The sequence below is a fragment of the Symsagittifera roscoffensis genome, chromosome 4 (assembly GCF_963678635.1).
Source record: "Symsagittifera roscoffensis chromosome 4, txSymRosc1.1, whole genome shotgun sequence".
In the NCBI taxonomy this organism is placed as follows: Eukaryota; Metazoa; Xenacoelomorpha; order Acoela; family Convolutidae; genus Symsagittifera; species Symsagittifera roscoffensis.
In genome coordinates, this window is record NC_087065.1 from 35074363 (window position 1) to 35144926 (window position 70564).

Consider the following 70564-nt stretch of genomic DNA (forward strand, 5'->3'; position numbering starts at 1 on the left):
GCCGTTCAAACAGAGGAAAACAGAGCAATCACGAGCACGCAAACCAGCAATACACATCAGGAGTCAAACGAACGTTGCTGGAGCCGGGTCAATCCACACAATTGCACACCAAACGAAGAACCTCCCACAATGACCAATATAGAACTCGAGGCAAGTCACATAAGATTACTGAGGGGATCGTTGTCACAGTCATTCAATCAACAAGGACCAACACTTTTTCAGCTTCTTCATTACTTTTCATGACCAAAAGATGCAAATTAATTTCGAAGACTTCAAACAGGAGCTAAAATTAACTGCAACAACATACAAACTTGCCTCCGTTGTACCTGAAACAATAAAATCTTTGCGAAAAACACCACACGGCGTAACAAAAAATTTAGCTTATGAAGCACTCATGAGTAGAAAAACAAATATTCTTTCTGACATAGCAAGGACTAGTTCACCTAATAACCTCAACCTCACGGATGTTTAGATCGAAAGAACCTCACAAAGTCCCATCTACCAGCAGAGATTATGCACGACTTGCAACGATGGTCTGAGAAGGGGTGTCAGTCAAACTACGTTCGCAGATGCCAGCAGACATACAAGAGACAAGTAAATCACCAACGCAGCAAACACCAGTAGAACAATCTAAAAAGGCTATAGAAATAACTAAGGATAGGCTGAACATTAGTTATAAAGGGAAACAGGCACCAATTGACAAAAACATTAAAAAGCGGTAAGACCAGGTAGCGAAAAAGACAATCCGAATGGCCACCAAGGTAAAGGAGTCTAAAACATTCGAAAAAAATACAAAACTATGATAGGAAAATTTTGACGTACACACCACACACAGCACGAAATTTTGTTTGCGGTGTTATGAAGAAACTATTGTTGGTAACATGTAAATTTGTTGCTAAAATGCTTGAAATATTTTCAATTCAAAATTTTCGTATTTTCAAAAACTGGAAAAGAGTCTGTTGCTAACAAATTGTGTTGATCTGAGACATCGTACGCAGGGAAATTAAAAATTTTGAAACTAAAAAGTTTAAAATGCAGACATGGTAATTCTACCCCACAATCCATATAGGCTGATAAAGAACTTCTAACGAGTTTCTTCGAATTTTTATTTCTGCATCCAATGAACGCTGCAGAAACTATTAGCCTTTTTAAACTGAAATATGACGAGCCATTTGAAAGAATTTAGGAAGGTTATAGACAGAAACTGTTATTCATTTTGGCTTAAAAACGTGACTCAGTGAAATTAATTGTGGAGGTTTTGCAAGATGAGGACATAGCATTAGTTGAACGTTTTCTCTTTTTTTTAGGAAATACGAAACAAAACTCTAGTTTTTTTTTGTAGACTATTTTATTGGTTGATAAATTGATTATGAAAAGCACTTCACCCTTACTTATCATAGTCCTCAGTTTGGTTTGTGGTGCAATTTTTGATAAAGCAAGTACCGGGTTTTGATAAGGCAAGCTATTATGCGTCTGCATACAGATAAGGGGTTCAATTAAAAGTAGTTTGAAACAAATTGAAAGTGGGCAGTTGGTATTCAGGAAAACCTTCATACAAATAATTGTAGTGATGTTTCCGATTTCGGAAGAAGATTGATTATTGCTAAGTATAAAATGTTTGAAAGTATTCTGCTTTCAACAAAGTTGTTGAAGTTTTTAGATGAAAAGTAGCACCAATCATTAGTTACAATGTAGTAAAGGCAAGACGTGAGGCCGTCCGGTCCAGGTAAGCTTTTCATATTCATTTTATTTATAATCAAACATTTTTCAATTTCTGTAAAGTAAATTTAGCAATCATTCTCAACAGTTTTGCATTTAATGTTACAAACAAAGTCGTTACCAGTTAAGAAGCTATTAAATAAGAGTCTTAAGAGGAGCTCCTTGACAAACATTTTTTTTTTCAAAATACCTTAAGTTTTTCTCATTGTAACATTTGCCTGGAAATACCTAACGACGGGAATTAAAGCGAAGTTCTAAAATGACTGGTTAGCGTCTAAACATAGTTTATCATGCTTTTAACCGTCTCTACCAAAGCCAGTTCAAAATTTGGTCCATCAACATTGGGTCGACAAAGTCGTTACAGTTTAGAGGTTATCGGCCGAGGCTCTTAAGTTAACAAAGTTACATGCAAAAAGAGTGAGCTCATGCTGGGTCTCAGTATCCCCAGACCACAGGGTCTTTTTTAAAAAGAGGGCTAATACCTTATTATCATTTTTACTTTGTTTTTGTTCAGTAGATAAAACCATCATACCCATCCGAGATGGATCAACCTCTTCCCTCCACTCCTAGCTTTTCATATTCTAAAAATTGAATATGATAAGAAATATATTCAGTTCAAGACATTCCGGGAAGCTAAAAAATGGTTAAAACCCAGTTCAATGTCTTCTCTCAAGAACTTTCCGGATTTGTGGTATTCACCAAATAAGCTCTCTCGTCAGCGCCGGAAAGGGTTGCAATCTCGGCTCTCGGCCTTCCCGAGTGATAAAGTCTGCATTCTAACGATTGTGTCAGCATAATCGTTACCTTTCGGATCTTCACAATCGTTTTCTAAATTTTCATATGCTTTTTCAGTGTTCTGTTATTTTCTGACTCTCGAAAATTGTTTTTCCGAGTTTCGTGGTTTTTCAATTTTTGCGAAATCTCAAGGTTGTAAACGTGCTCTTACAACCGAACGAACTTTCAAAATTTACATGTCACTCAAAACAGACCTCATCCAATTCGCTCAATTGAACGATTAGCACTACATATTGTTCAAAACAGCCAATTTTCCCACTGACCTGTTCCAAATCAAAACTCATTGCTGACACGCTTTTCAGCTAAATCTGGTCGAATTTCATATACTCCGCGGACAGCCCGGTCAATGTCCCCCATGAACTTCGAGTAACTCATCCGAATGGTACAGTGTCATCAAACAGTCTTTACAAAATGCATCGAAAGAAGTTTTATCCACATTACATCGACACACTACGAGCTACGAATAGCAATATACTACCTTGCTGAAGCCTTTTAAAACTTTCACTAATCTCCACTCTGATGATATGACTTAAGGTAAGTTGTCTTTTTGACTTTTAGTGTCAATGTCTCAAGTTAAAAATCATCTCCTAGGGTTAAAAAGTGTTTGGACGCAGGACAGTCCTGCCTACCGACAAACTAAAATTGTCTTACTATACTTCTTTGGAAATTTAGCTGATAATGATCTCGAAATTAAAATTCAGAAACTCGGTGGCTAGAAGGAACAATGACATAATCTCCCTCTTCAAAAAATTACTCGAGACTTTCATGTCATCACCAAGTAAACAATCTTCCTAGTTCGTGCACCGTTTTTGCAATAACAATTCTGATCTACTCGAACCACCTTGATTGGCTTGATTCTTAATTGATTTCCATTGAATATCAAACTTGGGCACACCCTCAAAGTTATAGCTCAATGCTGTGTAAAACTTTCATGTAGAATTGAAATTAGTTTTTTTTTATACCATTTGAGGATGTTATACTAGCCAATGACAATTTTCAATCAGTTTCAGAGTGAGACTTTTTCCGTTGAATGCAATCTCTAAAGAAAATTTTGTTTGATACTTCAATATAGAAACTTTTTCATCTGATCCACCATTTTTTTCCTTTGAAATAACTTTCGATTGTCATAAATGTTAGGCTTAAAAATTTTCTAGCCACTTGTTAATTCATTTTTTAGTTAGATTTGGAGGTTTGTTTAAAATTAACAACATAAAGTTTTCTCACATACTTTTGAAAAATTGAGCAGAAACTGCAACAATTTTCGTGGCCTGACAAAAAGGAGTGATTGCAAATGATCAGAGCTTGATATTTGAGTTTTTTTTTAGAGTTATGCTCATATTCAAATTTCACAAAGATATGAAATAAATTATTGTTTTATTTATCCTCAATGTCATCACCAAGTAAACAACCTTCCTAGTTCGCGCACCGTTTGTGCAATAAAAATATTGATCTACTCAAACCACCTTGATTGGCTTGATTGCTTTATTGATTTCCAAGGACTATCAAATTTGGGCACACACTCAAAGTTATAACTCAATGTTGTGTAAGATTTTCATGTAGAATTGAAAATAATTTCGTTTCATTGTAGTAGTAGTAGTAGTAAAAGACTTTAATTCCATTGGTGGATACAGGGTTAATATAAATATTGAATGAACTTACGATCGACAATTTTTACAAAAACATTTGACAAAGAATGTGCATGATCTGTTTATATCAAACAAAGTTGAAGTTTTAAGCAGTAAAAATTTATTCAGTTTTGATTTGAACATTCCCAGGGGCATGTCGAAAGATATAATTTTCAGACGCAGAAGTTCATTGGCAGCACGGGGAGCTCGTACAAAGAAGTTATCGTCAGTTTTCAATTTCCTCGTGTTCGGTATGACGAATAGGCCACTCGTAGCGGAACGCGTAGGAAGCGAGCTGGTTGCACTTTTGCAGTCAACATCAATAACATTGTTATGGAGCTTCCAAAGTAGAAGAATTTCAACTCTAATCAATGCATAGCTAATTGGAAGCATATTCAGATTTAGTAGCCCTGAAACATACGATGAACATTTCTTGATCCATCTTAGAACTTTGTACTGGAACAGTTCAAGCTGATGTAATAGTGTCAAAGAAGGGCACCATGCAGGAGCACCGTAAAGTAAGATTGACAGAATGAGAGTATTGTAAAGTAACTTTTTTCGACTGCAGGATACCGAGAAAGGAATATTTCGTTTCAGAAAATAAAACAATCTGGAACATTTTATCAACTTAGTATTCAGATGGGATTTCCAGGAAAGATTGTTGGAGACTATGATACCAAGATCTTTAATTTCATCAACAAATGGTAAGATGTCTGATCCGAGCAAGAATTGGATAGAATCATCATAACCACCAAAGTTCAGAACTTTACATTTGGCAGAATGAAACTGTAAGTGATTGTTAGTTGACCAATTAAAAAGAGAATCGATATCTTTTTGAACTAATGATGGAGCAGATGAGCTATTAATCTTCAGGTCGTCTGCAAATAGATAAAATTCACTATTTAACACATCATCGGTCATATCATTTATAAATAAAATAAACAGAAGTGGGCCGAGAACACTCCCCTGAGGAACGCCCGAGGTAACTGGCAGAGGAGACGAAATTGATTGATTTATTAGCACACACTGATACCGGTTTGTCAGATAAGATTCAAACAACTGGAGAAATTCAAAATCAAAGCCGAGTATAACAAGTTTAGCAAGTAACAAATGATGCGGTACTGAATCAAAAGCTTTTCTCACATCAAAGTAAATGGCTAGTCCAGGAGAATTTTTATCGCAGGAAGAATAAATTGAGTCGAGATAGATGATCAATTGGCTGATAGTACTGCGCGACTTCATGAAACCATGTTGCTGACGTTTGATTAGATGTCTAACTTTTGGATAAGTAAAGTTGAAAAGAATTCTTTCCAGGATGAGGGAAATTCGTGGTAAAATACTAATTGGTCTGTAGTTAGTAATGTCATTGCGAGCATCAGATTTGTATAAAGGGGTAACAAAAGAAGTTTTCCACTGACTAGGCCAGTTTTTGTGTTTCAATATCCAGGCATATAAATCGTAAACGAGGGGTGATATGATATCAGAGCAGTGAGATAACACGAAAGAGGGAATATTATCCGGACCAGTATTACTAGTGTCGGGACAGTAATTCAAAAATGATTCAATATCAGGTAATGATAAGTTAAGATCGTTTAAACAAATCGAAACATTGGAGAACAAGTCTGGCAGTGTGAACATTTCTTGGTCATTGAAAACTGATGCGAAGAACTTGTTGAATCCAGTAGCTTTTTCGAGTTCAGTTGTCAAGGAAATATTGCCGTGATACATGATGGATGGAAGGGCAGAATTATAACCGAGAGTTTTGAGGAGCTTAAAACATTCGCTCGTAGAAGAAAGACTGAACTGATTAATAAAGACCTCTTTGTCCAATTCAATTGATTCAGAAAGATATCTAGTGATATCTTTCAATTTAATTGCCTGCAAATAAGAATTTTCTTTTTTTAATTTGCGAAGTGTTGTTTCTTTCTGATTAATTAAATGAACAGTATGCGAAGAATAAAATATCGGCAACACCTTCCTTTTGGAACGTTTTAATTTAATGGCAGACTTGAACGAGCTATTGAGAAGACTATACCACTTATCAGCATAGGACTCTATTGTGCAAGAATTAAGAGATACCAAATTGTACATAGATTGAAGATAAGTATTGAAAGTTTGGATGTTAAAAGAAGATCTGGAATAGGAACTTTGCAGCTCACAAGTCGGATGGACAGAATTAAAATTAAAGAAAATGGGGTAGTGGTCGGAGAAAATTTGATTGCCAACTGATACAGGTAAGTTTATTTCATTAGAAATAACGAGATCTAGGATATTTTTGTTCTTATGTGTCGCTTCAGTAACAAACTGCAGAAAACCATTTTCGATAATGATTTCAAGAAAAGAGCGTTCATTTGTAGAAGAAGAGGAGTAAGTATTCCAATCAATAGAAGGAAAATTAAAGTCCCCGAGAAGGTAAAAATTATAGGTATTTCCGTATCCGTATTGCTGTAAAATTTCTTCAATCTTCAACAAGTAGGACTCAATGCAATTTAGGAGGAGTTGAATATTAACAGAATAAATAGAAGACATGGGAGGGTTATAGATGAGAACAAAGAAGGAGGGTAGTTCGCTTAATACAACACATGAAACGGCAAATTCAAATGACGGAATGGTAATATTCATAGCTTTGAGAGGGTCGTTGGCCGATTGTGCAATAAGTAGACCACCGTGCTGTCTTCGTTCTCGATCTGTTCTACATATAGTGATATAAGAAGAGCCAAGAAAAATTTCAGAATCATCAATGTCGGGATTAAGCCAAGTTTCTGTAAGAAACACCAAAGAAATCAAATTAGTATTACAGAGACTAATTAATTCGTATCTCTTATCGAGTGGACATATAGATTGACAATTTAACAGTAAGCAATTCGTAGATTCTAGTCAATTTGAGGATATGTCAACTGGCGCGCCTTTATAGTAAAGTTTAAGATTTTTGATTCGAAAATCTTTCTTGTTTTTCGCCTCGGAAGTAATCATTTGATATCGTTTGGCCAGAAGATTTTTTTCAGTTTGACGATCCGAATGTGAAAGGAACTTTTTAATATACACTCGGTTAATGTAATTCTGAAGGTAGTGACTACGAGCAAAGCAGTTATTTAAGAATCGGTCATTAGAAGTTGTAACAAGGAGGGGTCGACATCTTGGTCTATCAGAAGCTAATTCATTTGGAGAAGATTTAGTAATCTTTCCAAGGCGTCGAATCGCAGTGATATTATTCTCTGGATGCAATCCCATATGTTGCATTATTCCATCAATTTCTGTTGAGTCGTTTTCAATTTGCTTAAAATAAGAGCTTTCGTTTTCAGGAATACCAGTAATAACAAACTGCAGATCAGTATTAGGTAACGATTTCTTACTGCCGGATACTATATCACTATAAGAAGGTAAAGATTTAGTGACCGCTTCTTTGACATTTTCATTCACGCCAGGGATAACTTCACTGATAAGTTTAGGGACAAGATTTGTAACCGTAGTATTTATTTTATCGCTCAAGTCATTAAATAAAGCATCCAACTTAGCTTCGGTGCAAATTGTTGACTTATCTCCTCTCTGCAGACAGTTGTCACATAGCCACTGGAGATTTGCTTTTGTCCCTAGCCAACGCACATCATCGATAGAAAGTCCAACACAAGGGCCATGAACCCATTTCCCACAAGAAGAGCATCCAATAGCCGAGCTGTCATCATCATTGACGGGCTTCTTGCAGATACATTTAGGACTGGACTCAGAGTTCAATCTGGTGGTCCTGGGTTTAGGGCCCATAATCATTCAATATATGAAACTATTTAATACCATTTGAGGATGTTTGATACCATTTGAGGATGTTATACTAGCTAATGACAATTTTCAATCAGTTTCAGAGTGAGACTTTTTTTGTTGAATGCAATCTCTGCGGAAATTTATTTGATATTTCAATATAGTAATTTTTTATCTGATCCACCAATTTTTTTTCTCTTGAAATAACTTTCGATTGTCATAAAAGTTACGCTTAAAGATTTTCTAGCCACTTGTTCTTTCATTTTTAAGATAGATTTGGAAGTCTGTACAGAACAAACAAAAAAAGTTTTCTCACATTTTTTTGAACAATTGAGCACAAGCTGCAACAATTTCGGTGGCCTGACAAAAAGGATTGATTGCAAATGATCAGAGCTTGATATTTGAGTTTTTTTCATAGAGACAAGATCTTATTCAAGTTTCACAAAGACAAACTAAATTATTCTACTGTTTGTCATAAATTTTATTCACAAAGTCTTTCTCTAGTGCAAATTCATCAGAGCAAGAAAAATCATGAGTTTGTTCCGTGAATTCGGTAGGTTTGTTTAATACGTGCATCAACAGGTTTGCTTTTTGATGAACTATTCATCCTGTTATAACTGAGTACATAAAAGTCACCCATCAAGATACAAAATATTAAGTTTGGGAGAGCCTGAGGATGTTAACTTGATCCCTTTTTTTCTTAGAATTTGAAACTGCTTGAAAGGAAACTCGGGTAGCATAAGTGTTGATAACAAACCAATGAAGCTGGACAAAATTAACCTGTTGAAACCCTGTATTTGAAACAATTCTTTCTGCAGGACATGTTGATGACCATAGAGTTTAAAACCACCTGGTTTGATCGTTTCAGGTGCATAATCAAAAAAACTATTGTATTTATCCACTAAACTCAAATGAATATATGTAAGACCTAATACTTTTGCTTTTTGGATGCAAAAAAAATAGAACTTTTTTTCAAATTCTGACACTTTTTGATAAATCAGTGCAGTTTAGCTGGTTTTCCTAAGCTAAGAAATAAAACGGAAAATATTTCCCATTTTACACTAAAAAATTGCCAAATTTCCCTCCAATCAAGTCGCCTCTGAAGTTTTTCAACTTCTTTCTCAGCTGTTTTCTCGTATTAAAATTGACCAAGAGGTTGATGAAGTTTCACAATCTGTTTCTGTAAATGTTCTGCCCTCAGAAGACAATTAACATTCGTTGTTTAGATTTTTGAGTTGTATGTTTTTTTTTCAGTTGCAGAGTTAGAAGGAGAGTTCACTATATGACTGTTGAGAATATTGAATTTTTGATTTTCTTGGCAGGTAGTCGCTGCACTGTTTGTTATAGTTTTATTCATCGAAATTATAAAAGCCTGAGTCGAGGTTCTCAGCCTAATTTAGGGCATGGTTTGAGCAGTTTGAGCCCCTTTTTCAGACAATTGCTCTCAAAATTCTGCGTTCAAAGAGCGATTGAGCTGTTTTCCGGCAATTTTGAGGGACGCAAGAACGTTTAAGATTTTCATTGGCTTATTTTATGATATTAACGAATGATAAACAGTTTTAAAGTTTTGATTATGTGTGCCCTGCAACCAATACATAGGGAGAAAACAGTCAGGATAATTATTCAAAAAACTTTTCCAGATTTGTGCGGTTCTTGCTAAGATTTGAGTGGTTTTGAGCGGTTTGATCGTTACCTGTTAGGACTTGAGCGGTTTTTGAGAAAGAATCTTGAAATAGGCGAATAGGGTTATAATCTTCCGAAGTTTGTTTTTCTATATATTTGCCACCTGGACAAGCCAACCACGTGCAGTTTCCGTCCTCGTTTTTGTTGTTGCTGGCAATCATATTCCCGGTAGTTATTGGCGCTTGGCTATGTTGGAGACTGAACATTTCCTAGTTTAATATTTGTTGTGCTTAAATCCTCGTAATGACCTTTTTCTTGGCGTTCAGAGCTCTCGCATTTTTGGCATTCAAGAAGTGAAGTTATATGAAACGAGATTTCTACACCTCGCAGTTTAAAGCGTTCGAAGCACAAAAAAAAAAGCCTTCGAAGCTGACACAACCTATAAATCAATAAAGGGATCCCTTTATTGATTTATAGGTTGTGTGTGTCAGCTTCTACTCTTGTTCCGAATTCTGAATTTCTCGTTTTTTAAAATTTCTCTGCCTGCATAATCAGGTTGACCTGCATCAGATTCTCGTGTTGAACTATAGGGCTATGAATGATGTCTTCCGGTAATGGTAAAATTGATTTTGCCTCGATATCGTTGCATACAATAAATAAATAAGATGATTTGATTTTGACTATTTTCGGGTACATATTTTTTTGGTATTTGAGACCTTGGTTGAATGCTTATTGGCAGCTGCGATTCTGTCGGGTACCAATATGTTTTGTTTGGATATCAGGGTACCAATCACCCTTTTTCTTTCAAACTGTAGAAATATTTCGAGGCAAAACTACAAATTATTTCATTTTTTATCAACATAACTATTTTCAAATTTTCGTTTTACATCATCAAATTTCTTGGAATTTTTAATACATGACAACCATAATCCTTGACAATAATTGTTACGTGTCCTTAATTTAAAGAATTTTTTTTCTCGGCTTGAAACCTATCAGGCGCTCTGAGACCCTGGTTTGAGCTGTGAACGCTGAACTGGTTCATGCAACCTGAGAAAAGCATCTATTATAGCACACAGATTTATGCAGCAAGGAAAATTATGTCTTAGTTTTTCTTTCTGAGGAAAGAAAGCATAGTAACTTTTGCCATGAAAGGTTTTGGACTAGTGTATCAGCCGTTTCTCTGCGAGGTGCTGACAGTTCTGCGAGGTGCTGACAGTATGCATACCGATACCTTAAGAAGATAGCCTTATCTCTCTAGCTTATCTCTGTGAACTTTGTATTGACAATTTTTGGTCATAATATTCTCATTATTTAAAAATTATTCAAAACTCCAATGCTGAAATAAACTATTTGAATAGAGCTGTGCAGTAAAACGTATCTGAGAGACAGATTGTAATAAGTATGTAGGAATGTAGAGGACAGTCTATTCAAGGACGAGTTTTGAGCCCAGGAGTTGATTTCTCAAGTGCCTGCGGTCTTCCACTGTTATGTTGTTGTTGTTGTATAGAATGTACAGCTACTGCTGATGGGATTGCTCCCAGTAAGTTCTTTATAATTTCCTCCTCGAGTTTCTCCAGCCACTGCAATTAATACAATTAATTAGCTGCAGATGTTAGCTTCTGAAAAGTTCATATTGACATAATTCCACATCATCTTCAAAATTCTGTTTTTCAAGCCCATCAATCTAGTGAAATCCACAAATTCATTCAATCTGTTTATTGTTCTACAAGTTCTGAACCTAAATTCTCCTCTTGCTTTTTCTGTTCTCATTTTAATTTGAACATCTCAGTTTCTTCCCAAATTTTCACTTTGATTTGATTGGATTCAGTTTCAACACTCATTTTAGCAACCAAAAGAATGTCATTTAGTTAAAGAAACATTGGGAGTTACAGGTGAGATCATGCAGAGGTGTCAGTTTTCGCCAGAGTGAATCCAGGTATTTCTAGCATTCGAAGTAGCTACTCTTAAGGTCTAGCTCGGATAAAGAAGAACATATCTGATGGTGTTCCCAGGAAACTAACAGGGTCTCTAATGTCAATACAATGCCCTAACATTTTCCAATTTAAGCTGTAAGAACTAAGCACATGTGCCGAGAAACCCAGGGCAGCTGGTTTTAAACCGAGAATCTTACTCACACTATAGGTTGCGAATGATGCCTGCGTACTTGGGACTTAATGATAACACTACTTTCTGAGAAATTGTTTTATTGACGAGTCAAGAGAAAGTAAACGCAGGGTAGTTCAAGTATCTGCAGCGTAGTTCAAGTATTCAACATATCCTTATTGATTTTTATTATATCAGGTCAAATTATGAGTTTTTTTTCAACCCCAGTTTTTCCTGTGCAGGTATTAGTCTTCTCGATCTCGTTGACTTGATTCCGAACCATCGCATTTCTTTCCTTTATTACAAACATACCTTTACTTATGCCCAGTTTTTGAAATTCCAAGTATTTTAGACTAGGAGAAATGAAGGACGCGTGAACTGGCATATATTCCTGTATCGGAAGTTATGCGAAGGTCCACTTGGCCTCCGTGTTGAAATATGTAATATCACTATCTCGTCTGATGGTTTAACTCTCTCTAGACCGAAGTTCCTTCACACCCCGGGGATTTAGTCGCAAACCGGGAGTATTTAGTTTATTTTTTCTCGAAGCAGACAGTCTTTTTCAATAATTTGTGTGCTTTGAAAAAGGGGGTCAATTAAAATGGGCCCTTCCGTCATGCGACGGTACGTGCAGAGGTTGGATAGGGCCATACCATTTCTATATAAATACATCGACAAAATTTTATGAATAAATCAAATCTATTTTAATGCATCAAGAGAATTGTCAATTACAATCTACCCTCCTCGATTACAGCACAGATAGAATTGTCTATGTTGGATGTATTTTTAAGTTTTTTGCACCCCCTAAGGCAGAGGATTGCACTCCTCAGAAGTGCAAAACTTATTTTTGTTCTTATATAGTTAATTGTGTCCGAGTATGATTCGTTCCGTTTTTCGCTTAGTTTCTCTGCTAGTTTCTGGACGGTTTTTGTAGAGCCCGGTGCTGCTCCTCCCGTACACGCAAAAATTAATGGAACAAAGCTACTGTGTTCCACATCCAGAATTCTTTGTTGGTATTTTAATGTTTTGACACTCATGATATTTTAGGCGTCAGATATAGTTTTAGGGCAGGATTTAGCTTGGGGTTTGAAAATTTTTACATCGAAAAAGGTTCGGCTGAATCGACCTCCCCAGAGTCCATTTGCCTTGATGTCAAGTCGAGCGTCAAGGCAAATGGACTCTGGTGAGGTCGATTCAGCCGAACCTTTTTCGATGTAAAAATTTTCAACCCCCATGCTAAATCCTGCCCTAAAACTATATCTGACGCCTACAAATATCATGAGAGTGTCAAAACATTGTGTGCTTTGAAGAGCAATTTTTGTGACATTAAAATGCGAAGTTTGAGACACAAGGGCAAGGTTGCTCATATGATCTGAATTTTTAAATACTCAAAAATGTTACAATGTTTATAAATTCTTTATTTATCTTTTCATGACTGAGGTACTCAGTTTCTTTAGAATAACGCAGAAAGTTTTTGTGAATTGGGTTATTTATTTTTTTTCAAGTATATAGACTCCGTTTTCCCGGGACTTTAATTTTCTCCTGTTATCCCCATTTCTTCAAACTTCCGAAAAAAATCCAATTGTCCCTATTTCTCGTTTGACAAAGGATGGATGCATCGACGATAAGTTTTAATACGATGGATAAGGGTACTAGTTCTCTTGTTTGGTTCCCTTATAAATGCCGTGTTCCCTAACAACAAGAGAGGTACAACAGTATTTGGGTTAATTCTCAAAGTAAGCGTCCTAATTTCTGTATGTTGATAACACAGCGGTCATAGTTAGTTTAGCGGGTACGAATTCGGTGACCAACCCCAAGGCGTAGGTTCGAATCCCGCGCTTGTGTTTAATTTTAGGAAAAAGGCGGGACCAATTATCTAAACTAGTTTTCTCACGGGACCAAAAAAACCTAGAATCTGGACAAGTGTTCTTTTGAAACCACCCAGGTTTCTGATAAATGTTATTTGGTTTTCCAGTTTTATTATATTGCGTTTTTGGTTTGATTTTTTGGCTTGAGAAACTTTTTTTTTAACAAAAACGGAAGTTAGTGTCACATTACTTTTCTTCTAACACACGGCACAAAAAAATGCTTATTCATTAGTGTCTTTTTTTAGCATTTAAGAGTATATCTGGTTTACTTTGGCTACATATCATTATATATGCGCCTGGTATTTTGCTGGATAATATTTGAGGATGTCCGAATTTCGATTTTGTCTCTACTGTCTCTTTCCTGTTTAACTCTTGCAAGAGCAAGTATCTTGTAATCGGAAACAAGACTTTTTTCCCGCAAACAACTTTTCTTCAAATCTTACTTGCTTTATTATGAAAGCTCAACAACTTTCAGGCATATAGATAACATTGTCGCTTTAATGACCTTAGGTCAAGGGTTCGAGTCCCAGTCGGATGTTGCTTTTCTTTTCAGTATGCATGCAATTGAATTTTAAAAAAGGTTAAATTACAAAAGGGGCCCTTCCGTTAATTTACGGTCAGTGCCGTGCCAGCGTTAAAAATGCATATATATCAGCCAACTGTATCATTGTATCAATGAAGTCATATATCAGCATTAAATGCATCGTCGTAATGTTAATTTATCAAACCTTTGTTTTTCCGGTAAAAATTGAATTGTCGTACTTTCGTTTCTCTACTCAAAGATAGTTGGCTTCGTTGTCTTATCACGGATTTTCTTGTTCTGTTAGTAAGTTTCATGGAAGTTGCAAGTGTTGTTCGATGCAGTTTCAGGAGAACTTCAAATTTTTTTAAATTTAATTAATCTATTTTTCGCCTCCAATTGTGTCTGATGAAAGATTGTCGGCTTTGTCTCCTCTTCGTAAGCGTTGTGTTGTTAATATAATATTCAAATGTCTGGCATCTTTGACCAAATTCAATTTCTACTGAGAGTTATTGAAGTTTAATTTTGCTAGACCTAGTTATCAACATTTTTCATTTTCTTAGGTTTTTTTTATGTTTGTGTTGTATCGCTAGTGATGCGAAGCTCGGCTTCGCCTCTATATGTATGTTTATTTAGTATCTTAAGTGGTGAAAATCTCCACTTCGGCACTGTGTACGTAGATCCTTTCACGCCTTTCTTCAAGTTCTTCTGGTCATGAACAATTGCTTTTTTCAGTATAGGTTTTCAAAAGTTAAAATGCGGTGACATGTGGCTGAAGGCTTTCAGCATGCTCACTTTATGCTGTATTTATTTTTAGTTTTGCCAACTTTGTATGTATGGCATTTTATAAGCACGCGGGTAAACGCCAAGCTCCTGAATTTACTTTAACACTAAAAAAAAATTTAATCTAAATATGATTCTCGAATTCATTTCTCAAACCATCGACATTTATGTATTTTTCCCCAAAAAGTCTTATCTCTTTCTGCTAGAAACTTTAATTTTTTTTCAACCCTTTTCAGGCTGCCTGAATGATGCATTTATACCCCAAGTCCATCAACTAAGAGTTTGTTGACAAGGCAAGGTGCTCTATTCTGGCAGATCAAACCCACACACTGGCTAGCTGTGGTTAATATCAGTCAATACCACAACCAACAGCTGTACATTTGAAGCAACTTTCCGTATAAACTTTAAACCGAATCGATGAAGTTTAACTGGAAAGTGCGTGTGATTGCCATCTGAACTATCCAATACCCAATAATTCCTTTTTATTTTTTATCAAAATTCAGTCTATAAAAAAGAAGACAATACGTGCTACTATCCATCGGAAACTTAACCCCGATTTAAGAAGAAAACCCTCAATCGCCTTAGCTTGACCTGTAAAAAACCAGGTGATCGAATCTGCTCAGTTTAAGCAGAGGTGAAGTCCTGTTTATTCACAGCATAAAGATCAGTGCAAAGCATAGTATCACAAACAAGGAAAAACAGCACAGTAGCCTACAACAATGCTGATGGGGTGTTTTGGCACAAACACTGTCAAAGATGATGGCGGAAACAAGACGCAAGCTGTTCGCAACAAGGAGATTGAGAAGCAACTTACCAAAGATAAACAACACTACAAAACCACTCATCGATTACTTTTACTTGGTAAGATATTGAGGGAACCATTGAATTATGCGGTAAACAAGGTTAAATGTGTTTCAATACTTTGATGAGAAAAACTGGGTGAAAAAAAAATCTTTTTTCTAGACACTTGATGACTTGGATTGTAGAATTTACGCGAGAGTGGTTGTATCTGAAACAGAAAAACTATTTAAAAAGTGTTTCAATACTTAAAAAAAAATTGGGTGAAAAAGTCTTGTTTCACGACACTTGGTAAACATGGATTGTTGAATTTACGCGAGAGTGGTTGTAGCTAAAACATAAACTTCATTTAATTATGTGGGAAATAAGGGTAAACGTGTTTCATTACTTCTGTGAGAATTGGGGTTTAAAAGTCTAATTTCTAGACACTTGATATACTTGGGTTGTTGAGTTTACGCGAGAGTGCTTGTAGCTAAAACATAAAACCAGTTACTTATGTGGGAAATAAGGGTAAATGTGTTTCAATACTTTTGTGAAAAAATTTGTTGGTAAAAATTCTTTTTTCTGGACACTTGTTAAACATGGATTGTTGAATTTACGCAATAGTGGTGTTAATGTATAACTAAAATTTTAAAATTCGATCTAATGGAATATGAGTGAAAAGCACAGCAAAATTTTTAAAGAAGCTCCATAGGCGCGTTTATATGCTGTAGCTATTCAGTAAAGGATGTCACCGAATTATCATTTCTCAAGGAACGAAGTGACACTTATTTAGGCTGTGTAGCTTTTTGTTTTCTTAAGAGTCGAATATAGGTCGTGATGATTTTTTCTCCAGGAAAAGTGTTAAAATTTGTTAAGGCTCAAATTTGCTTTTTTGCAGTTTGACTTCTGATTTTTTCAAGTTCAGTTAATTTCTTTTGTTAAAATAATGACAAACTCTACGATCGAACAGCGGAAGTGTAAAGTTCACGACTTCTAGTTTCGGAATCGAAATTACCCTTGCGATGAGCAAGGATTTTGCAATCGGGTAATAGACTTTTTTCCCGTAAACAACTTTGTTCACAGAATGGTCATTTAGTGGGAATGGTAAATATCAAGTTTCTCAAATTTCTCAATTTTTCCGGGTTCGTGGTTTTCGTCCTAGTTTCTGTCGGTTCGTTTTCCGTTTTTTAAACGCACATTTAACCTGTATGGTTTTTATCGGCTTAGTTTTTAAAGCATGGATTTTGTTCCAATTTGAACAGTTTTCTACTAAACTGAAATTTACCAAGTCTACTATATAAATTTACCAAGTCTGATTTTGTGCAATTTTTGTTTTCATTTTTGTTTTGTTTTTATAGCTATTCAGGCAGATTTTTATTTCGGCCTAGTCAACTCATATTGCGTAATTTCAAGTGCCAAATATTTTTGTCTACGATTATGTGCTTCTCTATGAATGGATCGTATCAACTGTCAAAACTTCATGAAGTATTATATGACAATTTTGTTATCGGGTCAACAGGTTCCGACCCAAAACTTGTCGCTCGATGATTGGTTTCCAATTTCTTGGGCTGTTTATGAACGTCATCTGATTCAACCATGAAGTTTTTATAGATGTAGTTTTTCCAACGTTTTCAAGTTATAATTTTAGCCGTGCGATAAGCAAAGGTATTGCAATCGGGTGCTAGACTTTTTTTCGTTAACAACTTTGTCCACAGCTTTCAGCATGCATGCAGTATACATGCATGCAATTTTTGCGTATGCTTTTAATCGCTCTGTACATCCCTGTTAGTGCTTTTCCATCAAATTTTCAATTCAAAATTTTAAAATGATTTTTCTTTGGTATTTTTTGAAATTTCGATTTCGTCGCATTGTTAAATATTTGTCAGCTTAGTTTCGGCTTTCAATTTTCGGTTTTTACCAACCGGCTTAGTTTCCGGTTTTTACCATTCAACTAAATCGCTCATTTGAATTTAATTTTTTTAAACATTTTTGTTGCTTTAGTTTTCTGATTTACTTCTGCTATTTGAAATTTTTTTAACCTTGACATCGTATATTTCTTTTTTCTTTTGTTTCGCCTAAAAACTTTTTTCTGCCCAAATGAGTTCGGTTTGTTTTTATCGGCTTATTGACCTAATTTCGAGTTGTTTCAATTGAATCATTTTTTAAGCTCACCTCTGGATTGAAAAAAATGCTTAAAATCTTAATAGATATTATATTTCAAGTTTTTCCTGACAACAATTTTTTTTCGACTTGATTGGTATAGGCCTATTTTATATCGGCTTCGCGACCTCATATTGCGTCTTCCGATAAGTGAAAAAAGCTCGTGTGTTCGAGTTTGTGTTTGTGTTTGGGGCATAATAACTTATTAGTCCTAACTTATCTGAATTTTTTCGGCTTTTTTCCCTTTTTTGATCTTAATAGGCTGAAGGCTATATTATATCGGCTTAGTTGTCTCATATTGTTTCTTTTGAGTTATGAGCGTAGTGAAGACTTATATAGGTATTGCTGATTTTTTTTGTTTTTTTTTTCAGGAAAAATTCTTAAAATATTGATGCATTTACGTATATATGCATTATTTGAGTTCAATTGAAATTGATTTGCTGAAAATGACGTGAATAGCACTCTCCAAACACGAACGTGCAAATGGCGCGAAGTTTCGTGAACGATTTCTAGTTTCGAAAGCGGAATTTACTTTTAGATTTCCAACGGAATAAAAACTTTACCTGTTGATCCAGTTTTCTCAAGTTGGGTTAATGTTATCAAAAAAGCGCCAATCATAAATCTTTCTAGAAATTCAAAGAGATTATAGAGCATTTATTTTTTTTCGTTGAAATTCGTTAGGTGAGATTTTCGTTGAAATTCGGTATGTGAGATTAGCCCGAAGCTAATTTTACATTCTATTGCCTCAGCATGTTTTTGTTTCAAATGTAGCTTTTTCTTTATGATAGATGTAGTTTCTTCGCCGCTTTCGTTTTTCTTTGATTTTTTTTGTTGTATCGCAAATGGTGCGAAGCTCAGCTTCGCCTTTGTGTCAAGTACTTTTTTCAACTCAGTTTTTCAGATAGTTTTTTGAATGTCTTTTCACTGACTTTATTGTAGCGCAATTCAATGTTTCTCAAGCTAGTACCATATTGGCTGCTGTGTTCTGCCACATGTTTTCATTAAAATGAGTTTCAGTTTGAAACAAAATTTTGAACAGTTTGGGTGTTGATTTTTTGGCATCTGACGACAATCATAAATTGTTCCAGAAGTTCAAAGAGCTTCAAGGCCATCAATTTTTCTTTGAAATTCAAAACTTCGGGCTTTTCTAAAAACGAATCAGCATTTTCTGTTTAATTGCATTCATTGTATCTTTTCCAGTTGTCTGTTGGCTTTGTATTTTTAAAAGAAGAAGTCTGAAAAATATGTTGGCGCTCAAATATGATTTTGATCTTGTTTTTAAGTCCCATTCAGTTTTATGTGCTTAAAAGAAAGCAAGTTTCGCTCTCCTATAACCAAATTGCTCATCAGCGAAAAAGGAACTGATTGTCTTTAAGTTTCGAAATTGGATTGTCCTTGCTAGATTCTTAAGCGGATTAAAAAATACTCATTACTAATTTTTCTCTTATTGGCTTTTTCTTGAATTTTAAAAAGTTACCGCCATAAAAGATTCTTGAAATTCGAATAGGTTAAAGATGATGTTTTTGCTTTAATTTCTAAAGTCAAAATTTCCAACAAAAGTCAGTAAATTTTCTTCGTTCGCTTTGACTTCATACCACAGTTAGTTCGCTATGTTTATCTAAAGTTAACCACGTTTCAGAAAAATGTTTTTGGAAGTTTCCGGTTCTAATAGGTTTGGCCGGATGATTTAATTCAGCATTGTATTATTGAGTAGCGCAGACGGCACGGTAAATTAATCCGGCACACAGCTCCTTGCTAATTGAATTAAGGCAAGCTATTTAGGCTTGTCAATGCGTTACTAGACATAAACCAGACTTTAATCGTTTCTAGACTATATATTGCGTGTGACTTTATATAGCATGTGAAAAATGAGAATCAAAGTCATCGTTAAGAGAATCTTCTTTTTTAATTCACAGTCATCGTTAAGTGAAGCTTCTTTTTTAATAGGATGGTTCATAATTTTAATTATTTTATTTCTGAGGTTCGCATAACGGTAGCTATATTGACGATGAAGTTTTTCTCTGAATCTTGAATTGTCTCTTTACTATCTTTTCTCGATTCCGGCAACTGTGATTGTCATTATGGCAATAAATTTTTGTATAAAAGAAACCGTAGTACCTCAATAATTGGACATCTTTCATATTGATATGAATCGTTTTCCAATAATGTAAAAAAAACGGTCGATGTGTGACTGATCACTATTGATATGCTGACGAATTGCATTTGCTTTGGATTGTTTAATTTCTGAATGCTTATTTTTCTGTTTTTAGGAAATGCAAGTTTAAATTTGAACCGTTTTTTTGTATTATATTTTTGAAAAATAACGATATCAAAATAATGATAGTTGATACGTTTTTAAGGTTTTAAACTATATGCTAGTCGAGCTTTATGCTGTTTAAATGCATCTGTTTAACAGATCTGTATAAAAACATTTAACAGAAAGCTGTTAAATATTAATTTAAAACATTTAGAATGATCAGCACTGATAGTACGCTACAGGAAGTTAGCCAAACTCGATGGTCTACGTAATTAGCAATTTAAGCTGAAAACGATTTTTTCGACCCATCTCTAAAATCCTCTGTTCTGTTCTTTTTTGTGCAAAAAAACTATCATTGCCAAGTAGCAGTTCATATTCAGTTCGTTCGCTTACGAGTTTCCCATACTTGGTGGCAGAAAAAAAAACGTGCAATTGAGCCAATCGAGTAATTAAATTGCGCGAGTTTTTGCCTCGACCCTGACGACGTTATTTTTGGGTCTACCAGTGATGCATAAAATTGAGACAACCCGGTCCCAATGTCTCTGCTACTTTTCTGTGCGTAAGAATGATTAATTATAAAAGCTCGTTACGATATTGATTACTGTGGTGTTACTGATTGTCGTGAAGATAGGAGTTTAATGTGTTTCATGAGTTGTGTGTTTCAGGTGCTGGTGAGAGTGGTAAGTCGACAATTGTAAAGCAGATGAAGATTCTGCATGTGGAGGGCTACTCTAAGGCGGAGAGAAAGGACAAGGTGCAGGACATCTGGAGGAACATCAGGGACGCCATCCTCACCATCACAGACGCCATGTCCCAGATAGAGCCCCCACTGGACTGCGAGCCCCACAATCAACAGTACGCAGACTACATCCTCGACGAGTGCACCAAACCCAACTTCTCATACCCAGAGGTAAACTACACTACACTACATACAACACAAGGGGTCAATTTATTATAAATTAAAATAATCAAAAATAAATTAAAACTAAATTAGTACTTATTCATATCTATATTTTTTTGCAAATTCATTATTCTAAGGTAGCGAACTTTTTTATTGACTCGAAAGTGGTTGCTTGGTACAAAACAGTATTGAAAACGGGTTGATAGTTCTTTAGTAGGATTGCTGAGGTTGTGAAACGGATTTTTGTTGAAAATGCTTAGTGCTGGCCTATGAAGTTTTATGAACAGATTGTGTTTGCGATCATTGAAAATAGAGTAAAATGAGTGGAAAATGAATACATATTTTGTTTACAGGAGTTCTGGAATGCTACGAAGATCCTATGGAAGGATTCTGGCGTGGTGGCCTGCTTTAAACGATCACACGAGTATCAACTGATTGACTGTGCTGAGTAGTGAGTATAACACATGTTTATCAACATCCTTCTTATTGTCTGATTTGGTATTAACTGGTTGTTTGTAATGCTCCAGCTTCCTCAATAAAGTGGACGAAGTCAGACAACCTGGCTACGAACCCAGCGATCAAGTAAGTTAAATATATATGCGTTGGCATACTTAACATAAACCACCTGCAGTATAAATGAACCAAAACTGAGCATCTTGTGTGAACCAGCCAAATCTCGTTGTTTGTGTTGAAAATTGCTTTCTTTTTAAGTGAAGAACTTAGTGAAACTCTCGTATAGGTCGGGTTGTTTTTGTCTTCGAAGTTATCCGCGCTCGAATAGGATTTTTTGCGGTTTGATTTTTGTTCTGTTTCCAATCCGAATCCATTTGCGGAAAGGAAGGCAAACTGGGCTCTCATTTAACAAAGGTTCGGATTTTAATAAGGTTCGGATTTTAATTATAAGATTTCCCAGCAGAATAACCTGTTGATATTTTTTTCTCAATTCTGCTTAGTTTTATGGAAAAATTCCAATTTTTTTGGTTTAACGGACGTTCCCTTGCTCTACATTTTCTCAGATGCCTTGACTTGTTTGTCGCAGATATGTTTCGAAAGCAGCTTGGACATGGAATGTATTTCGCAGTATACTTTTTGGCTTGTGATGTTTCTTTCTTGGTTTATATGTTATGTGTCTTCTTATTTCTGGCTATTTTGTTTCAGTGAGATTTTTTTGCTTGTCTTTCAAATTGTTTTACGTTTTTTTTCTAATGTTGTCTGGATGCCACAACAGATCTTCCCGTGATGTTTCAGACATCTGATGGCTTCCTGGCTGAAATTTTTGTGGCAGTTTGGCCAGTCTACTTCGGTTTTGTTTTCGTGAATGTGTTTGATATGTATGGCTTTATTCTTTTACATGGTCTAGCAACAACGACAATTTGGCAGTGAAGTTTCTGTTGCCGGTGTCGAGAGCAGTCCTCTGCATTTTCTTCGTCTGCTATCGTTCTCACTCTTTCTTCAATCGGAACCTTCTTTTTCTTTCTGTCCATGGTGAAATTGACTAAGTCTTGGTAGTTAAAGTAGTTTATAGTCTCGGGCAACCAAACGGTTTTTGTTCCGCGAGTTTGAAATCACTCAATCGTCTTACTATGTGGCCTATTCTTTGCATTTGCATTTTAGTTTCTCAATGATCTCAGTTGACATCCTTGCAGATGTGTTGCATTTTCATAAGTGGGGGTCTTTTGTCATTATATATAGCGGTATCACCGGTCGACAAAGCGTTATGCAGTCTCGTTCACTCTTCCACCAATGTCGCGCTTGGGCGCCATAAAGCAGTGTGCTCTCCACGCATGCTTGAACAGTGCGTGCTTAGGTTTTTAGTTGTCTGCTGTCCTTGAGCCGATAGTTGATAACGGACCATGAATGCCCTCTTTGGAGTCTTTTCTTCGTGTCATTTTTTTTGCGTTTCTGCCAGTTTAAAGGTATCGAAATTTTTACTGGGCTTTTCATCATTTGCTTAGTTGTTTTACAGTATCATATCGGCTTGATTTGTTTCTGGTTTTGGCTAATCGAACCGTAAAACTAAGTTTGATAACTGTTACTTATATCCGAATTAGAAGACGCGAATGGTACCATTTTGTGATTTTCCCTGATAATTACTAGCAACTTACTTTGGGTTGGGAGATTTGCGTTTGAAAGCGCACGGTATCCAACACTGCTGTAATTGACAGTTAAATATCTTTCAAATTGTTACACTTGTTAGGGCAACTGTCTTGTAGTCGGGAACTATACTTTTTCCCCTAAACAATTTTATTGAAAATCTGTATGAAATTGACCTTGTTTTTTTAATAAAAGGCCAAATAATTATGGAGCTGACTATTTAGTCTCGAGGCAAAGCACCTTCTGGAATATCCACATGTCTGGGGTTCGAGTCCTAGCGGGATTTTTTTCTCGCTTTGTTTGTTTACACAAGCAAAGCTTGTTATAGTATGAACTCTTTTTTTCCAACTTAAGTCGCACATATTGATGCGACGCAATTATTGTTGCGACATAATGTGTTCATTTTGATCAATAACCAGCTATTAAGTAGTACATCTAATGCTAAGAATATTAACACAGACTATTATATTACAAATAGCACTTTAGCGTCAAGGTATCATGGATTTGTGGCGTAGAGGTAGGGAAAGAGACCCGCAACAAAATAAGAGGGTCCGAACCTGGGCAGGGTCGGATGTTTTTAATGAACTTTTTCGTATGCTAGTTAAAATGCGTCCGCTCTATAAACTGAGGCATGTTACTTAGTAAATATCTTTCTTTCTTTTTAATTTACTGGTACTGCTAATGCGTCATAGTTGGCTTGCGTCACTTAGCAATTGTGTAAACTCATAATTGGCGGGCATCACTTGAGAAGTTTTCTAGACTCAAAGGTTTACTCATTCAGTTTTTCCCTGTAGTGTTATCGGTCATATTTTTACTTATGTTTGCGAAGTGCAATTTCGCATCTGTGTTTGAAGTTTAATCGGCCACGATTTTCGGCTTTTTACACTTGCGAAGCTAAGTGTTATAGTACGAACTTTCTTTTTTTCCAACCCAAGTCGCAAATGTTAGTGTGGCACCTTTACAGCTTATTGATAGCATGTGCTCTGACATTGAATAGTTATAAGTTTACGCAGTTGATGCGTTTTTAATTCATCAAATCAACCGAAGAAATTTATTTGTTTCAAACAACAACAATAATAAAATCTCGATTTCAGAAGTTTTCTAACTCGATATATTTTTTGGAATGCATAATTTGTACATAATGTGGCTTTATGCTGTGCGATTTTTATATGCAAAATTGTGTATTTTTGTATTTGTGCTACTTTCGCTGCATCGAATTGGCAATTTTTTAGAATATGTTGCTGCGTTATTGGTGGCTAGTTTTTGAGGATTTTGAGCATCCTTGGCTGAATGGTTAGTGTGTGAGACTCAAATTTGCTAGGTTGCAGTTTTTTTTGCTAATTCGAGTTTTGCTAAGCCTCGAGTCTTTGCAAATTCGAGGCTTATTTCTGCTTTTTTCGTATGTCTTTTGATAGCTGCTTTTCGTTCGTGTTCTCGCAAGTGTTTGCGAAGCGCAGCTTCGCCTCTGTGTAGATAGTGACTGAAGATCTGTCGGCTTAGTTTCCAATTAAGAAACTTAAAGTCAGTTATGAATACGTGTGTTGATTCGAGGTCGTATAGAGGATTGAACTTTTTTCAGAAATTTTTTTCTGATTTGAAAAATATTGCGACGTAAGTCAATGTTTTTGTTTTTAAAAATAATGAACGTAGTGAAGACTCTTATATAGGTCTTATTGATTTCTTTTTGTTTTGTTTTTTCAGCAAAAGTCTCTAATAACTACAGATGTGCATGCATACATATTGATGCATTTATGAATGCACATAGGTATATATGCACTTTTTCAGTTCAATTGAAATCAATCTGCTGAAAGTGACGTAAATAGCGCTCTCCAAATAGAAACGTGGAAATGAAACGAAAAAACGTGAACGATTTCTAGTTTCGAAAGTGGAATTTAATTTTTAGATTTTCAGCGGAATAAAAACAACTTTACCTATTGATCCAGTTTTCTCTAGTTGGGTTCATGCTATCAAAAAAGCGCCAATCATAAATTGTTCTAGAAATTCTAAGAGCTTAATTTTTTTTCTTTGAAATTCGTTAGTTGAGTTTTTTTTTTTTCATTAAAGTCAGTGTTTTTTTTAATGTTTACTTGCGTTCATTACTCTTGTACAATCTTCGATTGGCTATGTTCTTAGTTTAACTTACTACTTGCTGCATCGCTTCTGTATATTTTTCCACTTGGAGAATCCCTTTTCCGTTTTTGTTTCTTGTTTTCGCTTGCTCTGAATGATTGTTGTGTCGCAAATGATACGAAGCTCTTTGCCTCTTATATCTGGTGTATATATCTGGTAGCTTTTCATAGTTTGTCTAATTTAGTAAGCACGGCGTTATGAACCTGTGAATTGCAGCTTCGGAAGCTAACAATTGCTTTAATTTGTCATTTGGAATATTTTCCTTAAGTCTGTTACTTACTCAAAATCAATTACTCTAAAACTATATCTGTGGGTCGTCTGATTGTAGCTCTCACGGTTTTGAGATTTTCTGAGTTATTCTGAATTAAATTTAAGCTGATGAATTGTTGACTCATTTAGTTCTGCAGATGTCTATGATTGTGCAAGTGGACGAATACTTATACGTATTTGGTAATCTGATTGCAAGTCATGTCGCAATCTTAACTAGTTTATTTTGTCTTTTTGGGCTGATCGTGGTGCACATTAGGGGATTTGAGCTTTACTAATATTTGTCACACTCTAACCCACGCCCACTCAGTTGAAGCTGTGAACCAACAGAAACACAATTAGGACCAGAAAGAGGGCTTTAGTGTTGGAATGAGAACTTTGTTTGCTCAAATGTCCAATTTCAAATTAACCAATTTGGTCACCTTGTTTGTCCAATCCCATAGTGATGTAACATTCTTAATCGGAACGGTTTCTAATGCAGTTACATGTGTTCTATGGTAGATACAAAGCTGACGTATGCTTACGGTTCGCTTGTGTCGAGAGTTGAGTATTATTATTGTGTGTTTTATGTGCCTGAGAATAGAATGATGTGAACTTGTCCGCGTTAGTGATGACGCGTGAAGGTGGATTAAATCATAGTTGCTGAATGCAATTGAATTCATTGATATAACATGCAGAATTAAGCGATGGATATTAAAACGAACGAATTGTCAATGATTTCTAAGATCAGATCAACGAGCGAATTGAAGACACTTCGGTTGCATCGCGTGTTAATTTTCTTGAAAAAAAGTTGTTGACGCTCAAATTTGGTTTTTCGCGGTTTGATTTTGAACTTGTTTTCAAGTGTGAACGGTGCAAAAAACAGGAATGACTTTGTTTCAAAAAGGTATATTCCAAAATTGCATTCGATTTTCCAGCAGAATATAAAAGTTACCTATTGAATTGATCCAGTTCTCTCAGAAGATCTTATTGGAAACTGATCTAAACTATATTTTATGATTGGATAAATTAAATGTTTTACCAATGTAAAGTATTTAATATTAACCAATCATGATCCATCTAACTAACAACCCACTTATTTGTAAGTGCTGAAGTTACTTGTAATTTCAGCACCAGAGAGATTTGAATTTAACTTAGAAATTAGTTGGACTCTCCCGAGCACTTCAGCAGCCGCAATAAACCAGTATACCCTAGATCTATTGAGCCTAGCAGAGACTAGTTAAACAACCTGAGACTAGATAGTATAAGAGTAAGATTAGGATCGGTATTAGACTAAGAAGTTGCACGAATCTATCCGGCCGAAAATAAGATAGCGTGACGAGCAGACGGTGTACCCTATCCGAAATTACTCTATGAGTTATACACCCCAGTCCTAACTCATCTGGTGCGACCATAAGTCTCGAACAAGACCTTACTAGATTAGAATTAACCAAAATTAGATTAGAAATTAGACAAAAACATTTACAAAATGTTATACGACAATAATTTAATTGAAATGTCTCTCCGACTCAATAGATCAGAGCCAATATTCCGAACCATAATAGAACTACCCGGAATTGGAAGAAGACATCGAACCAAAGACGACATACGACAAAGTAGAAACTTGCCGTATAGTTATATGATAGTTCGGCAAAAGCCAGAACAAACTTTTATATTTCGAATACTACTTGCAATGAATTTAGATTTCCATTTGCAAACATAAAACCTTGAAGTAAATCTTCAAAATCATTTCAGGCGCTAAACAAATTAATATTATACAATAACGATTGATAAAAAGATCTAAGATCGTTTTCCTAAAACTCTGCAGTATTATACAAAACATGTTTGAAGAATATTTATTGGAAAATAAAAATAAAAATTAGTAGCATGACAATAAATGGTTAGTAATCATAAATCATCCTGTTGTTCCAGCTTCATCACCTAAAACATAACAGCAATCATAAACCCACTAATATCATCAAAACACTAAATCTTTCCTTTACACAAATTTAAAACTTTATTAAAATTTAAAGTCACTTAATTTAAAATCAGATCATCAAGGCTTATCCTTGGATCTTAAATCATTTTCTACTTAATTAAATTTTAAATTTGATCATCAAGGCTTATCCTTGGATCAAACAGAACAACTTTGTTCTCCCCCACCCACTTAATTAGTGTCTAACGACCTCAAACGTCGATTCACTACCCAACCCTTTCTAAAAACCCAAGACTAATAGAAATTTTTAAACAAAACTAATCATTCAAATTAGGATAAACAGTGAAGAACTTCGGTTATTCATCCTTCACTTGACCCCTCCTCTTACCAGACCCAGGATAAATCTTAGACTTAGTAAGTTTAAAATAGTATCTAACGAACTACTCGCGTTCTAATTATACCTGAACCTTGTGGATCGATTTACTATTCTCCAACCCTTGAACACAATCACTACCCCTAAGTAAGATTAAGTAAGTTAACACCTTAGCTTATACTAGTCACGAGAAAGTAAAAATCATTCTTCGGAATCGATATACTTTTCTCTCCAACCCTGAAAAATAGACCCAGGTTAAGCTAACCAAAAAATCGTAAGAACTAACAGTTTAAGTCAATAGAAATCATTTAACAACCTTTTGCATCCGTCATTCTAAACCTTATGTCATTTAAAAACCTAGGAAATAAACAAACAATCATTTTACACAATTGTGAAATAGATAACAAAAAATACGACCTTGTAATCACACCTCATACACAAACAATTGGATACATTCGAACAAAACGACAAACACTAAAGAGAAAAATAATAACTAAACAAAGACAAATAACACGAAAAAGATTTTCAAAAAATCGAAACGCATTTTCAGAATCAGAAACCAACAGTTTAGACGAACTTTACAAACTAAAAGAATCAATAGATAAAAATTGCCCACAACACGATCAATTATATTTTTCTGACTCAGAAACAACTTCAAATTCATCACAAAGAGGAAAAAGAAGAATAAAAAAGCAGTATAAACACAAACCAGTACATCTATACAATTGGAATCAACCAATTCGACACATTAATAATTACATATTAACAGTCATCGAACGAAAAAATGAGTTCAACGCACACCCCAGGTGACGAAACTCCAGATGATGATGAAATCTTTCCTTTTATAGTAGATGCAGATACTGATAGAGGACAACACATATTTTGTCAAAATTTACTCGTAAATTTATTTGAACCCGGAATCAGTCCATGTAAAACAGAGTTCCCCGATGTAAAAATCAAAAGACAAATCATAGATCACTATCTAAAAGATATATGCAACATAACACAACAGTATGGAATCTACTCTATAGAATTCACTTCCCCAAACCATAATAATAGAACATATACTATTCAAACAGACGACCTTGATTTAGAATTTTCAAAAGTTTTTTCAGAATATATAAAAAGCATCCAATATCATAACTCACAAAGAGCAAACTCCATATTCACCAATGAAGTTTTCGCAATAATATATAGTTATATTTCGATATTAGAAAACGAAATCCCACTAACAAATGTCTCACCGACAGAAACATCTAAACATTTGAAAGTACGACATGAAATTACACTACTCTCTAGTTATTTAAACATCATTAAAGAAAATTTCACGAAAGATGACGTTTCACAACATACCAAACACGATCTACAAAAAATTTTAGCATGGTTCATAATAGATTATTTCACACACAATATTGATTTAATTGCACAAGCAAGAAAAAATTTTAGACCCCAAAATTCGAACGATGATACCGCTATCACAGAACAATCAGATTATGTTTGGGACCCCGAATGGTCTCATTCCGCATTTATAAACTTTCCACAATCAATCTCAAGTCAAGCAATAGGTACAATATCTTACATAAGAGATTATGTAAGAGTAATACCATTAACAATTGATGCAACACCATTAAACTATAATACATTTTTACCCGATACACAAAATAATAGTTTAAACTCTACAGCCATACACAATGAAAACCTCAATGGAACTAGGAATCTTACTCAACAAGATATCCAGACACCATCACACTTCATAAATGAAGAAATTGTACACACAACAACTACACAACAAAGTATTTCACCAATACGCCCAAATTTAACAACACCAAGAAATACAAATCCTTCACAAACACAGGTAACCTTACAATCAACCGTTAAACCTTCGGTTGCCCCTAAATATTCACATATGGATTACCAAACATACAAACCCATGACAATACCATCAAAAACACGCAAAACATTCACTAGAAACAACTTTGCAGACCATAATTATAATTATACACATCCATCAAAAACAAATTATCAACCACAAAGAAATTTTAATCAATATACAAAACCTCGAAACTGGGATAACCCAACGGCCCAATATAATTCCACAAATTTTCAACCAAATCCTCCACAGGATCGCAGTGGAAATTACCCATTTTTTCAACAAAATAAAAATAAAAAACAAACATCTTATCAAATGGATTATTTATCCTCAGATGAAGATTTCTTACAACCAGATATATTTGCACCAAATACTCAAGAATATCGTAGACAAGGAATACAGAAAACACGTACAAATCATAGAAATTTTTCTCCACAATCAATAGATGCACAATATCAACAACCAATTCAACAACAAAATCCAATTAATACACAATCTTTTCAACCAATTCAACAACAAAATCCAATGACTACACACTCGTATCAACCATCACAAATGCAAAATGAAATACCACTCCCATATTATCTCCAACAACATGAGATAACAAGAAACCAACTTTCAAATTTTTCTCAAATGCCAAATGCAGCAGAATCATTACAAATGACAATGAATCCATACCTTATGGGTGGATCATCAATAACATCAAATAAACCTTTAATGGTTTTCACAGGAACAGACCCTGAATACTCTGTAGAAGATTATTTAAACGCAGTAACAGCAAATTTAATTTTAAATATAGGACCTGAACCAATTAATACGCCACTACATCAAAACTGGATACATCGACGCACAGCGTTGATACAAACAACCTTAGATGGCGCAGCCCAAAAATGGTTTTCAGTACTACCTCAAGAAATAAAATCAAACTGGAAAAGATTTACACAAGAATTTTCAAAAATGTTTGACTCCGAAAGAAACAAACAACAACAAAGAGTTTTATGTAATGAAATTCGCAGATTACCAAACGAAACCATCAAGCAAATAGCAGTAAGAATCGAAACACTAGTTCGAAAAGCATATTCACTAAATACACACGACTATAAAAACACTAAGATGACAGAAATCTTAATGATGACCTTAACACCACAATTAAGAAAAATAGCAATAAAAAAGAGAGCATCACATCCTTCTTCAATTCGAGAACCCGATTTAGATTTTAGAAAACTAGTAGACAAACTAGAACAAGCAGAAATCACGATGAAACTAGAAGAAACGGAGAATTTGAAATTACAATACGTTAACAAAATTGAAACGACTCCTACTAATATTAATAATATACAAGAATCAGAAACAGATCTCGTTGAAAAAATCACTGAAATACTCAATATTTACGAAAAGAACCCGAACTTTAAAGGCAAACCATCTTTCAAGAAATGGTGTAATTATTGCCGACGATACGGACATAGTATTTCCGAATGTAGACAAAAACAGCAAGATAGTCAAAATAAACCTCAAAAATACAAAGAACCAAATAAATCATTTTATCAATACATGAAAAAAGATCAAAATCTACCAAACAAAAATGTATACAGCAACAACAGTTCAGGAAAACCACTCCCGAACAATACAAGCTATACAAGAAATCAATCTCCATATAACTCAAGTTATAGAGGAAGATCACCAGAACGAAGAAACACGTATAATTCATCACAAAATCACTACAATAGACCGAATAGTCGAAATAACTACTCCAGATCAAATTCAAATACACAACGATTTGTTTCTAGATCTAATTCCCAATCAAGAAATAACTACTATCCAAACAACCAATCACGAAATTCATCATACAATAGGAATAGAAACTACTCCTATAATCGAAATAGAAGTTATTCAAACAACCGAAACCAGAATTACCCGAACAATCGATCAAGGAATAACTCATATAATAGATCGAACTATAACAGACAAAACAATAATTACCAAAACAGATCGCGAAATAATTCACAAAATCGACACCCAAGTTATAATAATCGTTATAGAAATTATTCCCAATCACCACACCGGAATAATAATCACTACAATAACTCTAATAATCGTCATAGAAGTAGTACACCTAAACATCAAAGACAAATCAATCAAGTACAAGCTAACCCAGAAACAACATCAGACCCCCCAGGTATTGATGACACAGTAACTGATACGTTACAACTTAATCAAATAAACTGTACATCATCAGATTCAGAAAGTGATACTGAAAACACTCTTGCTATCAATATGATAAAAGTCGAAAATGACTATGAATCTGTCATATATGAACAACCCTTTCCATCACACATATATGAAAATCAATCAGAATTTCTTCAAAATCATTACACTACACCCATAAATTCCACACCAACGACGCAAGAAACAAACGAGATTAACACTACAGATCAAACCAATAAAAATACCAAAACAAAATGCTTGAATACAAACCACATTTATCAAAATATACAAAAAGAACAACCCAAAGAAAAAATTTGGACAATACCATTTCTCTTAGAAAGCCCAAGAAATAAAGAATTTCAACCACCAGACCTTGAAATAGATTTTTTAATTGATTCAGGAGCAGAATCAAACATACTAAACATTCCCACATGGAATGAAATAAAAACTTTACACCCAAAGCTAACACCTCTTGAAACCTCCAGTAAGTTAGCAACAGCACAAGGATCAACATTGATAAACTACGGAAAAATCCAATTATTTCTCCTCCCTACCAGAACAATGGAGCAAAGCAAACTTCTAAACAAGCCATTTAAACAAATATTCCATATTACTGATATTAAATATAACATCATTGGTATACCATTTATTTCAAAGTATATACCAACAATTAACATACTAAATAGTAAAATATTAATCAAAGATAAATATACAAAAACAAAAGAAACATCATTAACATTTTTTCAAAGATTAAATAAACAACCACCATTCTTTTCAAAATTTTATCCGATATTTAACCAACAAAGAAAACACCTGAAACCACTATCAGGAAACATCTATAATTTTTCAGTAAAACAAGTTCATCAATATGATAAAGAACAAAACAAACAAAAATTTTATATGTCAGATTTTGAATTCAAACCTATTCATAAATTTTTCAAAATTACAATCTCTTCAATAAAATATTTGAAAAATTCGAATTCAGATATTATTTCCTTACATGTTTATAACAACACACCTTACCAAGTAACATTACCTTTAGGACTTTTAGGATATTGTGAAACTAACGCTACAATATCACCAATACACGAAAAAGCCTATCGCGTAAATAATATACTCCAATTACTAGATATTTGCCAATCTACAATTCTTAATGAAGAATTATCTATAAATAATATAATAAGTAACGAAAACAGAAATACGGATTATTTCACAAAAACTCCATATTTCAAACCTACATTCAACATCAGTAACTACACAGAGGACCAACAGAAATTTTTAACAATGTTTAATTTCCAACATTCACAAATAACACAAGACGAATTCGAAAAGTTAGCCAAACAGCTAATTCAATATTCATCAGTCTATGCAACATCAAAATTCGATGTTGGCAAAATCAGTTCATCACTACATCTCCCATTAAAACCAGACGCAGTTTTCAAAAAACAAAGAGCAAGTAAAGTACCAATTCACTTACATGATAAAGTAAACAGATTACTCGATATTTTAGAACAGTACAATATTATATCACCAGTTAATAAAGAAGAACAACCAAAAGGCAACACATTCATCAACCCCGTTATCATTCTAGCTAAAGGAGAATCATTAAAAATCGTTCTCGATGCTAGATACCTCAATTCACTCATAGATGAATCAAAATGTAATTGGCCCATTGAACCAATACAAGTTATTTTAACAAAAATAAACGGCAAATACTTCACAACCGCCGACATGAATAGTGCATACAATCAAATGCCACTAGATGAACAATCACGACGTTTAACACAATTTGTTATCGGAAACCAACAATATGAATTCAACCGCTTATTCTATGGAATATCCATAGGACCAGCAGCATTTTCAGCCTTTATGAGCAAAATTTTTAGACCACTAATACTCAAGAAAAACGCAATCACCTATTTAGACGATGTTTTTATGCAATCACAAACAAAAGATGAAATGTTCAAAGTTTTAGAACAATATCACCAAATACTTCAGAACGAAAATCTGAAGGCCGCCCCCGATAAATCACATTTCTTTTTGACAAGAGTTAAATTCTTAGGACATAACATAGAAAGAAAAACAATCACTCCACTGAAATCACGCATTGACGCTATTCAAAAACTTCAACCACCAACAAATAAAAAGAAAATCCAAGAGTTCCTTGGAATGTTAAACTTTTTAAGTAAATATGTTTATAAAATGCAATTATATCTACGACCATTTTACAACATCCTTAGACAACAAAATAATTTTGAATGGAATACAGAACATCAAACACGATTCGAAGAAATAAAGAAACTTTTAACTGAACAAATTTCAAACACAATTCCAGACCCTGATCAACCATTTTATGCAATGTGCGATGCTTCGAACTTTGGCATCGGCGCAGCATTATTACAATCACATAATGGTACAAATAAAATGAACCTAATATCAGCAAATTCTCGATTATTCACTCAAGCAGAGCTACGACTCTCAACTCTAATGAGAGAATGTACAGCCATAATATATACACTAACAGAATATGAATTTCTGATACTTGGATCAAAACATCCAACAGTTTTATTCACAGACCACAAACCAATCATTTTTCTTTTCACACAGAAATCTAACCCAAACCACCGAGTTTACAGATTTCAATTAATTCTAATGAAATTTCCAAACTTACATATAGTTTGGACTGCAGGAAAAAATCTTGCATTACCAGACACCTTAAGTCGAAATACACCACCTGAATTACTTACACGAAAAACAACAGTTGAAATACCCAAAAACATAAAATTCTACCTTGCAGAAAACGAAACATCACCTCGATTAGAATGCAAATATGCAGTTAAAACTGATATTGAACAATCACAAATAAATAATTTACAACATTTCCCACTTTATTTAGATTGTCAAAATAATCATTATGAAGTTGACCTACTTGGAACATCAACTTTTAAACCAATTCCATATTCTCAATGGATAAAAAATAACACCCAACAAAAACGAACAAAACAACACCTACCTAAAAAAGACCATTTTCCACTAATTGAAAAAGAAGATTTAACTGATAAAATAAATTTATCAGGACCACAAACAAATGATTCAAAATACACAATAAATCAAGTTTTTGACCTTCACGACCCACTTGATACAATACCCTTATCTAAATTCGAAGTTGAAAACATTTTTCTCCCCCCAACAGATACGATTACAATTTCAACACTGAAACAATATCAAAACCTTGACCCGATAATTCGACACCTAAAATCATGGCACAAATATAAAACTAAACCTATCAAAGCAGATTCAACCATTCTAGGAAACAAAACACTCCTCCGATACTTTCGCAAATTTAACAACACAACAATCAATGAAACTACAGACCTTTTAGAATACAATTTAAACGAATCCACAGTTCCCTGTCTCCCTATAAGTATGATTCTTATAGCTTTTAATATTTCACATACACAAAATATTAAAGGACACTCTGGATCAGAAAAAACATATTCAAATTTTATACAAAATTTTTACTTCCCAAATGCACCAATTTGGATAAAAGTACTATGCAATGATTGTATAGTATGTCAGCTAAATAAACCTTACCCAAATCAAAAACAAGTAGCACAAAAACAAGATTTTAAAGGACAAAGTTTATACTTTAATCACCGTATCTCATTTGATACTAAAGGACCAATTTCACCCTCATCAGAAGGAAACTCCTACATTATGGTAATTGTTGACGCATTTACACATTATGTAGCACTTAATCCAGTACCACATTGTAACGCTTATTACGCATACACAACACTCTATGAACACTGGATAGCAAAATTTGGACTACCAGAAATTTTAGTTACAGACAATGGTACAGAATTCATAAATAATGAAATAATAACACTATGTCATTTATACAACATTAAACACAAACCACGTACATCTCATGCACCTTGGACAAACGGCTTAGTCGAAGGTATGAACCGTTCATTACAAGAATATCTTAGATGTATCATCAACGGAAATGATACAAAATATACCGAATGGTCAGCAGATGTAAAATTATTTCCCTTAGCATATAATTCACAAATTACGACAACTTTAGGAATGTCACCATACGAAATGGTTTTTAACCAAAAGCCACGCAAACCAATAATGTTTACAGCAAATTCACATAAAAACGCACAAGGTTATTGTCAACCAAATAAAGACTCAATTTGTTATAACCTACCTTTACATACACACGATGAAGATCATTTTCATCACCCACAAATTCTTAAATTAGCCTCCGGTACACACACAGAATGGATTTTAAATAGAGATAAAAAACACAATGAAATTTATCAAAAAATAACAAAAAAGTTATTACAAAGACAAAATATTAATGAACAAATCAATTCACGTTTTACACCAGCTTCCGATTTAAAAATTGGAACATTTGTTTTAATACCTAATTTTAATACTCACAAAGGAATTTCTAAAAAATTACAACCCCTCCGAAAAGGACCCTATCAAATAATTGCAAAACCCACAGATGTCACATATAAAATTATCGACTCAAACAAAAAAGAAATCGTTCAACATCGAAACAACCTATTACCTTATTACCCAAAAGAATACGCACTCCGCGAATTAACTCAATTATATTCTTTCACAGGATTAAAAATCATTCAAAATGAACCACATCTAAAAAACACAGAACAAAATGATAACCCCACCGAAACTCAAAACACAAAACCAACCGCCACCAAAAACAATACACAAAATCATAAAGAATCTCCAAAACAAAGAAAAAATAGAAAAATGACAGAACAAATAATACCCCAAGAAGAAATAGACAAATCAGAACATAGAAAGACAACAAGACTCCGAAATCAACCACGTAAAAATTACAAAATGTTCATCCCCCAATCTAAAATATTAAAGAAAGTAGAATTTAAAAAGTAATTTTAACATTTTATACTTCACAATCTTGAAACCTCCGTAACATTTTTCATTTCCATTTTTCAAAATAACATGCTCACAAAGTACGCAATAATTCTAGTTCAAAATAGACCAATAGGATTCATCCAATCCGCCACTTTCTCTAACTCAAACTAAGATCAATTAGACGAATAATCTAGAACTCCAGGCACATCTCTAACTATAACTTTACAACCCCCAGGTCAAAAATAAGCAAACCACTCCAACTTGACAGCTAAAATAAATATCACCATAATACCGTACCCCTCCCTTATCTAATAACCCAAAGATCAACAATATTTCCCCAACTCAGACCACGAATACCCCCAAAACAAATTTGATAACTTAGCCTAAAGTCACAAAATGAAGATTTTAATTAGCCTAAAGTATAAAAATCTCACCATACCCCGGATCATTTGACAAACAAAAATAAAGAAAAAGACGACCTCCCAGTCACCATGAAAATTGCCCCCAACAATTTTTTACGAAACTCAACCCACTTGTCAAAAAACTAATAAATAATTCGACCACACTAGAAAATCGCCTCAAACAGCAAAAAAATATTCGACCAAGAGATCATTTCTTAAATGCTTTTCTCTCAAACAGTCGCTCAAATATTTATCAATTTTAAACATTTTTTTTCAATACTTCAAGCCTTTATAATATTTCTTTTTGATATCATTGAATCTTTTCTAATAATCATAATAATTTTTTGTAACATTTTTTTAATTTTCTACACAATAATTGAACTATTCCTCCAACTTTCCAAAACCCTTGAATATATCCACAGGTACGATTTTAACAACTTGTCTAAATGATACGAACAATTTTCAGTAGAACTGATATTTTTTTATTGTTTGTAATTTTCATAACATTTCTATTATCCCTCATTTTGACAATATGTAAATGTATAAAGAAAGCAATCATCACATTTGCCCTAGCAACAATTTTTCTAATTCTTTTTTTAGAAGAATATTATAATAAACATAAACCTTCCCACTAAAGTAACAATTTAAAAATCCATCAAAAATTGCTACCCAACAGTCACAGAATCAGTCTTCACCGACATCATCCCAAGATAATCCAACACCACCTTCAACTACTCAAAACCCTCAAACATCTACACGAATTTCTTTTCAAGACAATCCATACACTTTTGAAGAACGGCACGCTCGTTTATCTGAACCACTAGAACCAGTTCAACGACAAGCATCCCTAAGTGAACCAACATATACTCTTTACCCAACACTACCACAAGAACTAAGTAGAATACGAAACCTTAGTCAAAACCAAAACACAGCAGAGATAAATAGACAAATTATACATCCTCGACGAAATAGAAATTTTCAAACTCCCCGAGTTCATTTTGATATACCTCAATCCCCAACACAAACCACTCCAGAAAACACCACTGGTATCACACCAGAAACTCCTACACTTTTTTCACAACGAAGCACTTCCAGTCTACCTTCAGACTACTTAGGTTCAACACCAACATCTGAACAGATACGTGAAAATCCCTTTAACCCCCCAAACCTAACATCACGACTACCATATTGGACTACAAATTCATTCACACAAGGTGAACCAAATTTAGTCAATGACCCCATAGATATTTCTACGGATACAACAACATCCTCATCACTACCAGAAACATTATCACTACCATCAACACCATCAATAAGTCAATTTTCACCACTACCCTTTAACTTAAATTTTCCAAATAATCTCGACGCCAGATATCGAGAACAATCATCTATAAATATTCCTTTAAGATTAGATTGGAATACATTCACAGCACCTCCACCATTATTTGGACAACATCAAGAAAGTAACCGCCTTCATAACTGGGCACTTAATAGATTACAATATCGCCAAGATATTCACAACGATATCCGTGATCACAATATTCAAATACTCCAACAAAACAGTTTACAATTAAAGTTTGAAATCACAGTTAAATTAAACAATATTACACAACATCCCTACCCATTAAACCCACCTAACATAACAGCTCAATCACTACCACCACCGTTTATAACTACTGAAGTAATATACAAATACGACAGATATACCAAAAACACAATTGGTTATATTACATTTTATAATCCATACTCAGGATTATCATACACATGTATATTCTAAAATTATTAATTTTTCTCCAACTCCTTTTTCTAGTAATCTCAAATCAAAACATAAACCCTTCCCCTCGTACAGGACCACAAGATTTATTAGTAACACATTACGATTGCGAAGAAAATGAACAAAAAACACTACATAAATATGCAATCAATCAGGTATCACAATGTGAAACAGAACCACAAGCTATAGAAACCACAGATATAATAGCAACACTCTATTCAAAAGCCCGAGCTACAACAGTTACAGGTTATAAATTCACAGCAACATTTTCCGAAAAGAAAGTACATTGTTCACAAGTCTCGAACGGAAACAAAAACCGACTTGACCATGAATCATTCTACCAAAGTAATATAGAACGTCTTTTACATCTCAATCCCGACGATTGTAAAAATGAATTACTTAGACTAAACATCACACAAAATAAAAACTCCCAAAGAAAATTAGTTAATTTTCAAGTTTTTTCAGACTCTGTACACCAATCACAACTTGAAAGACACCAAGGACATATAAAACTAAACGAAAAATACCCGTATAACGGCGCACACGGACGATTAACCTATGACCTACATGATAAACATTGGATACCACACATTGGTATAAATAACCCATCAAACTGCAAAGCAGACACGAAAAATAAAGGATACCAAGAAATAATGTTTTTCGATTGGAAAATACAACTCGAAAAAATACAACTCACACGAGATTTATCTGATAATACAATGATCTATCAAGGAATCCGACTACCTTGTAAAAACGATCAAGGATATTGCGACCCTACAACAAGAACACAAGCAACAATTGTTTGGTTCCCCGAAGACACATGTACAACATTTCAAGTAGCAAAAATACACGCTCGTATGATAAAATTTCACGAAAAATATTTCATACAATCAATTCCATATGAACAAGTCCATCCATCACGCAAACTAAGTTCCGATTTTAGAAACATAGACAATATAGAAAATAAATTGACACGTTTTCAAATATATCAAGAAACAGAACTTGCATGTAAATACAGGAATCCACTTCACAGAACACAATACTCTGAAATATTACTTGAATATGAAAAAGGATTCGACATGACCACTGGTAAAGTAAAAATCGACCCATACGCCACAGGTCATCCTCTAAACGAAGGAACATCCTATATACCAGTTAATTTTCAAAAAAGCAACGGACAACCTGGTGGACATCTAAAACCTTCTGACACCAGAAGCACACGCTTACAAGAATTATCACTAATGAATACTACATATTTTGGTAATATCCACTATGATATTCATTTGGATATGAAACTAGACTATACAATTAGCCGCATTTTTCAAGAAATGTCACTCTCCGAATTAGAAACACTACATCAACTATGCGAATTAGAACGAACACAAATACTACAATCACTTGCACTAGCAGTATTAAAAATACCCTACGCAGGATACTTATTATCAGGAAATAGATCAAATTTTTTAGACTACGAAGGAAACATTTTATGGTTTTATACTTGTACTAAAAAAGTATCACCACTATACGTTTTTGAAGATAAACGATGTTATAAAAGAATCCCTATCTTTTATAAGAATAAAGTACATTTCGTGGATACACTTTCACGAAGAACCTATTTCTGGGATACCGCAGTCCCATGTGGATCAGAAAATAGCCACAATGTAGTACAACTAAACCCTGATGAAAACAAATATTATCTTCTCACTCCATATCCCACATTAATGCAATCACTCAAAAAATTTTCACCAGAAAGCATTCGCGCTATTGCTCGAAACCCAAATATAGACTTACAATCAATAGGAATCTATTCAAAATCAGATATTCAACATCACATTAGAACACAACAATTCCAAGAATTATTAACACAAATGGACACTATACAAAGACAATCAATAGACCAAAATTTACGCAAACTTGCAGAAACTGCAGGATTTGCCGATATCTACACGCAAGACTATAGCGGATATTTTAAAGACATTAAAGATTATATATATCTAAACGGCGAAAAATACCGTCCCCAAGATATATCACCAATTAACATTTTTAGCTTTGTTACACTCAAAAATGAGATCCTAGATTTTCTAGGATGGCCCTACTACATCTTAGAAAAATTGACTATTTTATACGCAATGTTTAACTTTATTGGATTTCTTTTCTCACTCTTAAAAGGAATCTACAATACATGTGCTATACACACACAAGTAAACAGACAAGCAAGCGTAGCACGCATACTTTTTGCAGGATTTTTTGGAATTTTTTCCACATCTATAAACAAAATTCTTTTAGACGCACAAATAAAAGAATATAACACAAAAATAACAACACGACAAAATACATACGACGAAGAACATAACAACGTCGACCCACAGCCAACGGCACCACAATTACCACCCCTACCAAATAACCATCCACTATCCCTAGTCCCACGAAATTTTAGAAATTTAGCAATCACACATAATCCAAACTTTAGACTCACCACATCACAAAGTCCCGTCCAACATATAATGACACATCAATCACAAGATGATAATAATTACGAACAAATTATTGAACAACCACATACCACCGCTTTTCAATCTCAAAATAATAATTTTTTTAGCCCACGATGAGCCGCCAACTTGGATCACTCCATCGATCAAATTCCCATCCAACCAACCTTACCTCTTCAATCCCAATAATACCACTTTTTGCTTTTCCGCCACCCGATTTTCCATCTAGCAATGTAACATCAGGCATGAATTCCGACACTAACTCACAAATTTCAGTTTTATACTCCATTTCACAGCTAAATAACCCGAATATTGAAACCCCCGACGAATTTGCCGACTCAGAACCATCTCCATCCAATAATTTTCATAACCCTTCTCAGTTTTCTCAACCTCCTTTTCAACCCATATTGTCAAATAACCCTGACCCCATCACTCCTACACCCTCTTATGCTTCCCAAGTTACCCCAACCTACTCCTCATACCATTCTGACCAATCATCTCCAGACACCCCCCGAATCTCCCCAGAGCTAGACAATTTTATTACCCTCCAACAACAACCCTACCACCTTAACACCCCGACCATAAACCAAATCTCCTCCACTACAAATTCATCCAATCCCCCTACACCCTCTTCAAATTATACTGAATCATTAGCACCATCATCCACATCAACTGAATTCTCACTCAACACTAATAGAGCTTACCGCACTTTTAAAAGAAACTTCCCCAACCATCCTTTCCCAGCAAAACCAGGAACAGCCCGTGAATACATCAACCACCCCCAGCATACTAACACTAGAGAATTTTTAGCTATCACTTTACCCTCATTTCCACAATACACCTTAAACACCCCTCATGACGCTAACGAAACACGCAACTTTGTAGACGAATACGTTTTAATGCCCACTCTCTCTTGGACCTCATACTATCATTTCACTAACCCTCTTTGTTTACCTTTAACCAACACATCCATCGATATAGACCGAAACAAAGACATGCTATATCGACTAACTACACCACTCACCGCTAGACAATTTACTTACGTAGGATATAAAAAATCACTAAAAATACACACTGCACCTAGAGCTAATGAATATACACTAGAATACTACGATCACAACATCATCAGAGCTAACCAAGATCAATTCTTAGACGACGATCGCTTCGCTAACCCACAAATCACCGAGAAATTTTTCATCAAGACACCATATGTATTTACACTAAACATCTTCGACCGAAAGTTTGATCACATTATTTCAGAAGCACTAACAAGCACACAAGCGTACGAAAGTTTTAAAGAACGCTTCCAAATCTTTTCACTAACCTTTCATTTCCTTGCACCACACGAAAGAGATTTACACTGCTCACACGATATTATGTTGCGAACTAAACAAACACATACATACAGTTACTATCGTTTCATCCAAAATCACTTTGACCTCCACACACCCTCTAGACAACCACACCATCGCTTTCAATTCATCAATTCAAAATACACTTCACCGTATTTCCTAAATTTCACATATTGTATTAAAGATACTAACCTTCATGGTATTCTTCGTAACTATGACCCCATAACCCAAATGTACATTTTCTGCCCCATCACCAAGACCTTCAACGCCGAAGAATCCCGACCCTTCCTTATCCCGCACGAGTTTGTACAGCCTATAGAAATCCCCATTTTAGAATTCATCCACAACACTAAATTTAACCACAAATTATATAACTTAATCCAAAACACACCTTATGAGTTTGCAGTAGGCACTGAAGAACTAACCACTATTAAGGCACTTCAATTGCTTTGGCCACTGCTTCAAACTAAAAATATCATCCGCATCTTAGCTAAACTACTAACAACTTCAGAACTAGTTCACGATATCTTCCCCCACGGTTTTTTCCCCGACGACTAACAGGTAAGTATGAATTAAATGAATATTACTAACTAATTAAAATATTAAAAAACTCACCATTCTTTATTCATGTTTTCTTTAGATTTTTAGCCTTCATCTTCGATCATCTGAAAAATTCACAAAAGAAAAATAAAAAATAGCAAACTTCTTCAAAACTGTTTAAGACCCTTTTAACTTTTGCACCAACAATTAAATAAATATAATACCAATGCAGTAAATTAATTTATAAAATTTTCCCCCAAAGCAGTAAATCTACATATGATGAAAATTTGTATCTTAAAATTCCCCCATTACTAGCAGTAAATTTCCAAATTCTATGCAGTAAATTAATAAAATGCAATTGCAGTACTAACCTTTTGATATTTTCATTCATTCGCACAGAAATTCTATCCACACTCACACAGCTCGCCCACGAAGAATTGTTTAAAATAATGAATTTCAGTTTCAAGTTTTCACACTCAACAACTCTAACATATAATAACAAGTTTCAAACTTTCCTTTAACCCGGTTGGAAAGGAATCATATACTAAACAAAACTAACCAACGCAGCTTACTAAATACCACAAATCATAAAATAACAGCATGACTAAGAAAAGGAAACCAACGGTACCCAAACCGGACTAACCCAGTTTAAAACTGGATAATTTATTCTTTTGAAGACTATTACAAAGTCTTAGAAAGAAATAATAAAACACAAAAAAGTCGAAAGACAAACCCATACCACAAACAATTTGCTTTTTGAACAAAGTACATAACCAACAAGACACAAGTAAAACCACAACAAACCCAACATAAAACGTTGTCACATAACAGGACCCCTCACAAAAACCGCATGAAATCATACTCCCACACCTGGCCTAACCCACCAGGAAAGGACGTCCTGAGCATGCTCTATAGCCGGCCTAACCCACCGCGCTACATCCACGCTTTGTGACCACACCTTTATTTTTAATAAGAGCTACTCAAGGGTGAGTAACTCTTCAAAATAACCGAACTAAAACAAAAAGCTTTTGTGAAAACAACTAACTAAAATCATTATTAAAAAATATATTAAACTAATAAAAGATTTATAAAATGTAAAATTACATGATGCAATATATAGATCAGAATACAACACCAAGGACGAACATCAAAAGACAAGACGACCTCACTACACTCGAGAGAGAATGACCAACTACAATCGATATGCCGCTCACAATCACAACTCAAAGGATTTAGAGTACGACTTGATTTCGCAGAAAAGGACTTCATTGAACTAGACCAATGACCACCTCGATGTTCAAGTATACGTACAGATCCGAGTAACCAGGCATCCCCTCCACGCACAATCTCCACGCCATTCCCGAGCTAGATCAAACACAAAAGAAGTTCTCTCCGAAGAACAGAAAAACCTGACATAGCCAACCATTCTGAAACCAGAATTGATGCTGTTGCAGAGACTCAGTCGTTGTCACAAGAAGAACACAACGTCTTGTGTCCTCAATTCCAGATCCCTGGAACTTCCTTAACAAAAAGGAAACAAAAGAAAAATGATGTTCGCCAAATACCAACGTCCATCATCCATCCTTGAACTACAGAAGAACTGTTCTAAAAAACTCTGTAAAACCCGGATGGGTGGAACCTGATCTAAACTATATTTTATGATTGGATAAATTAAATGTTTTACCAATGTAAAGTATTTAATATTAACCAATCATGATCCATCTAACTAACAACCCACTTATTTGTAAGTGCTGAAGTTACTTGTAATTTCAGCACCAGAGAGATTTGAATTTAACTTAGAAATTAGTTGGACTCTCCCGAGCACTTCAGCAGCCGCAATAAACCAGTATACCCTAGATCTATTGAGCCTAGCAGAGACTAGTTAAACAACCTGAGACTAGATAGTATAAGAGTAAGATTAGGATCGGTATTAGACTAAGAAGTTGCACGAATCTATCCGGCCGAAAATAAGATAGCGTGACGAGCAGACGGTGTACCCTATCCGAAATTACTCTATGAGTTATACACCCCAGTCCTAACTCATTATTTTGATCAAAAAGTGCCAAAATAAGAAGTTCTTGAATTTCGAAGAACTTCAGGGTGATATGTTTTTTCTTTAAGCTCCTTCTTTTCTCTGAAGCTCTTCTTAGTTCTACTGTTTATTACGCACAAATTTTAATGGCGTCTGGCTAAAATTAATCGAGTATGTAAGAATTAGTTATGATTTTGAAACTGTTTAGGATCTGCTGAGGTGTCGTGTGCTGACCTCTGGGATTTATGAGACGCAGTTTGCAGTTGATAAAGTCAACTTCCACATGTTCGACGTGGGAGGCCAGCGAGACGAGAGGCGCAAGTGGATCCAGTGCTTCAATGACGTCACAGCCATCATATTTGTCACGGCCAGCAGCAGTTTCAACCTAAAGCTGAGAGAGGACGCCACCCAAAACAGACTATCCGAGTCGCTGGACCTGTTCAAGAGCATCTGGAACAACCGGTGGCTGCGTCAGATCTCGGTCATCCTCTTCCTCAACAAGCAGGACCTACTGCAGCGCAAGGTGGTCGAAGAGAAGTGGGACATTGGACAGTTCTTTAAGGACTACTACGACTACCGCCTGCCAGACGAAACCAAGGACAAAGGTCAGCAATTCCAAACAACGAGCATAAGTTGTTGGATACTGTCTTTTCTAGTAATGGAATACCAGATCTCAGTAAATCAGATATTTAAATAAGAACGATAACACATAATTGTTGTCGCGGTTCGAATCGCATTTTGGTTGCAGTTGGAGGGTCTCACTGTCATCCTCCTCATGGAGTCGGCTCCGGCGAAGTGGATGACCTCATCTTTTCCTTGGAATCAAGGCGTAATATAGTCAGGACGAAGTAGGGCCGAGGTCAAATTTGAAAAAAAAAGCAATAGCCGGTTACTGTGCAAATAGCGCAGAATGTTCCGACCATAGTCTTAAAAATACGACCAAGTTTTTTCAAATTATTGTCTTTTTTTTTGGCGTGGTGCAATAAAAGGAGCTGAACAAAAAAAAGCTGGGGATTAGATATATTCAACAGCCATACTAAAATAATCAAATTGAAAACCAATGTCGAAAATTGAAAAATTACTAGAAAAATGAAAAAGAAATCAAACAAAAAAGAGTTCCGACCATAGTCATTAGAAAACTACGGTTAGGCAGTTTTTTTTCCAAATTAGTGTAGTTTTTTTCTGCTTGGTGTGATAAAAGGATCTGACGTAAAAATATAATTAAGGCATATTAGACAGTGATAGTAATATAGGCAAATAGGACAAAAAATGTTTGAAGAAAAATGACTGGAAATCTAAAAATGAATTAACAAAAAAAGTTCAAAATTTTTGCAGAAAATTTTTGGTTTTTTAGAAGTTTTTGGTTCCCAAAATGAAGCTAAAAAAACTCCAAGCACAAGTTTTACTTGCTTTAAATTAATTTTAAAGTCTTAAGTTAGGCATATTCAGCTGTTGTAATCGTGCTCGCTTGCTTCATTCGCTCGAATTAAGACGAAAAACCAAAAATTTCAAACCGGTTTTTCTCGATACTGAGAATCTTTTTTGGAAGTTTTTTAAGGTGGTTCGAATAACGACTGAAAGGGTTTTAATATGATATATCACTCAACCCAGTGCGATGATTATTTGTGGTACCTGATTTTGCGTGGAAAACAAAAGCCAAAAAACTAAAACACCCGAATACAAAGTTCTTTCCCATTGTCAATGGTCGGAACAACAATACTACTCTCCTGAGCGCGCCCAAGGTTTCTATTGCATTTTAATCACAGGCTTAGTTAAAAAAATACATTGTCAATGATGGTATGTTTCTGTTTCAGGAAGCAAACACAATGAACCCCCAGAACTCACCAAAGCCAAATGTTTCATTCGAGATCAGTTTTTGGTGAGTAAACCTACCTAAGGACTAATTTTAGTTATTATAAATTACTCAAGCCAACAGGTGTTTTTGTGTGTTTAGCAAATTAGTTCAGTTAGTAGTAATCAAGGCAGCGCCTCCTCCCACTTCTGCTACCCACACTTTGTCTGTGCAGTCGACACTGAGAACGTGCGAAGGGTGTTCAACGACTGCAAAGACATCATACAGCGCATGCACTTGCGGCAGTACGAGTTACTATAGGCAACAACAACACCCATTCAAAGCCCGCACACTGCAACAAAACAACTTCCACCACAACACACAGTAGAGAAAAGAGAACATTACTCCACCACCCACACACCAACCGTCTCGTCTATCTCTCCTCTCTCTTCTCTCTCATTCAACATGGTACTTAGAAGAGCGAAAAACAACAATACAATAGAACACCTGTTGACAATGACGAATAGAGGTAGAACCAGAACTCACTTGCGACACCCAAAAAGAGTGGAATCAGAGAACGGATGAAAGATAATTTGGCATTCTCCATTGCAGAACCGTAGCTAAAAAACTGAGAAACTGTACCATAATAATTTGGCCAGTAACAACAACTGCTGCAGAATGATGTGTGACAGACAGATGCATTCTACCATTCATTTCTGATCAGACTTTCAGCAAATTCTATCTTATTGCCAATTCCAACGTTCCTAATCGAGCTCTAAATTAAGCGTGCTATGGTGCATTTGTGATGATATCGGTGATGCGAATGCGCCTATTCCATTCGAGGTCGAAATTTCTGGTTTTGAATATTTCTTCTTCCGAGGGTCCAGTACTTACTCAAATCGTGTCCACCCTCCCTAGAGCAATGAATTCATTTGTAAAACTAAGCTTTGAATGCGAGTTTTTATTTCGAGAGCATAATTTAGTACTCAAATCTTTTGTTTTATTCTTTGCATTCTAATCTAATCGAATATTCCTTTTATCCTTTTCGAATTTTGTAATTGTAATTCAGTCATAAATTTGGTTCCAATGAGATGACAGAAAATAATTTATAGACATCGTAGTGATATTGCCCAAAACAACCCAAAATGTAATGTTCGAGTTGGTGTACTTATAATGAAATGCGTCTTCGCTATATTCTATTTGCAGTTGATTTGGTCGAAAAAGTAGTAGATTCCAAAACTGAACACTCGTTCTAAATCGAAAGAGGGAGAGAGAGGAATGAGTTTGACCTTTTCCTTAACCTTTCCTCTGTTCTACTCTTCCTACCTACCTTGTCCAAAGATGTCAACATTCATCGGTGCTTTTTTCATTTTTTCAATCTTACCTTTGGAGACCGCTCGCTATAACCGTCCTTATATACCAAAATCCTTAACTCGAGAACCATTTTCCACGTTGAAGGCTGAAATATTGGAGTTTTTGTTGGTTTTCGTTTCGCTTGGTCAAACTGTTCTGGTTCCTAATGCATTGATTATTCTGATTTGGGAATAGGAACCAGGAGTTTGTAATTGAGCCAGTGTTGCATGCGTCTCTCCCTCCCCCTCTCCCTATAAGGAAACCATCAAATTTTGAATCAATGAATTAATTTGTGAATTTGTTCCAAACAGCGTTTGTTACTTTATTTAATATAAGTGAAAAAGATTTAGCTGTAAACTCTTCGCTAGAAGTGTCGAAAATCTCGATCATATTTGATCCTGGAAGGAGAAAACAGTCCGAATAATTTTGAAAACGAGATTTTAGCATTCATCAGTTTGTAACTAAACAGTGTAATGTAATTTGGAGGTTGTTTTATTGTACAGAGATAGTTTTTTATTTTTTAATTAATTAGATAATTAGTGTAATTGTGAATGCTGCGAAAGCGGTTCCTGTTATTTATTTCGAAGACTAACAATGAATAACTGGAATGAAACCACAGCAAATTATCTTTCTTCTATTCTCTCTCTATCTTTTCTCTCTGCTGCAGTAATTCTATCTTCAATAGCGCCCGCCTCCTTCGAATTACTCTATTAGAAAATCTAAATCTATTCTATGCATCAACCAAACAAACAGCTAGACACCACACAAAATGGTGTAGTTAAATCGGATTTGAACAAGTTTCGCGTCTGTCCCATTTCATTTTGTAATTTGACCGACTCACAAAACATACAAACAGCAGCTATTATTTGAGCAGATGGTCTGTGATTTTATTTTGGGTTTTGTTAGTCGGGTGCAACAGTTGTAGAGGTTCTTTTTTGTTTTTATTGAATTCGAATATTGTAACTAGCAGTCGTTCGTTTGATTTGATTAAATAAACTAGATTGAAATAAATATTATATGTTAAATTTATTAAATTTGCTATTTCAATTTTGTATCAATATCACCACAAATGAACATGCTCTTTTAGTGTTCCACTTTTCCACTTATCAAGTTTCTCAGGAAGCAAAGAATGAAGTGTGAGTAGATGATGTCAACTCAGTTAAAAATTCAGACGGTGATGTTATTAAAAACATCCCAGCTGAAAAGTTGACCTCAGAATGCACGGAAACTTTTCCTCTCACTCACCATTGGTGGATTTATTCATTCCGCGTTGCTGCGACGATTTATTCGTGTTGCTGCGACCATGTGGGATGTAACGATGGCGTAAGTTGGTTTTTTTTCCGAAGAAGCTAACAAAATTCAAAGAAAGCTCGTCGGGCAGTCAATTTCGGCTTAGTATAATGGCCCAATGAATGGTTATTGGTAATTCGGATTGCAAAGAAGTCCCAAAATATTCTGTCTGGAAACAATCTATTTTAAACTCTAACGTTTTTTAATTTTAAATGTCGTTAGGGGCAATCCCTGCAGTACTTTTTAAAATGAATAAAATAGGTTATTGTTAAGAGTCGATGAACGTATTTCAAACTTTTATATAGATCGAAATGTTTTTTTTTCTGGAATGATCTTTAAATTTGTTAAAATTCAAATTTAATTCGCGATTTGACTTTTGTTTACGTTTTAAGTTCAGTTCATTGCTTGGCTCTCACTAGCGAGTGTTGGCGTATTAGTACGAACCTTCCTTTTTTTTCTAACCTAACTGGCAAATACAAGTGTTCACTTGGTGAAAATTCACTGTAGCATTAGAAATTGCATAGCATTTATTCTCTGCATTAGTTTTAGCTAATGTTTGATTATTTAAGCCTCCGTGGCTGAGTGGTTAGAGCGTGAGATTTATAATAGTTAGGTCACAGATTCAAGTACTAGACTAAGCCGAAACTTCACTAATTCGAGGCTTATCGCTACTTCTTTCCTCTGCACTTTTTAGAGCTGCTTTTTGTCGTGTTCTCGCTAGTGTTTGTGAAATACAGCTTCGCCTCTGTTGAAAAAGAAGGCGAAATCTTCTATAAAACAGCGAAAGAGTAAATTACGAAAAACGTGACCAACTTAACGCATTTGCCATAATTCTAGCTATAGCTCTTAATTGCTTACGCAAGGATTGTTTCAGTTAAGTATAACAAGCAACACTACAATCCACTTCAAATTTTGAAATCCGCTGACATTTGCAAAAACGCTTACTTTTCGCGGAATCTGCTTAAAATTGCGAACTCAGGAACAGCTAGCTATATTAGCTCGTTGGGGAATTCACGACAAAACTAATGTGCTGACAAATTTAAAGTTACTGGAGTTTGTACGCGGAATCCACGGAACTTTTGTGAATTAAATCCACTAAGATTCTGGAATTTGTTTGCAGACTTGTTTCTGGAACCCAGCAACATACATACACTAAATTGTGCGCCTATCCAGCGCACAGTTTGGCCTCATAATGAAAACTGCATCATGAAAAAATATAATGAAAAAACATCACCAATGTTTATGAAAACTATTAAGTTTTTTTAATTTAGATTCAAAAAGATAAACACAATATGTGCAAATAGAAAGGATTATAATCGACTCAAACGGCTCATAGCAGAGTGGAATGGATTATTTTGCAAACTAATATTTAACAAAAGATTAAAAATAATCAATTTAAATTTTCGGTAAACATGTGCAAAAATATAGCGTTATATAATGATTACATTTTAAATTGAAGTAGATAAGTTATAATCGATAGGCATTTTATTATTTTGGATTTTTCTCAATCTAAAAAAACTGGTGCTAAAATAAAATGATAAACAATTAATGGAAGTTGAATGTGGGGGTGGGCATGAGTTTTACTAGTATTACGATTCAATTTTTTCCGAGGCGCAGTAGTTGGCATAGCTGATTAGCTCATCATCGATTTAGTTGTTGTTTTACGACGAGGCTTTGATTGCTCCCATACATTTGTTTCTGTTCGGCGTTAGCTAGACTTACAAGAGCTTTGGGGCTACCTGGTTCTTGCACTATTTTCTGGAATTTCGGTACGCATCGCTACCCGCTCGCGCGATATCAACATTGGATGTGCATCTGATAGATAAGTCACGATTCTGGTCTATCGTCAACATAGTCCTTTCAAGATTTTTACTATCTATTTTTGTCATATTCTCTCATCAATAAAAAGCACGTTTTTCCCGCCCAAAAGGACGTTTCAAAAGTTTTTTTTTGTAATTATAATATCGTTTTGTAAATATTCCTTGCAAATTAATAGATAGTTGAATAATTATTTAGAAAACAAGGGACATTTTACATACTAACTAATTTTTCATTTTGTTTGTATCCCGGGTTGACCAAAAGTCTCTATCTTTGAACTTTTATAAGGAGATAATTGCTTAGCAATTTAAGCTCTAAGACAGTTACTCACGAGTTTTTTAAAAAAGTAATTAGAGAATTTTCTATGAAACTTGTGCAATAAAGTTCCGAACTTTTTTCATCATAAACTTTAAGATCATAAGCTGTAAACTCTTCGCTAGAAGTGTCGAAAATCTCGATCATATTTGATCCTGGAAGATGAAAACAGTCCGAATAATTTTGAAAACGAGATTTTAGCATTCATCAGTTTGTAACTAAACAGTGTAATGTAATTTGGAGGTTGTTTTATTGTACAGAGATAGTTTTTTATTTTTTAATTAATTAGAGTAATTGTGAATGCTGCGAAAGCGGTTCCTGTTATTTATTTCGAAGACTAACAATAAATAACTGGAATGAAACCACAGCAAATTATCTTTCTTCTATTCTCTCTCTATCTTTTCTCTCTGCTGCAGTAATTCTATCTTCAATAGCGCCCGCCTCCTTCGAATTACTCTATTAGAAATTCTAAATCTAGAAATTTTAGAAATTTTAAATGTCGTTAGGGGCAATCCCTGCAGTACTTCTTTAAAATGAATAAAATAGGTTATTGTTGAGAGTCGATGAACGTAGTTCAAACTTTTATATAGATCGAAATGTTTTTTTTTCTGGAATGATCTTTAAATTTGTTAAAATTCAAATTTAATTCGCGATTTGACTTTTGTTTACGTTTTAAATTCATTGCTTTGCTCTCACTAGCGAGAGTTGGTGTATTAGTACGAACCTTCCTTTTTTTCTAACCTAACTCGCAAATAAAAGTGTTCACTTGGTCAAAGTTCACTGTAGCATTAGAAATTGCATAGCATCTATTCTCTGCTTTAATTTTAGCTAATGTTTGATTATTTAAGCTCCCGTGGCTGAGTGGTTAGAGCGTGAGATTTATAATAGTTAGGTCACAGATTCAAAAACTAGACTAAGCCGAAACTTCACTAATTCGAGGCTTATCGCTACTTCTTTCCTTTGCACTTTTTAAAGCTGCTTTTAGTCGTGTTCTCGCTAGTGTTTGTGAAATACAGCTTCGCCTCTGTTTAAAAAGAAGGCGAAATCCTCTATGAAACAGCTAAAATGTAAGTTACGAAAAACGTGACCAACTTAACGCATTTGCCATAATTCTAGCTATAGCTCTTAATTGCTTACACAAGGATTGTTTCAGTTCAGTATAACAAGCAACACTACAATCCACTTCAAATTTTGAAATCCGCTGACATTTGCAAAACCGCTAATTTTTTGCGGAATCCGCTCAAAATTGCGAACTCAAGACATCTAGCTATATTAGCTCGTTGGGGAATTCACGACAAAACTAATGTGCTGACAAATTTAAAGTTACTGGAGTTTGTACGCGGAATCCGTGCGCCTATCCAGAAATTGTGCGCCTATCCAGCGCACAGTTTGGCCTCATAATGAAAACCGCATCATGAAAAAATATAACGAAAAAACATCACCGATGTTTATGAAAACTTAAGTTTATTTAATTTAGATTCAAAAAGATAAACACAATATGTGCAAATAGAAAGAATTATAATCGACTCAAACGGCTCATAACACAGTGGAACGGATTATTTTGCAAACTAATATTTAACAAAAGGTTAAAAATAATCAATTTAAAATTTTCGGTAAACATGTGGAAAAATATAGCGTTATATAATGATTACATTTTAAATTGAAGTAGATAAGTTATAATCGATAGGCAATTTATTATTTTGGTTCTTTCTCAATCTAAAAAAAAACTGGTGCTCAAATCAAATGATTAACCCAATTAATGGAAACTGAATGTGGGGGTGGGCATAAGTTTTACTAGGATTACGATTCAAGTTTTTCCGAGGCACAGTAGTTGGCATAGCTGATTAGCTCATCATCGATTTAGTTGTTGTTTTACGACGAGGCTTTGATTGCTCCCATATATTTGTTCCTGTTCGGCTTGAGCTAGACTTACAAGAGCTTTGGGGCTACCTGGTTCTTGCACTATTTTCTGGAATTTCGGTACGCATCGCTACCCGCTCGCACGATATCAACATTGGATGTGCATCTGATAGATAAGTCACGATTCTGGTCTATCGTCAACATAGTCCTTTCAAGATTTTTACTATCTATTTTTGTCATATTCTCTCATCAATGAAAAGCACGTTTTTCCCGCCCAAAAAGAAGTTTCAAAAGTTTTTTTTTGTAACTATAATATCGTTTTGTAAATATTCCTTGCTAATTAATAGATAGTTGAATAATTATTTAGAAAACAAGAGACATTTTACATACTAACCAATTTTTCATTTTGTTTGTATCCCGGGTTGACCAAAAGTCTCTATCTTTGAACTTTTATTAGGAGATAATTGCTTAGCAATTTAAGCTCTAAGACAGTTACTCACGAGTTTTTTTAAAAAGTAATTAGAGAATTTTCTATGAAACTTGTGCGATAAAGTTCCGAACTTTTTTCATCATAAACTTTAAGATCATAAGCTGTAAACTCTTCGCTAGAAGTGTCGAAAATCTCGATCATATTTGATCCTGGAAGATGAAAACAGTCTAAATAATTTTGAAAACGAGATTTTAGCATTCATCAGTTTGTAACTAAACAGTGTAATGTAATTTGGCGGTTGTTTTATTGTACAGAGATAGTTTTTTATTTTTTAATTAATTAGATAATTAGTGTAATTGTGAATGCTGCGAAAGCGGTTCCTGTTATTTATTTCGAAGACTAACAATGAATAACTGGAATGAAACCACAGCAAATTATCTTTCTTCTATTCTCTCTCTATCTTTTCTCTTTGCTGCAGTAATTCTATCTTCAATAGCGCCCGCCTCCTTCGAATTACTCTATTAGAAATTCTAAATCTATTCTATGCATCAACCAAACAAACAGCTAGACACCACACAAAATGGTGTAGTTAAATCGGATTTGAACAAGTTTCACGTCTGTCCCATTTCATTTTGTAATTTGACCGACTCACAAAACATACAACAGCAACTATTATTTGAGCAGATGGTCTGTGATTTTATTTTGGGTTTTGTTAGTCGGGTGCAACAGTTGTAGAGGTTCTTTTTTGTTTTTATTGAATTCGAATATTGTAACTAGCAGTCGTTCGTTTAATTTGATTCAATAAACTAGATTGAAATAAATATTATATGTTAAATTTATTAAATTTGCTATTTCAATTTTGTATCAATATCACCACAAATGAACATGCTCTTTTAGTGTTCCACTTTTCCACTTATCAAGTTTCTCAGGAAGCAAAGAATGAAGTGTGAGTTGATGATGTCAACTCAGTTAAAAATTCAGACGGTGATATTATTAAAAACATCCCAGCTGAAAAGTTGACCTCAGAATGCACGGAAACTTTTCCTCTCACTCACCATTGGTGGATTTATTCATTCCGCGTTGCTGCGACGATTTATTCGTGTTGCTGCGACCATGTCGAATGTGGGATGTAACGATGGCGTAAGTTGGTTTTTTTTTCGAAGAAGCTAACAAAATTCAAAGAAAGCTCGTCGGGCAGTCAATTTCGGCTTAGTATAATGGCCCTATGAATGGTTATTGGTAATTCGGATTGCGAAAAAGTCCCAAAATATTCTGTCGGGAAACTAAACCCTAACGTTTTTTAATTTTAAATGTCGTTAGGGGCAATCCCTGCAGTACTTCTTTAAAATGAATAAAATAGGTTATTGTTGAGAGTCGATGAACGTAGTTCAAACTTTTATATTGATCGAAATGTTTTTTTTTCTGGAATGATCTTTAAATTTGTTAAAATTCAAATTTAATTCGCGATTTGACTTTTGTTTACGTTTTAAATTCATTGCTTTGCTCTCACTAGCGAGAGTTGGCGTATTAGTACGAACCTTCCTTTTTTTCTAAGCTAACTCGCAAATAAAAGTGTTCACTTGGTGAAAGTTCACTGTAGCATTAGAAATTGCATAGCATCTATTCTCTGCTTTAATTTTAGCTAATGTTTGATTATTTAAGCTCCCGTGGCTGAGTGGTTAGAGCGTGAGATTTATAATAGTTAGGTCACAGATTCAAAAACTAGACTAAGCCGAAACTTCACTAATTCGAGGCTTATCGCTACTTCTTTCCTTTGCACTTTTTAAAGCTGCTTTTAGTCGTGTTCTCGCTAGTGTTTGTGAAATACAGCTTCGCCTCTGTTGAAAAAGAAGAAGAAATCCTCTATGAAACAGCTAAAATGTAAATTACGAAAAACGTGACCAACTTAACGCATTTGCCATAATTCTAGCTATAGCTCTTAATTGCTTACACAAGGATTGTTTCAGTTCAGTATAACAAGCAACAATACAATCCACTTCAAATTTTGAAATCCGCTGACATTTGCAAAACCGCTAATTTTTTGCGGAATCCGCTCAAAATTGCGAACTCAGGACAGCTAGCTATATTAGCTCGTTGGGGAATTCACGACAAAACTAATGTGCTGACAAATTTAAAGTTACTGGAGTTTGTACGCGGAATCCGTGCGCCTATCCAGAAATTGTGCGCCTATCCAGCGCACAGTTTGGCCTCATAATGAAAACTGCATCTTGAAAAAATATAATGAAAAAACATCACCAATGTTTATGAAAACTATTAAGTTTTTTTAATTTAGATTCAAAAAGATAAACACAATATGTGCAAATAGAAAGAATTATAATCGACTCAAACGGCTCATAACACAGTGGAATGGATTATTTTGCAAACTAATATTTAACAAAAGATTAAAAATAATCAATTTAAAATTTTCGGTAAACATGTGGAAAAATATAGCGTTATATAATGATTACATTTTAAATTGAAGTAGATAAGTTATAATCGATAGGAAATTTATTATTTTGGTTCTTTCTCAATCTAAAAAAAACTGGTGCTCAAATCAAATGATTAACCCAATTAATGGAAACTGAATGTGGGGGTGGGCATAAGTTTTACTAGGATTACGATTCAATTTTTTCCGGGGCGCAGTAGTTGGCATAGCTGATTAGCTCATCATCGATTTAGTTGTTGTTTTACGACGAGGCTTTGATTGCTCCCATATATTTGTTCCTGTTCGGCTTTAGCTAGATTTACAAGAGCTTTGGGGCTACCTGGTTCTTGCACTATTTTCTGGAATTTGGGTACGCATCTCTACCCGCTCGCACGAGATCAACATTGGACGTGCATCTGATAGAAACGTCACGATTCTGGTCTATCGTCAACATAGTCCTTTCAAGATTTTTACTATCTATTTTTGTAATATTCTCTCATCAATGAAAAGTACGTTTTTCCCGCCCAAAAGGACGTTTCAAAAATTTATTTTTGTAATTATAATATCGTTTTGTAAATCTTCCTTGCGAATTAATAGATAGTTGAATAATTATTTAGAAAATAAGGGACAATTTACATACTAACTAATTTTTCTTTTTGTTTGTATCCCGGGTTGACCAAAAGTCTCTATCTTTGAACTTTTATTAGGAGATAATTGCTTAGCAATTTAAGCTCTAAGACAGTTACTCACCAGTTTTTTTTTAAAGTAGTTAGAGAATTTTCTATGAAACTTGTGCGATAAAGTTCCGAACTTTTTTCATCATAAACTTTAAGATACAAACTTTTCCAACAAAAACTTTCAACATTTTTCAATAACTTTTAGATTTTTGTAAACCAGGGGTAAAATTTCTCGCAGCCGCTCAAACATTTCAGGAAATTTCATTGGCAAAGATTGGCCATTCACAACATGAGTTAACCAAATGAACTGTATATGGACGCTAAATTCTTACGGTTAGTTTTTACTTACTGACTAAATGAGACATCACTGAATATTAAAATCTCCCTTAAAACACGTTTTTTTGCCCGACATTTTATTTTGGAAATGTTCGGAATGCAATTGGAAAATTTTTTACATAAATAAAAAAGAAAAACTTACTTCCTAAACAAGATTTTTATCCGTAATTACGGTAGCGAAACAAATTTAGGGTGTTAATTGTAATTTTGTGCAATAATTTCTGATTTTATTGTTTTTTCATTGCTCTGTTACAACCATGCTTCAAATGAAGTAGTAAAAAAGGGTAAATTTCCTACAAATTTATAAGAAGTTCCCATGCAGTAGATTTTTTTAGTAACTTTTAGCGGGTACATCTTTTAACCAAACTGCATCCCCGATTGTCGCATGGATAGACAATATGATTAATGTCAGTTTTTCAGAGATCATTCAGAATGGAACCAGATCTAAACTTGAATTTATTATGGGATATTATTCTGATATTTTATCTCTATAAAAAATTGAATACTAACCAATCATACTCCATCAAACTAACAACCCACTTATTTGTAAGTGCTGAAACTAATTGTAGTTTCAGCACCAGAGCAATTTGAGTTAAACTTAGAATACAGTTGTTTTCATTCTAGAAACTAACTCGCATAAACCGGTGTACACTAGATCTATTGAGACTAGGAGATATAAGAGTAAGATTAAGATTGGTAATTGACTAAGAAGTTGCACGAATCTATCCGGCCGAAAATAAGATAGCGTGACGAGCAGACGGTGTACCTTATCTGAAATTACTCTATGAGTTTACCAAACAAAGAATAAACTCATCTGATGCGACCAAAAGTCTCGAACAAGACTTTTATCAACTTAGATTAGAAAAATTAACCAGAACATTAGAATATAATTAGACAAATACAACATTTAAATAAAAATGTTATATGACAAAAACTTAGTAGAAATGTCTCTACGACTCATTAGATCAGAGCCAATTTTCCGAACAATACCAGAACTACCCGGTATTGGACGAAGATCTCGGACAAGAGACGACGTACGACTCGGAAGAAATCTACTAATCGATATCATGATTGTACGACAAAAACTAGATCAAACTTTTATATTTAGAATACTTCCAGCAGTAAATTTAAATTTTCCTTTACTGACATAAAAATTTGAAGAAACATCTTCAATAACCTTTAATGGCGCTAAACCTAATAATTAAGCAATAACGACCGATAAAAACAACACTAGTCAATCTCCTTGAAAAATCTGCAGTAAATTGAAAATATCTTTAAAAAAAATATTTATTGAATATAAAAGTACAACAATTAGTTAGTATAAAGCATAAATTGTTAGTATATATAAATCATTCCTTCATCCCAGCTTCATCACCTAAAACATAACAGCAAATCTCAGAACTAACAAACATCAAAACTAAAAATTTAACCTTTTTAACTTGTTTCTCAGTTCTTGAATTTTAATTCCATTGATGCTGAATGAATCATTTGGAGAGTTTGATGAATTTTTGTTTTCTGTTAAGTTACACTGCCCTCTGTAGTGCGGCTAGTGTTGGTATGCCTCACGGGATATCAGATGAGGATACCACATGCATCTTTGAGTTGTACTGACCGCGTCATGTAATATCTCTCAAAACACCGAAACTAAACTCTTCCTTAGAGCAAAAACTGTTAGGTGAATTAAACACTCAGCCGATTAATATGGAAACTCTTGTTTTGCAGTGCTTGACCGTAACTTAATGATTTTAGCGTAAATAATCTGTTTTTTTTTACGGAGTGAAAAACGTTTTTAGACCCAACGCTTATGGCACTTCCCAACCTTCTGTGGATTTGCTATCTGTGAAAAAATCTCTATGTAGCAGTTTTATATTGTTACTGTTGTTATAGAAACAATTATGTTGTTACATCTATTTCACGAACTGGGCAGCCACTGACTCAGCGTTCCGTGACGATAAAAATTGAAGTTTTTAATCTAATTCTTTTTCTTCTCTATTCGCGATTTTTTCTTCAATATTGTTTAAGTATAACTAATTTATATAGTTGATAAGTCAATTCAAGCCTCTCGCGCAAACTTTAAAAAAATGTTTGAACCTTGTAAATTAGTTTTAAAATTGTTTCTACTTTACAGTTTTTTTTTTTTTTTTTTTTTCATAAAAGTTTGCGCGGTCGGAACTTTCTGTGCTATCTGAAGAGCGACCCGCGGCTGTTCTTGTTATTCTGAATTTTGATTCACTGCAGAAGATAACCAAAACTGAGGAGTTAAGCCTCATTATCATTCGAAGGAACACAATGTGCAAGATCGTTTCCATCTTGCAATTCTCGGGAAACTGTGACAGACATTTTCGACCCTTTTGAAATTTTTTAATTTAAAACACGTTTTTGAATACAAAAGTTTTTAAAAAAACGAGTTTTCAAAATTACAGCAAATTTGAATGATTTCAATGTCTTTTGCAGTCCTCTTAATTTGTTTTGAAGTAAAACAAGAGTTTTATTAGAAGGGTTGGGGCCACCCTCCTCTTTTCTGAAGATTTTGGCCACTGACCGCCGAATTCGGCCACTGAACACTGATCACCTAATTTAAATTTGAGGTAATAACGCGAACAAAAAACGCAATAAATGGGTCAAATGTATCCAAAAAGTGTCCAAAAGCGCCATTTGTCTTTCAGTTCGTCTTTCAAAAATTTTCATGCAGCGCCAAACTTTTTAGCAAATTACGATATTTATAGAGCTTTGAGAGCTCGGAAGATTGGCTCTTTTTTCACCCCACCTCACATGAACAAAACAATTGTAGTTTAACTAGTGGTTTTGAAAGAATAAGTATGAATACCAGATGTTTGAAATAGAATTTATTGGTCCTTTCTTCACTTTTTAAAATTATAGGTTATTATGAAAACAATTGACAGTAAAACTGCTGATGGAAGAAAAAAACAGATTTGGTCGACTAAGATTTTTTCGGCAAATTTTACTCCTCTTTATCCACGAAAAAAAAGTCTCAGATCCGCCCCTTAAGGGCAAAATTTTCACAAACAAAACACCACATATGGCTGCATCTATTGCGAGACATTCTGGACCACCCCCTAAATGAGCTGGTGGTTTTGAACTTGTATTAACTCACTAAAATCTGAAAAACTTAGAAATTAGAAATATAGGTGCCCAACTTCACTAAAATTGTTCACAGGTCAAATATGCTTACAATTATGATCCCAAGGCATTTCTATGTGTGCGTGAATGATCAAGTTCACAGTGCCTTCTGTATCAAACTCAACCGAGAGTGCACATATCACGTCTAAGCAGAGTTTAATGTGTATTAAATAGCTTTCGGTGTTAAAAAGAAACAAAATCAAGCGCGAATTCTGGTTGCTATTCGCGACAATGCCTGTAATAAATGTCTAATTTGGACAACATTTGCTTCAAACTTCAGCAAACCTTCCACACCGACCAAAGGCAAATGATCAGTGCTACCCTCTATGAAAATGTAAAACTCAGCCGAGTTTAGTAAAGTTTTAATACTGATGAATTCAATTTTCTCACTCAGAATGTTTCACGTCGCATGATCAATTTTCTACTCCGCTTGTTCATCTGAAAAATCACTCAGATGCGAAAGTTATTGCAGATCAGAAAATTTGGCGTTTTCAGAATTGGATTGAAATAGTAAGTCTTTGAAACCAAAGTTTGATACCTTCAAAGATCGTAGCTCTGATTATTTGCCCTTGGTTAATGTACAAACTAGCTGAAATTAAAAAAAAAAAACTTTTTTTTTTCGAAAAAATTCTTTACTCGCAAGGCCAAGTATAAAGTGATGAGTAATTTTGGGATTGCATCAGTTAGCCAGTCCGAAATCATATTGAAAATGTTTTTGTGCTGGAATGATTTGTCGCTGTAGCTACGCGTTAATTGAACATCGGATTTTTTTTTATTAACCCAAACTGGCCTGATTGGAATCTTTCGATTCCTCATTGAACACACCGCTCGCAGGTGAATATCTTTTTTTTCAAGAGTTAAGGATGTCAAAAGCTTCTCACTGCATGAAATGTTTTGTCAAAAATTGTTATAAAAAAGTGGAGAAAAACAAATCCGTGCACAAATATTCTGTCACCATCTTCGGAAGTCGGAAAACATGAATTTTAATATTATGGTGAAGCCTTCCATTTTCGGACATCTTTGAAGCGCAAATGACGCTTTTCATGCGTAAAATAAATCCACAAGTTTACAAAAAAAAATGAAAAAAGTTTTGTTTCGTTTTTGCAAAATTTTCCCCGTCCCCAACTCTGAATCTCGAGTGCAAAGATATAATTTCAAGATGGAATTTTTTTGAGTTTTTAATTTAAGTCAATTAAAATTGAGTTTTTTCACTTTTGGTGTTTTATGCTTGCTAACGTACGCGTTAGCTAAAATTTAGCATGCATTACTTATCCAAAAATGACCAAAACTGGCAATTTTCACACAACTTTAAAAAATTATCTACTTCTAATTTTTTTTTCTAATATTTCAAAACATCAATGTTTAGAGAAGATATAAAAAATCTTAGTCAAAAATGACTTGTTTAAAAGACGAAAATCATCTGGATAAAAAACACTTCAGCAAAATTACTCTTTCACGTACTTCAAAAATCGATAATTGTCCTGAGCTCACATTTTAATAAAAGATGTTTTACCCGTGATTTTTTTTTGAAAGGTTCTGGGGGTTTAAATTAAGGTTAAAAAAAGGTTTTGGATAAATTAAATCGCGATCTATTTTGCGTTATTAGCGCGTAAGCGGAGATTTCACAGTCTAAGAAATCGTCCCAAATTGGTTCAAGCAAGCAGTTTCTCATAATTCCTAGGTAAATAGGAGCGGAGTCGGCAATTTTGTACTGTATTTGCGAATTGGATGATGATTTACAAAAAAAAAATTTCAAATTTTTAAGAAAAAATTCTTTAGTTTTTTTGTGAGAAATTCATTCGTTTTTTAAACAAGCACTATTACATAGACCTTGAAAGGCAGTCGAAAGATTCATGGCTTTTTCAAATTTTTCTCAACTAAAATGCTCAAATCTTTTTAACAACCGAAGGTCCAGATCATGTAATGATCAAACTTATTGCAGTAGTTTTCAAGGCTACAGAATCCTGTTCAATCAAACCCATATGCCTTTTTGAACAATACAATTGCTCAGTATTTGAAAGACTGTATTTATTATTAATTTCATTTTGTCTATTAAGAGAAATAGTTCCAATAAACATCGGAGCTAATTCTATAAAAATGTTCAAAATCTGCCTGATAAAATTGATTTCCTTCTCTATTTGCATTCTGTGTGCTATGTGTGAACCTGACCATGAGTCACGAAAAAATCGGCAGGACCAGCTAGTTGACCTCGACTTGTACATAGCGATGACCCATGAGAAGGAGAGAATACAGCAGGAAATTACTCGGATAAGAGCACGGGCCTCATCGCAAAGAAGACGGAATATTTTACAACATTCCAGGAGCAGATTTTGTCACGATGACGACGATAACCACTGTCAAAGGTACTGCTGGGCGATCAAATGGAGTTTCTTGATGAAAAAACAAGGTTGTATAGTGGACGGAAAGTGTATCAGGTGAGTTAGGACCGATTTGGTTAACTCATAGAGTAATTTCGGATAGGGTACACCGTCTGCTCGTCACGCTATCTTATTTTCGGCCGGATAGATTCGTGCAACTTCTTAGTCTAATACCGATCCTAATCTTACTCTTATACTATCTAGTCTCAGGTTGTTTAACTAGTCTCTGCTAGGCTCAATAGATCTAGGGTATACTGGTTTATTGCGGCTGCTGAAGTGCTCGGGAGAGTCCAACTAATTTCTAAGTTAAATTCAAATCTCTCTGGTGCTGAAATTACAAGTAACTTCAGCACTTACAAATAAGTGGGTTGTTAGTTAGATGGATCATGATTGGTTAATATTAAATACTTTACATTGGTAAAATATCTAAATTATCCAATCATAAAATATAGTCTAGATCAGGTTCCACCCATCCGGGTTTTACAGAGTTTTTTAGAATAGTTCTTCTGCAATTCGAAGGATGGATGATGGACGTTGGTGTTTGGCGAACATCATATTTCTTCTGTTTCCTCTTTGTTAAAGAAGTTCCAGGAAGCTGGAGTTAGAGACATAAGACGTTGTGTCTTCTAGTGACAACGACTAAGTCTTTGCAACAAACTCAAATCTGATTTCAGAATGGTTTGCTATGTCAGGTTTTTCTGTTCTGCGTGGAGAACTTCTTTTGTGTCTGATCTAATTTGGGAATGGCGTGGAAATTGTGCGTGGAGGGGATGCCTGGTTACTCGGATCTGTACGTATTCTTGAACGTCGAGGTGGTCATTGGTCTAGTTCAATGAAGTCCTTTTCTGCGAAGTCAAGTCGTACTCTAAATCCTTTGAGTTGTGATTGTGAGTGGCATATCGATTGTGGTTGGTCATTCTCTCTCGAGTGTAGTGGGGTCGTTTTGTCTTTAGATGTTCGTCCTTGGTGTTGTATTCTGATCTATGTATTGCATAATGTAATTTACATTTTATAAAACATTTATTAGTTTAATATTTTTTAATTATGATTTTAGTTAGTTGTTTTCACAAAAGCTTTTTGTTTTAGTTCGGTTATTTTGAAGAGTTACTCACACTTGAGTAGCTCTTATTAAAAATAAAGGTGTGGTCACAAAGCGTGGATGTAGCGCGGTGGGTTAGGCCGGCTATAGAGCATGCTCAGGACGTCCTTCCTGGTGGGTTAGGCCAGGAGTGGGAGTATGATTTCATGCGGTTTTTGTGAGGGGTCCTGTTATGTGACAACGTTTTATGTTGGGTTTATTGTGGTTTTTCTTATGTCTTGTTGGTTATGTCCTTTTTCCAAAAAGCAAATTGTTCGTGGTATGGGTTTGTCTTTCGACTTTTTTGTGTTTTATTATTTCTTTCTTAGACTTTATAATAGTCTTCAAAAGAATAAATTATCCAGTTTTAAACTGGGTTAATCCGGTTTGGGTACCGTTGGTTTCCTTTTCTTAGTCATGCTGTTATTCTATGATTTGTGGTATTTAGTAAGCTGCGTTGGTTAGTTTTGTTTAGTATATGATTCCTTTCCAACCGGGTTAAAGGAAGGTTTGAAACATGTTATTATATGTTAGAGTTGTTAAGTGTGAAAACTTGAAACTGAAATTCATTATTTTAAACAATTCTTCGTGGGCGAGCTGTGCGAGTGTGGATAGAATTTCTGTGCGAATGAATGAAAATATCAAAAGGTTAGTACTGCAATTGCATTTTATTAATTTACTGCATAGAATTTGGAAATTTACTGCTAGTTATGGGGGAATTTTAAGTTACAAATTTTCATTATAATTAGATTTACTGCTTGTGGGGAAAATTTTAGAAATGAAATTACTGCATTGGTATTAAATTTATAAATTTATAAGTGTAAGAGATTAATAGAAATGTTGAAATATGTTTGATGAAATTTGCGATCTTTATTTGTCTTTTGTGGTTTTTGTAGGTGATTGTCGGATGAAGGCTAAAAATCTAAAGAAAACATGGATAAAGTATGGTGAGTTTTTTAATATTTTAATTAGTTAGTAATATTCATTTAATTCATACTTACCTGTTAGTCGTCGGGGAAAAAACCGTGGGGGAAGATGTCGTGAATTAGTTCTGAAGTTGTTAGTAGTTTAGCTAAGATGCGGATGATATTTTTAGTCTGAAGCAGTGGCCAAAGCAATTGGAGTGCCTTGATAGTGGTTAGTTCTTCAGTGCCAACTGCAAACTCATAAGGTGTGTTTTGGATTAGATTATATAATTTGTGATTGAATTTAGTGTTGTGGATGAATTCTAAAATTGGGATTTCTATGGGTTGTACAAACTCGTGCGGGATAAGGAAGGGTCGGGATTCTTCGGCGTTGAAGGTCTTGGTGATGGGGCAGAAAATGTACATTTGGGTTATGGGGTCATAGTTACGAAGAATACCATGAAGGTTAGTATCTTTAATACAATATGTGAAATTTAGGAAATACGGTGAAGTGTATTTGGAATTAATGAATTGAAAACGATGGTGTGGTTGTCTAGAGGGTGTGTGTAGGTCAAAGTGATTTTGGATGAAGCGATAATAACTATATGTGTGGGTTTGTTTAGTGCGCAACATAATATCGTGTGAGCAGTGTAAATCTCTTTCGTGTGGTGCAAGGAAATGAAAGGTTAGTGAAAATATTTGGAAGCGTTCTTTAAAACTTTCGTATGCTTGTGTGTCTGTTAGTGCTTCTGAAATAATGTGATCAAACTTTCGGTCGAAGATGTTTAGTGTAAATATATATGGTGTCTTGATGAAAAATTTCTCGGTAATTTGTGGATTAGCGAAGCGATCGTCGTCTAAGAATTGATCTTGGTTAGCTCTGATGATGTTGTGATCATAGTATTCGAGTGTATATTCGTTAGCTCTAGGTGCAGTGTGTGTTTTTAGTGATTTTTTATATCCAACGTAAGTAAATTGTCTAGCGGTTAGTGGTGTAGTGAGTCGATATAGCATGTCCGTATTTCGCTCTATATCAATGTGAGTGTTAGATAAAGGTAAGCAAAGAGGGTTAGTAAAATGATAATATGAGGTCCAAGAGAGAGTGGGCATTAAAACGTATTCATCTACAAAGTTGCGTGTTTCGTTAGTGTCGTGGGGGGTGTTTAAGGTGTATTGTGGGAATGAGGGTAAGGTGATGGCTAAAAATTCTTTTGTGTTAGTATGCTTGGGGTGGTTGATGTATTCACGGGCTGTTCCTGGTTTTGCTGGGAAAGGATGGTTGGGGAACTTTCTTTTAAAAGTGCGGTAAGCTCTATTAGTGTTGAGTGAAGATTCAGTTGATGTGGATGATGTTGCTAATGATTCAGTATAATTTGAAGAGGGTGTAGGGGTAGGGGGGTTGGATGAATTTATTGTGGAGGAGATTTGGTTTATGGTTGGGGTATTAAGGTGGTAGGGTTGTTGTTGAAGGGTAATAAAATTATCTAGCTCTGGGGAGATTCGGGGGGTGTCTGGGGAATGAGATGATTGGTCAGAATGGTATGAGGAGTAGGTTGGGGTAACTTGGGAAGCATAAGAGGGTGTGGGAGTGATTGGGTCAGAGTTATTGGATAATATGGGTTGAAAAGGGGGTTGAGAAAAATTAGAAGAGTTATGAAAATTATTGGATGGGGATGGTTCTGAGTCGGCAATTTCATCGGGGGTTTCAATATTCGGGTTATTGAGTTGTGAGATGGAATATAAAACTGAGATGTGTGAATTAGTGTCGGAATTCATGCCTGATGTTACATTACTAGGTGAAAAATCGGGTGGCGGAAAAGCAAAAAGTGGTATTATTGGGATTGGAGAGGTAAGATTGGTTGGGTGGGAATTTGATCGGTGTAGTGATCCAAGTTGGCGGCTCATCGTGGGCTAAAAAAATGATTATTTTGAGACTGAAAAGCGGTGGTATGGGGTTGTTCAATAATTTGTTCATAAGTATTATCATCTTGTGACTGGTGTGTCATTATATGTTGAATGGGACTTTGTGATGTGGTGAGTCGAAAATTTGGATTATGTGTGATGGCTAAATTTCGAAAATTTCGTGGGACTAGGGATAGTGGATGGTTATTTGGTAGGGGTGGTAATTGTGGTGCCGTTGGTGTTATGTCTACATTGTTATGTTCTTCGTCGTATGTATTTTGTCGTGTTGCTATTTTTGTGTTATATTCTTTTATTTGTGCGTCTAAAAGAATTTTGTTTATAGATGTAGAAAAGATTCCAAAAAATCCTGCAAAGAGTATGCGTGCTACACTTGCTTGTCGATTGACTTGTGTGTGTATAGCACATGTGTTGTAGATTCCTTTTAAAAGTGAGAAAAGAAATCCAATAAAGTTAAACATTGCGTATAAAATAGTCAATTTTTCTAAGATGTAGTAGGGCCATCCTAGAAAATCGAGGATCTCATTTTTGAGTTTAACAAAGCTAAAAATGTTAATTGGTGATATATCTTGGGGACGGTATTTTTCACCGTTTAGATATATATAATCTTTAATGTCTTTAAAATATCCGCTATAGTCTTGCGTGTAGATATCGGCAAATCCTGCGGTTTCTGCAAGTTTGCGTAAATTTTGGTCTATTGATTGTCTTTGTATAGTGTCCATTTGTGTTAATAATTCTTGGAATTGTTGTGTTCTAATGTGATGTTGAATATCTGATTTTGAATAGATTCCTCTTGATTGTAAGTCTATATTTGGGTTTCGAGCAATAGCGCGAATGCTTTCTGGTGAAAATTTTTTGAGTGATTGCATTAATGTGGGATATGGAGTGAGAAGATAATATTTATTTTCATAAGGGTTTAGTTGTACTACATTGTGGCTGTTTTCTGATCCACATGGGACTGCGGTATCCCAGAAATAGGTTCTTCGTGAAAGTGTATCCACGAAATGTATTTTATTCTTATAAAAGATAGGGATTCTTTTATAACATCTTTTATCTTCAAAAACGTATAGTGGTGATATTTTTTTAGTACAAGTATAAAACCATAAGATGTTTCCTTCATAGTCTAAAAAATTTGATCTATTTCCAGATAATAAGTATCCTGCATAGGGTATTTTTAATACTGCTAGTGCAAGTGATTGTAATATTTGTGTTCGTTCTAATTCGCATAGTTGGTGTATTGTTTCTAATTCGGAGAGTGACATTTCTTGAAAAATTCGGCTAATTGTATAATCTAGTTTCATATCTAAATGAATATCATAGTGGATATTACCGAAATATGTAGTATTCATTAGTGATAATTCTTGTAAGCGTGTGCTTCTGGTGTCATGGGGTTTTAGATGTCCACCAGGTTGTCCGTTGCTTTTTTCAAAATTAACTGGTATATAGGATGTTCCTTTGTTTAGAGGATGACCTGTGGCATATGGGTCGATTTTTACTTTTCCAGTGGTCATGTCGAATCCTTTTTCGTATTCAACTAATATCTCGGAGTATTGTGTTTTGTGAAGTGGGTTTCTGTATTTACATGCAAGTTCTGTTTCTTGATATATTTGAAAACGTGTCAATTTATTTTCTATATTGTCTATGTTTCTAAAATTAGAACTTAGTTTTCGTGATGGATGGACTTGTTCATATGGAATTGATTGTATAAAATATTTTTCGTGAAATTTTATCATACGAGCGTGTATTTTTGCTACTTGAAATGTTGTACATGTATCTTCGGGGAACCAAACAATTGTTGCTTGTGTTCTCGTTGTAGGGTCGCAATAACCTTGATCATTTTTACAAGGTAATCGGATTCCTTGATAGATCATTGTATTATCTGATAAATCTCGTGTTAGTTGTATTTTTTCGAGTTGTATTTTCCAATCAAAAAACATTATTTCTTGGTATCCTTTATTTTTTGTGTCTGCTTTGCAGTTTGATGGGTTATTTATACCAATGTGTGGTATCCAATGTTTATCGTGTAGGTCATAGGTTAATCGTCCGTGTGCGCCGTTATACGGGTATTTTTCGTCTAGTTTTATATGTCCTTGGTGTCTTTCAAGTTGTGATTGATGTACAGAGTCTGAAAAAACTTGAAAATTAACTAACTTTCTTTGGGAGTTTTTATTTCGTGTGATGTTTAGTCTAAGTAATTCATTTTTACAATCGTCGGGATTGAGATGTAAAAGACGTTCTATATTACTTTGATAGAATGATTCATGGTCAAGTCGGTTTTTGTTTCCGTTCGAGACTTGTGAACAATGTACTTTCTTTTCGGAAAATGTTGCTGTGAATTTATAACCTGTAACTGTTGTTGCTCGGGCTTTTGAATAGAGTGTTGCTATTACATCTGTGGTTTCTATAGCTTGTGGTTCTGTTTCACATTGTGATACTTGATTTATTGCATATTTATGTAGTGTTTTTTGTTCATTTTCTTCACAATCGTAATGTGTTACTAATAAATCTTGTGGTCCTGTACGAGGGGAAGGGTTTATGTTTTGATTTGAGATTACTAGAAAAAGGAGTTGGAGAAAAATTAATAATTTTAGAATATACATGTGTATGATAATCCTGAGTATGGATTATAAAATGTAATGTAGCCAATTGTGTTTTTGGTATATCTGTCGTATTTGTATATTACTTCAGTAGTTATAAACGGTGGTGGTAGTGATTGAGCTGTTATGTTAGGTGGATTTAATGGGTAGGGATGTTGGGTAATATTATTTAACTTAACTGTGATTTCAAACTTTAATTGTAAACTGTTTTGTTGGAGTATTTGAATATTGTGATCACGGATATCGTTGTGAATATCTTGGCGATATTGTAATCTATTAAGTGCCCAGTTATGAAGGCGGTTACTTTCTTGATGTTGTCCAAATAGTGGTGGAGGTGCTGTAATGTATTCCAATCTAGTCTTAAAGGAATATTTATTGATGATTGTTCTCGATATCTGGCGTCGAGATTATTTGGAAAATTTAAGTTAAAAGGTGGTGGTGAAATCTGGCTTATTGATGGTGTTGATGGTAGTGATAATGTTTCTGGTAGTGATGAGGATGTTGTTGTATCCGTAGAAATATCTATGGGGTCATTGACTAAATTTGGTTCACCTTGTGTAAATGAATGTGTAGTCCAATATGGAAATCGTGATGTTTGGTTTGTGGGGTTGAAAGGATTTTCACGTATTTGCTCAGATGTTGGTGTTGAACCTAAGTAATCTGATGGTAGGCTTGAGGTGCTACGTTGTGAAAGAAGCGTAGGGGTTTCTGGTAATATACCAATGGGGTTTTCTGGAGTGTTTTGTGATGGGGATTGAGGTATATCAAAATGAACTCGGGGAGTTTGAAGATTTCTGTTTCGTCGAGGATGTATAATTTGTCTATTTATTTCGACTGTATTTTGGTTTTGACTAGAATTTCTTATTCTACTTAGTTCTTGTGGTAGTGTTGGGTATAGGTTATATGTTGGTTCGCTTAAAGGTGCTTGTCGTTGAACTGGTTCTAGTGGTTCTGATAAACGAGCATGTCGTTCTTCAAAAGTGTATGGATTGTCTTGAAAAGAAAT

At 34.7% G+C, this 70564-nt stretch overlaps 1 protein-coding gene across 1 annotated transcript; it reads left to right on the plus strand.

Annotated features, from left to right (window-relative positions):
* Nucleotides 1–15029: 15029 nt before the first annotated feature.
* On the plus strand, nt 15030–49444 carry LOC134843650 (guanine nucleotide-binding protein G(s) subunit alpha-like). Its single transcript, XM_063859845.1, has 7 exons — nt 15030–15650; nt 20652–20896; nt 21241–21338; nt 21415–21469; nt 45452–45848; nt 47058–47122; nt 47198–49444. The coding sequence occupies exons 1-7, from the start codon at nt 15509–15511 to the stop codon at nt 47354–47356; spliced, it is 1161 nt and encodes a 386-aa protein (XP_063715915.1). The 5' UTR covers nt 15030–15508; the 3' UTR covers nt 47357–49444.
* Nucleotides 49445–70564: the final 21120 nt, after the last annotated feature.

What these genes read in the sequence shown, in the direction of transcription:
- LOC134843650 (XM_063859845.1), top strand. Translation starts at nt 15,509, where the DNA reads ATGCTGATGGGGTGTTTTGGCACAAACACTGTCAAAGATGATGGCGGA. An exon ending in CTGATTGACTGTGCTGAGTA is followed by an intron (nt 21,339 to 21,414) that starts GTGAGTATAACA and finishes GTAATGCTCCAG; the next exon opens with CTTCCTCAATAAAGTGGACG. An exon ending in GCTACGAACCCAGCGATCAA is followed by an intron (nt 21,470 to 45,451) that starts GTAAGTTAAATA and finishes GAAACTGTTTAG; the next exon opens with GATCTGCTGAGGTGTCGTGT.